The sequence below is a fragment of the Salvelinus sp. IW2-2015 genome, linkage group LG6.1, assembly GCF_002910315.2.
Source record: "Salvelinus sp. IW2-2015 linkage group LG6.1, ASM291031v2, whole genome shotgun sequence".
Lineage (NCBI taxonomy): Eukaryota > Metazoa > Chordata > Actinopteri > Salmoniformes > Salmonidae > Salvelinus > Salvelinus sp. IW2-2015.
The window spans coordinates 13,365,256-13,426,203 of record NC_036845.1 but is presented as its reverse complement, the minus strand read 5'-3'; the positions used below and the strand labels follow the sequence as shown (position 1 = coordinate 13,426,203).

Genomic DNA, 60,948 nt, shown 5'->3' with positions numbered 1-60,948 from the left:
ATATGTGTATCTGTGTATAGGCCTGCATTCAACAATTTATTAAATGGCCCATTTGAACCGTCTCCATTTCCATAAAACTAGGCCTACTTCAAAAGCTCTACATACTGTCTGTCTCACCTTTCCTAAATTCAAAATGTCATAGCACAGCGTTCTTCATAGTCCTGAAGAACTGAACTGCTTTAGTCCCGGTGCTGTGACACTTCATTCAACTAACCAAGACCTTGATTACCTGAATAAGGTGGCTTAATTTGCAGGATCATTATTGAAGTACAAACTACTGGTGAAAAATTGGGATCCTATTAGATGCTTTTTACACTGCTGGCCCTTTAAGAGGCTGTACTGCACTTGCTTTTTTCACTGGTGTGTCATTTTAACTATGGCGAGGGAATCAACAAATGGAAAGGAATCGATACAAGCAGCGGTAAACATTTCTTCCACATTCCAGTGACTAACAACTATAGGCAAATATTCCTGACAGGCTGATTTATGTGGGGCGTGCTCTACACAGTAGCCCACATGCATGGATTCTTTCGGCAATGATAACGGTGACAGAAACGAAATTAGTTTTCTAATTCACAGAGACCACCTCTGTTCTCGAAACCGGTGATGCAGGGTATCGCTGACATTCGAAGAAAGTGGACCGTTTCTTATGTTTTGCTGATACAGACATGGAGCGATTAAAGGCCCTTTTTCTTCTCGCTATCGAAAAACACGTAAATTAACTAAGGTCTACTTTCTATATTTCGCTCCGAGAGAGTTGAGTATTGGACGTCAAAATGTTAACGGGATCCAAAACCACGTTCAAAGTGAGACAGATGGTTCCAGATATAAAGGTAGGCTTTCGACTCAATGTTTTAATATTCTGTTTGATTTTTTTCGTGTTCTGGAAGGTAGCTTGCCGTGGGTCAACTTTAGCTACCAATGAGAATAATAAACAAATACTTTGTTCCATCGTTGGTGGACTATATAAACGGATGTAGATTCCACCTAGATATCTTGCTGTGTTCAGAATGGTTAGTTACAATGTGTCCAACTAATTTGACAACGTCTCGAATTCTATGAAACATTGTAAGACGTATGTATTACTTGTGGAAACAGTTTAATGGTTTGATAACCTACATTCCACAGACAGAAGACTGAAGGCATTTTATTCTTACTGTCTGGGACTAAGGGGGTTGATTTCCTTTTATACAGCATCCAAAAGAAGCTGTCCATCGTAGCATTCTTTGTTTTATGCACTAGGTTTCTGTATGGTAAAGAGACAGGCAGCACATGTGCACTGATTAATTTTGTCTGTTTGGATTCTATTTATTATTATCCATACCAAATGATGGCATGTGCTATGAATGCCCATATGGTTCATATGTATTTAGAGAAAAAAAATAACATTTTGGAGCTGATGGAGGACTAAACCAAAACTTAAACACTACAGGCACATAGTGTACAGTGTTGCATACTGTACAGTATTATAAGAGAAGAATGAAATGTGGGAATATGAATTGAATACGACAAGTGGGATTAGCCTACATATTCAAGACCTTGGATCATCATGCATAGAGAGATGCCAGTTTTTTTTTAAAACCACTCCAAACTACTCTTCAGCAGCACCTCATGTGATTCTGAGCTTGGGTGGCCAGGAAGCAATCATCCAGGAAGCTGCTACCATCACACAGTTTATCACTAAAGGCGCATATATATATATGAACCGCAGAGAGACCTGTGGTTTCTTAACATTCAGGTTTATTTCTGAGATCTTTCATCATGTGTTGTGGCCTTGAATGTTTTGTTGTTGCACAGAACAGTGGTGTAGCTCTGGATGGGTCTGTCTACACTGTTGATGCCTTCAACTCTGTTATACCACCACAAAGGGATCAACCTTTTACCTACAGTATGTCAGTCAACATGCTTTGTCATGCCCATCTTTGGAAAAGTCTTTGTAAATCTGCATTGCTGCCTCCTTTACAAGAGAGACAAGAGTTTTGGACATCATTACATGGAAGACTGTGTCTATGTGAGCACATTCGGGGCGAGGGACATGTCTATAAGCCCAATACAATTAAAACCAATCTAAATCRAAGAACCTTGGGGAAAATTGGTGGACTGCTTATTACATTGATGGTTTATGTCATAGCCTAGATATTTCTTTCGAATTTTCAATTTTATGCTCGTGCGCCCTGTGCTGCTTAGCTCTTCCTCCATGGTTATTTTGAGAAGCCGCAGGGGGAAACGATAACAGATGCCACAAGTCCACCCTCAGGCATTGCTGCTCACATGTGGAGTGGGGGTGGTTAGTGCAACATCTGACCGTTGCCATGGAAACGACAGCCTGAGGAGCAGGAGGTTTTGAATTTGATTATGAATATAAGTGCCTAACAGAGACGGCAGTTTATTTTAGCCATCTTAAATAAAAGTTTGCAATGTGGCTGTAGAGAAACATATGGTGATGTCCTGAATATTATACACCTACACACTCTGGTTTCACTTCCACTAACGTGTTGAGGTTTAGAAACGCACTGAATAGAAATTAGGAATGAGTTGTCTATGGATCTGAAACCTTTGTCGTGCACATTTTGTATTTAAGAAGTAGGCTACAGTTGGTCCCAGTACTGAACCAAATTCATTTGTGGAATAAGTGTTGTAACTCTTGTGTATGTAGGCTATGTACAGTAATACCAAATTAGTTACCATTGAGAAATKRCATAAGGTTAAGMAAAGTYCTGCCATCCATTTCACATCACATGCAGACTGGTTGGGTTATACGGAGGTTTGCATGTTTCTGTTCATAATTACAGTCCAGGCTTGTTGTTTTCTCTCACTGTCTATCCCCTCCCTTGAGTTGTTCAAATGCTGGCTCCTCAGCTAGCTAGAATCTGGAAGCAGTCAGTCAACCACACAACACAATGCAAGTGCCACGGTAGTGAAAATGTCAGAGGAGGGCTCAGCTCTATTCAGAGTGGCTGGAGATCCATGAGGGCTCATAAAAGAGAGCCAAAATGGTATTCACACACCTGGTCCCATAGGGCCAAGGCCTCCGATCCTGAAACAAGCTATGGAACTGGCGGTGCTTCCCATGCGGAAACTGAACAAAACGATGCCGTCTCTCATTAGTAAACAAGATGTATGCTTGTTTTCAAGGATTTATTGATCGTACATTGGGTGATTATTAACCAATACTGCTATCCCGAGGGAAGCGTGAAATAAGGATGGTAGCCTGTTCCTGTCCATTTCAAGTGTCTAGAATGTTTTGGACAACACCCAATGTGGGAGTTGAATGTTTATGAGTTGCTGGAGTCACAAATGTTTGTTAAACAAGAAGCACATTTAAAACACGAGTTATTGAAACCTGTCCTGTTATTACAGTCTACAAATAGACATACTTAAGCTATGAACTGACACATGCACAAACAGTGACAAATAGAAGCTTGAAATACATACCGCCACACACACCCTCTGACACACACGTGCCCCACACACACAGCCTCTGATTGAACTTTGAACCCTCCTTACACAGGGAGTGCATCATTGAGTATACAAACAGTTTCCTTCAGACTAGATACACAGTTTAATTTAGAGGGATATAGAAGAGGATTAGAATGCAAAATGTCTCACCATGAGCAGCAACTCATTTGGACTGTCATTAAGGGCAGTTAATGAGTGTTTGTTGCAGWCCACGTCTATACTGAGGTCGTTATAATGATATAAGGCCAAGACGCCATAGGCATTACTATAAATAGTCCCTCTACCTTCATTTATATGGAGAGTAGTGGGCACGTTAGAKTCCATAGGGAGAGTTMTAGTACTGCTTCTGCAGGCWGTRGAGTAAGCTAGTGGTTCAAAGCTGCATTTTAAGCAGGGCAAGTGGATAATGGCATATGAATTTACGATTCATCAAAACATTCATATTTTCTCCTATATGTTTAAATCACTTTCCTTGTCTTTTGTACATTCCGAGGTGGAATTCTCAGTAGTCTATTCCAGTGTGGGATCTCTTTCATTGTTTTGTCGTTGGGGTTTTGTTCTCTCGGTGTAATAAAGTGTGTGAGGTGACTATTTCTGTTGTAGGTAATGTATTACACTGTCGTAGACGCTCCTTGAAAGCAAAAGAAATGAGGCAGCATTAAAGCAAAGCCACGGCTCAYGGCTAGACAGAAACGGTTTTGGGTTTCAGGACGACTTTTGTCTGGTTATGTTTCAGGAGTTGCTCCAAATGGGGMAAGAGRTAAAACACTTTAAAGCGAGTCCATGTTTAGAGAAAAGACCCAACATCCTTGTTTACATTTTTAGAGSCCCTACGACAAAGCCACAAACCTGCTTATTGATGTGAGGAAATGGACAATACCACATACACCTACAGGCTAACCTCCCTCCACAGCAGCACCACATGTTAAAACAGTGTGTTTTAATGATCTAACTAGTAAAAATGTAACTACCTGAGCTACACACAGGCCCCTTGTTGGCGGGSGACGTTGTTCAACCCTACAGTGTGAGGTTTCTGTGGTGTTGGACTGCCACTTTCCTTCCACCAGTAAGTTYGGTCTAGTTCAGGGCAGAGGAGGTATGTTCTCCTCTGYAGAAGAAGTCTGGCCACAGTGGCAAGGGGAAGCCATGAGCAATGGAAACTGCAATGGKCCTTGGCTGCACTCCCTGAGGAGAAAGGGAAGGAGTGCAGGAGGGAGGGAATGAGTGATCGAGTAGTACACACACGCAGAAGCCAGATACTTAAGGGAGAGTCAAGGAGTGAAACATCAGCAGAAACAGAGCCTGGACATGTGGTTATTCATTTTGGGAGGTGAATTGGATTTAGGACTCTAATTTGKGATTTTTCCTCTCCCTCACCGATTTAGGGTTCCAGTCATTTTCGTCTAGACAGCTTCACCTCGCCCTTCTCTCCTATCTAATCTACCTGCTGACTTGTTCTACCTTTGTCTAGTGCAGTTACTCTTCATGTTATGACACATTTTGTTGTAGTTTATTTGATGGGTTTTCACTCTATTCTTCCTCAGCCTCCAATGTAGTTTTAGCTGGTGGAGCAGTTTGGAGAATTTCTGCTGTTGGAATCCAAATATGTTTACTGAACTACAGAATATAACACATTCCCAAGGCACAGAAACCGAGTTTGTTAATATTGGTAACTCCCAAAAGGGTTGATGATAGGAACTGAGTTTCAGATAATAAAACAAGATCTAAATATCAAAATAAGTTCAGAAAAAGAGCGAGGAATGCAGCTGTGGGTGAAAACCAGAATTTACAATGGTCTGCTGGCGAGCAGAAACCAAGAACGTTGTAAAGTTTTAGTGTTCTCCCTTGTAATTTAAAAACTGGCTTGTTTATCCACCATGCCCTTCTGCTAACTCAGGTCTTGGGTGGAGGATTGAGTCAATAAAATTGGTGGAACAATAACATTTACATTTTTACATTTAAKTCATTTAGCAGACGCTCTTATCCAGAGCGACTTACAAATTGGTGCATTCACCTTATGATATCCAGTGGAACAACCACTTTACAATAGTGCATCTAACTCTTTTAAGGGGGGGGGGGGGTTAGAAGGATTACTTTATCCTATCCTAGGTATTCCTTAAAGAGGTGGGGTTTCAGGTGTCTCCGGAAGGTGGTGATTGACTCCGCTGACCTGGCGTCGTGAGGGAGTTTGTTCCACCATTGGGGTGCCAGAGCAGCGAACAGTTTTGACTGGGCTGAGCGGGAACTGTACTTCCTCAGAGGTAGGGAGGCGAGCAGGCCAGAGGTGGATGAACGCAGTGCCCTTGTTTGGGTGTAGGGCCTGATCAGAGCCTGAAGGTACGGAGGTGCCGTTCCCCTCACAGCTCCGTAGGCAAGCACCATGGTCTTGTAGCGGACCCTGTCCAGGATGTCTTGATATGACCCAGGACTTCATCTTCCGTTTTGAGAAAGTCAGGACTGTTAGCCTATTTTTKAGATTTTTGTTAGAGCCCATTTCTGAGGTTTTTGTTAGGGGGGTTGGCAGTTTGGGGTTGGGGTTTCTCTCTAACTGCAGCCAATACATTTGGAAAATTGATTAACCACATGACTTCACTTGAGAATTGGCACTTGTTTTCTGAGGCAAGAATTTAAAAGCTGTGTGATTTGATGATGGGAAAGAAGCTGAAAACCAATACTACTATTACTCAGATGTGCAAGTTCTGTTATAGTTATTGTTGACAAGTTCCTCAAGCTCCATATTCTCTAGCATTTTCAGCCACTCAAGTATTCTGCTAACATTAGCATGATGCTAGCATCATGCAAATGTTAGCAGAGTGCTCTTGAGCTTAGGCCACTGTTGATATCGTCAGTTGGGCATATGCGTTTCACAGACAAGGCAAACAGCTATGCTATGAATGAGTGGAACTTACAACCTGTTTAAGGAGCAACGGTTATCTTTGTTTGACAGTGGCTAAAACCTCACGAGAACGTTAATCTAAAGGAAACCAGAAGAGTGTCATACGTTCTCATTAGCATGTTAGCACACAGTTCACTTCACCTCTACATTGTGTGTGTCACAAGAGTTATAGTAACCTAAGAGTATTTGTCACACATTATAGTAAGTTGTTTTTAGTTCGCAAGCCAAGAAATATGTGACTAAACTGGAGCAAAAATGTARCATGTTTGTGAATAGTGGCCTTGTAGGCAGTGAAGAATTGCTGAGTGAGTAGTCAGTACCATAAAGATTCATTGTATACTTTATAGCAATTTCCATGTCTCTATACTGGACCGCCAGAGTGGTCATTACCAGAACAAACAGTTCCTTTTTCAATGCCTAGGCCTATGTCTTGTGCATTGTGTGATTTCTCCACTATGTAAATGGTCTTCTGTGGTGGGTGGGAGCTCAGGCTAAATGGGCCCATATGTGCTAGCAGCTAGCCAGTAGTCCGGTAATAGCAACCTGTGGTTCTATGGGATTGGATTATGCCGCTAGCAGAACAGCCTGGAGTACTTTGAGACCGCGTCAAATCATACAGTACAGAGCAAAACAACTAATAAAACATGGAAACTGAGAGTCATCATGGAGCATTGTGGGATTGGCTATGGTTTTGGGGAATGTGGTCAATAAGAAAATCTTGAGTTGAAGCAAAATCACATTAGTGTTTGTTCTCTTATTATTTTTGATGGGATGCAGTAATAACACCAGGTCTGTTCTCTGTTCCCCCCGCAGGAGAGGATGCTGAGTCACAGTGGTGTCAACGCACGGGGGAGAGATATGTTTGGACTACGCTGCTTACCAGGTAAGACCCAGACTGAAGAGCAATGATGAATATGAGGCTAGTTCCATGTGACAAATACAGTAGCTATACGCGTATCATAACATGTGGGTCTGAAAACACAGCGTCAGCCACATCTCTTTAGGCAAGTCCATCTTTTGAAACTGCACCCATCTGTATCTCTGTTTTCTTACTAAATCCTAGTGCTAAGCTACTGTAATGTAGCYTCTGAGAATAGTGTGTCAGTGTACTGTGGAGAGAAGTGCTGCAGGCCCCTGCCCCTGGTCATAATCTCAGTTTCAGCAGCACACCGCAGCAGGAGCTTTCCAACTGGAATGTTGGCAGGCCAGGGCCCCTCCAGAGCCAAGCTAATCTCTAACGATTCATATCAGCAGTTATTCACAGCACCTCTGTGGGAGCAGTGTGTGTGTTTCCTTGTCCCTTTCACTTTCAGCTCTCACTTCCACCTTGTACCGCTGACCTAGACACACCCCTCCCCGTCCCTCCTCCCTCACTTCCCACTTCATTCAYTTTTTCTGTCTGATTCAGAAACAGTTTTTATCTCATTCTTTCCAGACTCTCCCAGTCTGTTTGAGGGTCACTGTGGACCCATTCTGAGTTGTTTTTGTTATCGCGTGACTGTGAAATTCTGTCCGTCTGTCTTTCTTTCTCTCCGGCTCTCACTTYCCTCTTCTTCCCTTTCTCTGACCAATTTTCTGTGTCCTGCCATGGCAGATTTGAAACACATCTGGTCATGGAAATCTGCCTCACGTTAAGGCAGAAAGGATTCATCCGAATTGGAAACACTGTCATAGTTTCTGCGAAGGAGTTCTCTCATGTTGGAAACTGACTTTCAGCTCTGAAAAATGTGCTACACACACTTTCACAGATGCACCACGCAAGGGAATGGGGAATCTGTGGCAGCAAACTGGGTGAAAGGGTTCACGTTGCAGCATCCCAAAGACACACAGACAGTCGGAACAGTCCCAGGCCTCAGTGTACTGTATACTATACAATCTTGCGTGCCATTCATCACATTCTCAGATAACATTCGTACACAGGACAGGGGAAACCAGAGCGGGCTCCAGGGGGTGAATGGGTCAGGGCAGCACAAACAGCTATGGGTGGATAGATAGATAGATTGTGTACCTTTTGAATGTGAGGGGCCTACTGTAGATCCACAGACAAAGCCAAGTGGACAGGACCCTCCTCAGAGCATGACCTCAATCCCCTGATCCATGYGCTTATGTTACACTGGATTTGGTTTGGTGTCAATCATTGGACTGTCACTGCTGGCCTTGCTGAGTGACAAGAGAAGAGCAGGTCAATATCTCTGAAGATTATACAATTGTATGCTTTATGAGCTCAATTTGGATAGCACACTAACTACCTAAAGAAGTAGCGAAGAGCTCTGTGCAGTCTGTGTGTGTGCATATGTATACATGTTTTCCTACATTATCAGGACCACAATGTCTTGACAGGTCACCAGAATGTCCTGACAAGGTAGGAAAACAAGAAACATTTTGAAAAGTCAGGACTTCATGTCCGGATTTTGTTAAAATGATATTTTAGGCTTAATTATTAGGTTTGGGGTTAAAGTTAGGGTTATATTTAGGTTTAGGAGTTAGGGAAAATAGGATTGTTGAATGGGAATACATTTCTATTCCCCAAAAAGTCCTGTAAATGTATGAAAACAAAGCTGTGTGTGTGCTGTTTCATCAGACATTTCATGACACCGCTCTGGTAAACCTTTTGTCTTATTCTCTCCCATTGGTTAGCAGAGGGCCAGAAACGTCTCCTCTGCACGCACATAGGAACAAAATGGAGAACAAATGTGGTTGGAAACAAATGAAATTGAAAATGGAGCATTTGGTTCATATCACATTCAGCTGTGCTCTCTCTGGCCCGATTTCTCAGGTTGTTCAATCCACTGGCAGAACACCAATGGACAAAGAGAAAGATAGCCACAGTGGGGATTTTCCAGTGTTTATGTGTGTTTGTTTGAAAGTGTCTGTGTATGTGTTTGTCTGAGTGCATATGTGAGTCTGTGTGTACATGCGTTTTTGTGTGCGAGAGAGGGTTAGAAAGAGAGAGAGAGACAAAGGCACTTGAGCTTTGTGTGTGTGTGGTGGGTGTGGGGCCTGCACTCTGTAGGACGAAAGTAAAACTGTTTAAACTGTTAAATTACCAGTGTCATCTTATAAACAGCCTCACTGTATACAGAGTATTGAGTGACTCAATCCTCAGCTTCCCATGTTGTAGGAATGTAAACCACCTGCAGACTCTCCAGTCCAGAACAGTCAAACCAGAAGCAGACACTTCCTGTCCCCTCTCTCATGTCTGTGAGCCACAATGCCTGAGAAATGTCTTCAGCACTGTTGCACCCGGGGAGCCATTAAAAGGAGCACGCAAATCCCACTGAGCCTGATTGGACACAGAGTAACAGGCAATCCTAGAAACAAGAGCTCATTTGTGTTTAAAACCTAAAGTGTCCGTAGGGCGCCTGGTTCAAGAGTTTAATTCGTAGCWATATGTCCGGGACTTTAGAAAGGGAATACTTGTGCTGAGGGTTTGTGACTTTGATCCGGCATCGTGAGACCGAAGTCGGCGTAAACATAGCCTAATCACAGTGCCTTGCTTGATTCCAGTCCTCAGCTCACACACCCCAAAGATCTTGTGGCTTTGCTGAGGGACCCTTTGAAGATTTCTTTGTAGTTTTTGCCAGGCTTTGGTGTTAATCTTGTGCAATGGGCAAAGTATTGGAGTGTTAGCTGTGAAGACCTTGATTACAACCCCACTTCCCTTTCTCATAGGATAAACAAGCATTTGATGTGTTAAATTACGATTTCCTGTTTTTATGTTTTTATGTAATTTGGTATCCCTGAAAATCTTCTCTCAACCGAGGTCTAATTGGCTGTCTGAGGTTGAGCACTACCAAAATGGCATGCTTTGTGCAGTTATGTTTTTGACTTATTCCCTTTTTGTTTTCCTTCAACGTTATTTTTGAAGGAATTCAGTTGTTCCTTAAAATTAGTTTTGAAGGAATTCAGCCCTTTYAACAACCCACCAAATCCTTTTTATTGTTCTAAAAAATGAAAATGAAAACATTCTCTCCACCATGATGGTGTCTGGCCAAACACTTCCATTGCAAGAGACAAAAAGGCTATTTTCCCCCTCTACTCTGTCCTGGACTTTGTTGCCATGGAAACCCAAGTCTAGCTGGCAAATGCTTTGTTTTGCTGGGAGAGAGCATTACAAATGTGCTGTCTCACTGCTGTGTGAAAGAGGGTGTATCTTTGTGCTCAGTGTGTTTAGATGTGAGAGAGCTGTATGGGTGAAAGTGCTTGTTTTTGGAAGCTTTGTTCTGGAGTTCTAGAGTTCTGGAATCTAGTTTTTATTTTCAAGCATCAACAAAATATTACAAACAGATTTCAAAATATGTTGCATAAATTCATCATTCCTAACAAAGCATTTAAACACATTTATGGCGTAATAACATGGTAATAGACTAATATTGATAGCTGTAGAGTCAAAGCTGTATCAGCCTGGAAAATATATTGGCCCTGTATCCCATGGGACTAGACCAGAGCAGGTTAAGTTGCAAGTTTTATTGACATAAAAAAAGGCTCTGTAAATATGCACCAATACATCCCTGCCCAGAAGGGAAGTCATGCATTTGGATTGGAAAATGCATCTGAAGTGTAATGAGGATACATACAGTTGAAGTCGGAAGTTTATATACACCTTAGCCAAATATTCTAAACTCAGTTTTTCACAATTCCTGACATTTAATCCTAGTAAAAATGCCCTGTTTTAGGTCAGTTAGGATCACCACTTTATTTTAAGAATGTGAAATGTCAGAATAATAGTAGAGAGAATTATTTATTTCAGCTTGTATTTATTTCATCACATTCCCAGTGGGTCAGAAGTTTACATACACTCAATTAGTATTTGGTAGCATTGCCTTTAAATTGTTTAACTTGGGTCGATGTTTTGGGTAGCCTTCCACAAGCTTCCCACAAAAAATTGGGTGAATTTTGGCCTATTCCTCCTGACAGAGCTGTCAGGTTTGTAGGCCTCCTTGCTCGCACACACTTTTTCAGTTCTGCCCACAAATGTTTTATAGTATTGAGGTGAGGGCTTTGTGATGGCCATTCCAATACCTTGACATTGTTGTCCTTAAGCCATTTTGCCACAACTTTGGAAGTATGCTTGGGGTCATTGTCCATTTGGAAGACCCATTTGCGACCAAGCTTTAACTTCCTGACTGATGTCTTGAGATGTTGCTTCAATATATCCACATAATTTTCCTCCCTCATGATGCCATCTATTTTGTGAAGTGCACCACTCTCTCCTGCAGCAAAGCACCCCCACAACATGATGCTGCCACCCCCGTGCTTCACGCTTTGGATGGTGTTCTTCGGCTTGCAAACCTCCCCCTTTTTCCTCCAAACATAATGATGGTCATTATGGCCAAACAGTTCTATTTTTGTTTCATCAGACCAGAGGACATTTCTCCAAAAAGTACAATCTTTGTCCCCATGTGCAGTTGCAAACCGTAGTCTGGCTTTTTTATTGCGGTTTTGGAGCAGTGACTTCTTCCTTGTTGAGCGGCCTTTCAGGTTATGTTTATATAGGACTCGTTTTACTTTTGTACCTGTTTCCTCCAGCATCTTCACAAGGTCCTTTGCTGTTGTTCTGAGATTGATTTGCACTTTTCGCACCAAAGTACATTCATCTCTAGGAGACAGAACGCGTCTCCTTCCTGAGCGGTATGACGGCTACGTGGTCACATGGTGTTTATACTTGCGTACTATTGTTTGTACAGATGAACGTGGTACCTTCATGTATTTGGAATTGCTCCCAAGGATGAACCAGACTTGTGGAGGTCTACAATTTTTTTTCTGAGGTCTTGGCTGATTTATTTAGATTTTCCCATGATGTCAATCAAAGAGACACTGAGTTTGAAGGTAGGCCTTGAAATACATCCACAGGTACACCTCCAATGGACTCAAATGATGTCAATTAGCCTGTCAGAAGCTTCTAAAGCCATGACATCATTTGGAATTTTCCAAGCCTTTTAAAGGCACAGTCAACTTAGTGTATGCAAACTTCTGACCCACTGGTGTTGGGATACAGTGAATTATAAGTGAAATAATCTGTCTGTAAACAATTGTTGGAAAAATTACTTGTTTCATGCACAAAGTAGTTGTCCTAACTGACTTGCCAAACCTAGTTTGTTAACAAGAAATTTATGGAGTGGTTGAAAAACAAGTTTTAATGACTCCAAGCTAAGTGTATGTAAACTTCTGACTTCAACTGTAAGTACAGTATATTGATGAGAAGAAGTTGGAGTGTGAGGTGGAATAGTATATGACTGGCGTTGATACAAGCAGCTTCGTTTAAGGCCAAAAAAACACAGTGAGAAAAGGCAGGGAACTGTTCATCAATCTAAATAGGAAAATACATTTATTGATACGCACATGCCTCTGGTATCATGCTGCCTTTTGTATTTGTGACAATGTTTGCATTGATATCAATAATTGCGATGACGGAATGATTCCTCACTTGCTTTAAATATATTCGTGTCGCACTAGTATTTGGACAGCTTTCACTGCCATGGTTATCTCCACCCCTTCCTTCTAGTAGCTCTTCAACTTTTTCTTGAGTTCAGTGACTGATTTCCTCACCGCCCCAAAATCCCAGCYTGGTTTAGTGGAAGTGGCAGGCAAATCTTCAGAGACAGGCTTACAATGTTCCTTGTACGTCTGAAGGAAATAGATGTGATATGTTGTGTGTGTGTGTGTGAGCTGTTCCAACTCATCTTCTCTCATCCACAGCTTACCCACCTCCTGCTCCGGTCGCTTCAGGAGCAGGTCAGCCCGACTCACTTCAGCCTTGTCCTGGGCTCTGATCGACTCCTTCACCTCATGGGCACCTTCTCTCAATGGAGTGGATCATCTCCAGCTAAACATCCTCTCACTGTCCTCCGCTGCTGCCTGTGCAGAGCTCTTGAGTGACGCCATAGCTTCTCTGAGCCGTTCTATCTCCCATGTCTTCGCTCTTCTCTTCAGTTGGAATGTTTCCCACCGTATTTTCACCCGAATCTCTTTCACACTCCTTTCTGCTGCAGCTGAGACTGTATCATGGCTTTTATGTTCATCTACGCAGATAACAGAAACACTGCTGTTCTTTGCAGTACTCGTCCAGCAGTTTGTTATGACGAGAGCAGACCTTCTCCTGCAGTTTTGGCAAGGCTTTGACTAGCGTGTACATCTTAGATGCAGAAGATTCATAGTGATGCTGGAGGGCAGTCCTACAGTAGACTGGCCATACACACCAGACAGGAAATATCCGCTTTTCCGTTTTCTCCCCGAGCAGAGCATATCTCCGGGTCTAGCATAAAAGAAAACACTTTGGAATTCTCCGTTCAGTTTCTCCACCATATCAGCCAGGATGGTATTTCTGTTTAGAAAAGTCCTTAGGGATAAAGGTCAGTCTGCACTGGGGGCTGCTGTAGACCACCTTCTCATCATCCTGATCCCAGTAGCGCTCAATACAGTCCTTACAGTAGCTTTGTCCCCAGGCAGTTGTCACTGGATCTTTCAGTAGATCCAGACCTGATCGGACAGGAGAATTGGACCTTCTCTACTGAAACATTAGCAGCTGCCGTTTTGATACAGACTGATAGCTAGGTAGACAGGCTGAGCTGAAATATTTGTATGAAGGTAAAGAAATAGATACCAATTCAGAGTGTGGAAGGACAAAAGAGAGTTGAATGTTGCGTGCCGTCTTAGAGAGAAAATGAATGTCTGAGTACCTTTTCTGAAACCCTCTTTCAGTGATTTTGAGTTTATGGAGCCCGATCACAAGCTGGTGAATTGTGATTGCGGATCAAAGTACATGAGAGAGGTCTTATATGTAAGGGCTGTTATGCTAACTGTTATGTACAGTAGAACTGTAATCACATTGGTTGCACACATCATATTTAATTATGTGTGTGAAATGTCAATGTGATCGGAAATATGAGGCAAATGCCAAGCTGGACCTGGATGCCTGACAACTACATCTGCTTGACTCAACCGTTCAGTGGCTGACATAGCTGAGAAAATAGCACCTCCCAGCCCCTTGATAAACTCCATGCTGAAGTTTACTTTCATTCACATTTGTTATACATAGCACTCAACGTTACCCTCTCCCTTCCCTCAAACACGCAATCATTCTGGTATTTTGCACAATTTATCACTTTACCTTGGAATGCTCAGTCTTGACGATGAAACTCTCATGATGTTCTAAAATTGGGTACTTTTTTATTGTTTTCAATATCAGGGACATTTGAAACACTCTGTGGACAATAAAGTTGTTGTATTATGTTCAGTAAGCTCCAGCCTAAACCCACTGTCTGTGTTCCCCAGGAGAGTGTGTGCTCCAGCCTAAACCCCCTGATTGTGTTCCCCAGGAGAGTGTGTGCTCCAGCCTAAACCCCCTGATGTGTGTTCCCCAGAGAGGTGTGTGCTCCAGCCTAAACCCCTGTCTGTGTTCCCAGGAGAGTGTGTGCTCCAGCCTAAACCCTGCTTGTGTTCCCCAGGAGAGTGTGTGCCCAGCCTAAACCCACTGTCTGTGTTCCCAGGAGAGTGTGTGCTCCAGCCTAAACCCACTGTCTGTGCTTTCCTCAGAGAGTGTGTGCTCCAGCCTAAACCCACTGTCTGTGTTCCCCAGGAGAGTGTGTGCTCCAGCCTAAACCCACTGTCTGTGTTCCACAGGAGAGTGTGTGCTCCAGCCTAAACCCACTGTCTGTATTCCCCAGGAGAGTGTGTGCTCCAGATGGCTGTGTTGGTGAGGAAGAAGCTAACTGCCAAGGAGGGGGGCGGATGGCTGTCTGGCACTCTCTTCTGTACCCACTTCAGAGTGGCCTTTGTGCCTCAGGACAGCCCCAAACCTGACGTGAGTACTGGACTAGCTCTGAGTATGGAYTGTTGAAGGACAGCTCACCTGSTATCRTAGTAGGAAAGTAGTAATGATGCCSTATTATTGCTAGAAGAAGGCTTGTGGGCGTAATCATCATCATCACAATCAACAACATCATATAGAACGTTTTCAGACCATCCATTCATTGGTGTAAAAAATCCTGATCAAACAAACGGACCTATATTTGTACCATCCCTCTAACCCTCCGTATGTAGGACAACGCAGACCCTGTTCTCCTGGGGGATCATGACGTGGCCCTGGCCTCCATTGAGAAGGTTGTAGCTGGTAAGGCTTCTACAACTACTAGGCTGTAGTGCTCCCAAAATCCTTTGTTCTATGAGAGGCACGAGATGTACTTGTAAAAAAAAATCTGATGAATGATATAAATAATAAACAGTGGTAATATCCTAAACCCAATTCAAGACTCGGCTTGACACAGGAAGCTGTAGCTATGAACCATCAGTGGTGTACTGTGTTCTGTGTACGTGGGTTTTGACTGTAAGATGGTTGTGTAACCTCTGTGCTGCAGTGGGCCCATCCCGGACCAAGCTGGTGACGGCTAGCTCCTCTCTGAAGTTCACTCCTGAGGAGCTGGTGTTGTACTGCCGGGACCTGCGTGTTCTCTGCTTCCTCTTCGACCGCCTCACCCCCGACACACAGGCTGTGGAGGTAGTGTGTGTGTGTGTCTGTGCGTGTGTATGTGTCTGCGTGTGTGTGTGTGTGTGTGTGTGTGCATGCGTGTGCATTCGGAAAGTATTCAGACCCCTTGACTTTTTCCACATTTTGTTACGTTACAGCCTTATTCTAAAATTKATTAAATTATTTTTTCCCTCATCAATCTACACACAATACCCCATAATGACAAAGCAAAAACAGGTTTTTAAAATGGAAATTTTACATTAACATTTACATAAGTATTCAGACCCTTTACTTTGTTGAAGCACCTTTGGCAGCGATTACAGCCTTGGGTCTTCTTGGGTATGATGCTACAAGCTTGGCACACCTGTATTTGGGGAGTTTCCACACATAGCCTGGCTTCCACACATAGCCTACAAGCCACTGATACAGACTGTTCGAACGTCTAGGTTTTATAAAGTCTAAAAAATCCATGTAATATAGCCTACACCTTCACAATAAATCCATGTATGTCCTTATGTTAAGTCCTGATCTGGCTCTGCCATATGGCTGTGGGCTACACTAGTTCGTTTAGCAGACAAGATTTGCTTAGAATTCCGTGCCATTATTTTATATTATTTTATAGAATAAAATTGAACAAAGCTGAGTAGAAAGGATATTTTTTCACATAACGATTTGAGGAACTGCGCACATGTGGCTATTCTGTGTTGAGCAGTTAACAAAGAAATAGGTACTCCTATATGCCTAATTTAGAGTTATTCATTTAACTTTAGTTTTTCTACAAATGTTGGGCTATATGTTTAGATTTTTTATTAATTGTAAGGCTGCATGACTCGACTCTAATGATGATTTGAAAAAAGTTGCTTGAAAGGCATGTTTAAAAAAAGTTTTTTACCACTTTTTCTCCCCAATTTCGTGGTATCCAATTGGTAGTTACAGTCTTGTCTCATCGCTGCAACTCCCGTACGGACTCGGAAGAGGCGAAGGTCGAGAGTTGTGCGTCCTCCGAAACACAACCCAACCAAGCCACACTGCTTCTTGACACAATGCCCACTTAACCCGGAAGCCAGTTGCACCAATGTGTCGGAGGAAACACCGTACACCTGGCGACCGTGTCAGCGTGCACTGCGCCCGGCCCGCCACAGGAGTTGCTAGTGTTCGATGGGACAAGGACATCCCTGCCGGCCAAACCCTCCCCTTACCCGGACGACGCTGGGCCAATTGTGCGCCGCCCCATGGGTCTCCCAGTCACGGCCGGCTGCGACAGAGCCTGGACTCGAACCCTCAATCTCTAGTGGCACAGCTAGCACTGCGATGCAGTGCCTTGAAACCATTGCACCATTCGGGAGGCCCCTTTGCTTTGTTTTATGAGCAGGTTGTACACACTCCATCAGTCTCTCATTCAATTTGACAAACACTTGATAATGCCTAGAATTTCCCGGCAGCATCCCCTTTGTGTGGCCTTAATGCCCCCTAACAAAATCCATGCCTTTTGCAGCCAGTGGCCGTTGTGCGCTTGGGCTAAATAAACTCAGCAAAAAAAGAAACATCCCTTTTTCAGGACCCTGCCCTTCAAAGATAATTTGTAAAAATCCAAATAACTTCTTAGATCTTCATTGTAAAGGGTTTAAACACTGTTTCACATGCCTGACTAACCGGTGTCTGTATGTAGCCTCGCAACTTTTATAGCCTCGCTACTGTATATAGCCTCGCTACTGTTTTTCACTGTCTTTTTACTGTTGCTTTTATTTCAATATTGGTTAGAGCCTGTAAGTAAGCATTTTACTATAAGGTTGTATTCGGAGCACGTGACAAATAAACTTTGATTTGATTTGTTCAATGAACCATAAACAATTAATGAACATGCACCTGTGGAACGGTCGTTAAGACACTAACAGCTTACAGACGGTAGGCAATTAAGGTCACAGTTATGAAAATGTAGGACACTAAAAAGGCCTTTCTACTGACTCTGAAAAACACCGAAAGAAAGATGCCAAGGGTCCCTGCTCATCTGCGTGAACGTGCCTTAGGCATACTGCAAGGATGCATAGATCCCAAATGAATACAACCAGTAGCATCAAAAATACGTTTTTACGCAATGAGGCTGATGCAACAGATCAGAACGTTTAGCTTAAAATGTTGATAAACTATTAGGATATTTATTCACATTATAAGTATGTAATGCTTTTATTATAAAGGTGCATTTTTATGGTGAAAATTATCTTCCCCAAACTTGAAACTCACGCACTGCTTATACCTGCCAGTTAGGCTCTATGCCCCTTGTAAAGCGGATTAATCTGCTTAATTTTAAGAAGTTATTTGGCACAAACCTTATCAAAACATATAGGCCTATGGGCTAGGTTACATGAGGTGTGTGACTATGATTTGAAAAAGTTGCAAAAAAAGGCTTTGTTTCTTGTCTTAAGCTGGGCATCATTCACAAGTGATAATATATAATTCACAAATGATAGGCTAATATTGTCACCCATCAGACTATTCTTGATTTTAGTCTTGTCTTTACATATATGTGGGACATTTGTTTTGATTTAGAATGGACCATTATCATGCACCTGTCTCGAAACAGTGGCAGGGGAAAAAATAAATGTAATCTATGCACTTAAATAGTGAAGGGAGCAGCTTTTTCTGTAGTTAATTTTCATGCCAGTTAGGTAGGCTATACTCCTGTTGTAAAGAGAAGCAATGTGCTTAATATTAGGAAAGTTGAGAAATAAATATAGTAGGCCTAGCCTATAAAAAGCTGATGGAATCCTCCTCTTTTTAATAGAGGTCATCAACCTGTTTTCTCACGCAATTGCATAAACATAAGCTCATAGGCTCTCATGAAGTGTTTGATTATATTTTCGATTACATTTGCATTGACGTCAGAGTGATTAGAGGGACAATAGAGTGCTGAGTAGCAGGCAGTTAGCAAGTTTGGGAKCATCAGAGGTTGGAGAAACCCATTTACCGTGACTAAAGGGTCACGTGGAATTTGACTGACTGCCTTCATGACYYGTGACAGCCGGTGTGGCAGTAATACGGTCACCRTAACAGCCCTACTCTGGAGAAGGTTTTCATCAAGGATCTCTCTATACTTTGCTCCGTTCACCTTTCCCTCGATCCTGACAAGTCTCCCAGTCCCTGCCGCTGAAAAACATCTCCACAGCATGATGCTGCCACCACCATGCTTCACCGTAGGGATGGTGCCAGGTTTCCTCCAGACGTGASGCTTGGCATTTAGACCAAAGAGTTAGTTTAATCAAAACARAGARTCTTCATTCTCATGGTCTGAGAGTCCTTTCGGTGACTTTTGGCCRACTCCAAGGGGCTGTCATGTGCTTTTTACTGAGAAGTGGCTTCCRTYTGGCCACTCTACCATAAAGGCCTGATTGGTTGAGTGCTGCAGAGATRGTTGTCCTTCTGGAMGGTTCTCCCATCTCCACAGAGGAACTCTGGAGCTCTGTCAGAGTGACCATCGGCTTCTTGGTCACCTCCCTGACCAAGGCCCTTCTCCCCCGATTGCTCAGTTTGGCTGGGCAGCCAGCTCTAGGAAGAGTCTTGGTGCTTCCAAACTTTTTCCATTTAAGAATGATGGAGYCCACTGTGTTCTTGGGGCCCTTCAATGCTGCAGAAATGTTTTGCTACTTTTCCCCAGATCTGTGCMTCGACACAATCCTGTCTCAGAGCTCTTCGAACAATTCCTTCGACCTCATGGCTTGGTTTTTGCTCTGACATGCACTGTAAACTGTTGGACCTTATATAGACAGGTGTGTGCCTTTCCAAATCATGTCCAATCAATAGAATTTACCACAGGTGGACTCCAATCAAGTTGTAGAAACATCTCAAGGATGATCAATAGAAACAGGATGCACCTAAGCTCAATTTCGAGTCTCATAGCAAAGGGTCTGAATACTTGTCTAAATAAGGTTTTTAAAACATTTTTTAAATATAAATTTGCCTTTGTCATTATGAAGTAGTCTGTGTGTACTGTAGATTGATGAGGAAAAACATTTTCATCCATTTTAGAATAAGGCTGTAACGTAACAAAATGTGTAAAAAGTCAAGGGGTCTGAATACTKTCCAAATGCACTGTACTCTATGTCAGCATGTGTGTGTGTATATTTTAGTATACGAGTCCTTGTGATTAAATACAAAATGACCTTTAAAGCACATTTATAATAATTACCATGTAGCATGCCCAGCGTCTCCTTATTTGAAGGTTGACTTCAGAGGGTTGTGATTTGAGTCAAATGGCTATTAGAGAAACTGATGTGTCTGCTAGGTCATTGTGATCATGCATACAGGGTCTCCCTCTATGTTGAAAGCTGATGCACTTTGTCATGCTGATCAGCAGAGTCTTGTTGTTCCTCCTCAGATAACGTACACCATTGCCAAGACCTACCAGCCTYTGAAGCCAGGGACTGTCCTCTCCTTCCAGAACGCAGCCCTGGGGAGTGTTGGTGAGTCACACACACGCTGGAATACTTTATTAAAAAAGTCACATTGAAGAGAGTACATTCTGAGTACAAATAACTGAAGTATTTTAAAGGTCATACAGATACTTGGAATAATTTCTTCATGAGTCATTCATACACCCGCACACAAACAAATACACACACACACACACACACATCTATTTTTGTCCGAAGGGTTATGGGGCTGAAAATAATTGCTATTGCAGGCAGGCCCTTGATAAGATCTCAAGCTTACAGGTATTCTCTCTGGCTCTCAAAGATCCCCCCCCAAAATAAAGAACATACAGTTTTTTATACAGTGCACTGAAGCTCTTCACATATTGAAAGCATTAGAGGGGTTTGTTAGACAGACAAGTTAGAAACTGTATTACTGTATTTCTTTTGTATTACATGGTAAAAAGGTTGGACCTTTTATGTCATCAAACATTAAAAAGAATATATGATATATATATATATCTCAACTGAAAGTTACAGGTGCAGACACAAAATATAAAACATGTAGCTGCCAACTAAGAAGTCACTTGGTTTTCACCATTACAGTGAATATCTGACTGGACAGAACATACTGTATACAGAAACATGAGCCACTACTATACACCATGCTAATATGTAATGCTATTCAATGCTACGGTACACTACACTGGCCAGGATACATCCAGCTAGCTCTCAGGCAGCTCTAATGTTAAGCTATCTGAAACATCACCCTGCTGAACCCTGTCAAAGGTTCAAGTGTGGTCAGGATGTGTTCAGTTCAGGTCTATACACCAAACAACTGCAAACWCCTGACCTACAACCATTCTATTCTAGCTGAATAGAATAGCATTAAAGATACACTATACAGAAATCGCTCAGCCCTTTCCTGGTTGCTAAAATTCTAATAGTTCCCCTAATTTCAATTAATGTGACAAAACAAGCAAGTATCGGGGCGAGAATAATGTACCATGTAAACCGCTGTGAAATATATTTTCCATAACCAAAAATATAGTTATTTCAGCTGTTTGAAGCTGGTGTACAAAACCGAAAGTAAAAGACGCAAAAACTAAACTTAAGAACGGGAACCATAGAAATCTACCGTTTCTTACACTTGCTTTTAATGAGAATGACAGATCTATAACACACATTTCTATGTGAATTTCATCGGGTTGCCCAAAAAGTTACATAATGCAGCTTTAAACGGGATATTAAATTGTATTAATAGTGATACACATCAAATCAGCATAACCAATGTTTCAGTGTGTCAAGGAAAGCTTCTCTCAAGGAAAGCTACATTTCTCCACCACCCCCTYTCTCTTCCCCCCCAGAGATGAAGCAGCTTCTAAGCAACCGTAGGCGTGACGCCCAGATGAACTGGTTTGATAGTTTGTCGGACTGGGAGCAGGAGCTAGAGAGGACCGGGGCTTGCAGCTGGAGGGTCAGCTCTGTCAATGACCGCTTTGAGATGTCCACCAGGTAGCCTATACACCCACCATCTGACGCTTCCTGGTGGTTAACCTGTTTGGAACTTTATTAGTGGAAAATATCAAATACATGATATAGTTGCCCACTCTGGTCCTGTTAGTGTTGGGTTGGAACAGAAGCCTGCGCACACTGTGYACCTGGTGTATAKTCRGTGTCCTAGCCCAAATGTCCATTAAACTTGCAATGGTTAATGTCATTTTTTCCTATTTCATGTCAGTCTGCCCAAGTTCAACGTGGTCCCTCAGAAAGTTCTGGACACTGAGCTGAAGAAGACCTTTGCCCACTTCAACGAGGGACGCATTCCTGTAAGTAGAACTCTACCACTCATCAATATCAGTCATTCCTGAAAGTAGAACTCCACCACTCATCATATGACCCCACAATATCAGTCATGTCAGAAAACGCAGTTAAAATCTCATGCCCTGGTCACTAAGAACTCATCCAGGGATTTCAGAACATATCCAAAAACCATTACTATTGTGACCACGTTGTGTCTAAATCTGTGTGACTGTTGTCGTCCAGCGCTGGTGTTGGCGACATCCTCGGGGCAGTGACCTGCTACGGATGGCCAGCTTCCAGAACAACATCTACCATGAGAAGGATGACATCAGGTGTGTGTGCATGTTTGTGTTTGTGTGTGTGTGTGTGTGAGAGAGAGAGAGAGACAGAGGAAGATAGAGAGAGATAAACATAGTAATACTGTTGTTGTTAATTTTTATGCCAAAGGCAATTGCTTCACATCAGAATTTGTACGTCAAAACTAACCTGTAATCATGTACATGTTACCCGGCCATTCCTGAGATGGGACAGGTTAGCAGGCTATCGTTGAATGCTATTCCTTGTGCATGTCTGAGACAGTGCTTAGACTGGGGGCAAAGACAGTTTACTAGCCCTGGGCTATGGTTACAAAGTAATGGAATGTGACATGTCTAATCACAGAGAATAATGCTAAGGGGTCCCTGTCTGTCTGTCCTATGGGGTGTTACTGTAGGAACCTGGAGTTGATCCTGTTTGGGGGCCAGTCTCTATGTGTGGTGGTGGAGCTGGGAGACGAGATGCCTTCACCTACAGACATACAGCTGGCACACACCCGCCTACGGGCTCTGTGTCTGGGAGGTCAGTACAAACCATCTGCACCTTTTGGAAGGACAAGTGTATTAGTCTGTGTTTTAATGTACCTGACAAAGACCCACACTGGATAAAATGTTGGTCAAAATGTTGCTACAGTGCATTTAAACATAGGAGTGTATTCTGTTTTCGTTTCACATGATAGCCTGATAGACATTTGATTGGGGTTGCCAGTTTCATTGACAAGCCCTCCCCTTGCCTCTCCCGTGCCATCTTTTTTATTTGTTGACAAATTCATTCGCTTTAGCACAGGTTTTACACCGCATCTATGGAGGGGCACTCTAGCCCTGAGGGACAGTGGGCATGCAGATTTTATAGAGGACATAAAGTGGTGTTAATCTATTTCCATGTGCTTCCCATTACAATGCTACTGAGACAGAGATGGTAGGTTAGTAGAGATCACATCCAGATGACAAGACCCYAGACACCAATTTACCTCCTGAAATTACGGATTTGGATTCAATTGGATCCTCAATAAATCAATGTATACCCCCTCATATAAGCGTACACCAGTGGTGTAAAAATACTTTAAAGTACTACTCTATCTGGCAGTCTCACTAAACACAAATGCTTAATTTGTAAATTATGTTTGAGTGTTGAACTGTGCCCCTGGCTATCCATAAATAAAAAAACAAGAAAATCGTGTTGTCTGGTTTGCTTAATATAAGAAATGTTTAATGATTTATACTTTTACTTTTGATACTTAAGTACATTTCAAACCAAATACTTTTAGACTTTTACTCAAGTAGTATTTTACTGGGGGATTTTCACTTTTACTTGAGTCATTTTCTTTCAAGGTATCTTTACTTTTACGCAAGTATGAAAATTGGGTACTTTTCCCACCACTGGCATACACTACTCATTTAAAAAATAAAATAAAATGTATTTTTATTTCACCTTTATTTAACCAGGAAGGCCAGTTGAGAACAAGTTCTCATTTACAACTGCGACCTGGTCAAGATAAAGCAAAGCAGTGCGACAAAAACAACAACACAGAGTTACACATAAACAAATGTACAGTCAATAACACAATAGAAAAATCTATGTACAGTGTGTGCAAATTTAGAATATTAGGGAGGTAAGGCAATAAATAGGCCACAGAGGTGAAATAATTACAATTTAGCATTAACTCTGGAGTGATAGATGATGATGTGCAAGTAGAGATACTGGGGTGCAAAAGAGCAAAAAGATAACAATATGGGGATGAAGTAGTTGGGTGTGCTATTTACAGATTGGCTGTGTACAGGTACAGTGATCGGTAAGCTGCTCTGACAGCTGATGCTTAAAGTTAGAGAGTCTCCAGCTTCAGTGCTTTTTGCAATTCGTTCCTGTCATTGGCAGCAGAGAACTGGAAGGAAAGGCGACCAAATGAGGTGTTGGCTTTGGGATGACCAGTGAAATATACCTGCTGGAGCGTGTGCTACGGGTGGGTGTTGCTATGGTGACCAGTGAGCTGAGATAAGGCGGGGCTTTACCTAGAAAAGACTTATAGATGACCTGGATCCAGTGGGTTTGGCGACGAATATGTAGCGATATGCGAATTTTACGATATGTGAGCACCATGTGATGGTGGCGTGTTTTTCCTGACGCTTCTTCCTGTAATGCTGTGAGAAGTCAAAAAAGCTATGAGAGACTGTTTATGTAGACTAAGAGACAACTAGTTTCCTAGACAACACCCTCTCTGTTGTGCTGATGTGGAGTTCACATTGTCAAGGCAGGGCACACCACAGGTCACTGACTCCCATGGCTCACACATTGCCAACACAATGCTCACATTGTTTGGTTTATTGTGTGATACCTCTACACAAGGCTGAGGGATTTGGATCGACAACAACCACACAAATCTATGGGCCTCACTCATCATGTTTGAACTACGTTAACCTTTAAGACTTAAACAATATGTTTTCAGAAGATATTTATTTACAACCAAACTCATTTGATATGTAGCGCTATGGATCTTATTTAAAATTTCAGGTGCAATAGTATATCCTAAAACTTGTCAAATCCCCACTGTAATTTATGTACAATAAGGCTCCTTCGACAAAAACACGAACAAGGTTGCTTTGTCTTCTGTGTTGGTCCACAGACATCTCCACATCTGTGTCTGTGCCAGATGACAAATGGCTGTCTACGCTGGAGAGCACTCATTGGCTGGACTACACCAGGTGAGAGGTCCTGATTGGCTTCTCATCAAAGCAATAAATCATCTGTAATAAATGTGCCGGGCCTACATTGATTTGGTCGATTTGTTTATGTCTACCTAGTAATGCTAGTGAATAGCCTGTAGTTCAATGTTGATGTAGTATGAATGTACCATTATAGCACATTAGCCTAGCCCTGGTTGAATATGTGGCTTTACTGTGTTACATTAGATGTAAGCAGATTTGGAATGCTCCAACATACTGTTACAGAACATACCTTTAGCATGAGGCTATAATAGTCCCACACACATGGATGTTGAATGTAGCTCTCATATATTCAATAAGTGTGGGAGCTTGTTATATCTACACAGTAGACCAAGACCTAGTGCATAGCTTTTTTACAGGCTTACACACGTGGATGTTGAAGCGTCTATGTGCTGAAACTAGCTAGAACTGATAGTAGCATAGCGTTAGCCTGATTCGCATGCTGCTCTGCTCCCACCCCAGGTGCTGTCTGAGGAAAGCTGCTGAGGTGGCCTGCCTGCTCCGTGGAGGTCACCTGACCGTGGTGCTTCAAGGTGAGTCCCGTGATGAGGGCTAAGCAGTACCGAATATTCAATCCGTTCATTTATTATTCACGCTGCGTCCCTCATTAAAGCGGCATTAGGGCTTACCCTGAAGGAGACTCGTACTTTAGAAGCACTACTCTACCAGGACACTAATACAGCAGGTGGTAAGTCTATTGTKCCTGGTGAGATTGTGTTATGATTGTGTGCCATATTGTCATGCTGACTGGCTCACTTAGTTGTGGAAGTTTACTGTAGTGTGTTGGAAGTTCAAGGTTGGTGCCAGTCTGACTGTTTCTGTTTTAGCCAGCTTGTGATTGTCTTGCCACACAAGGCAAGGACGTAACGAACTAGCGATGTTGAACATAAATAGTCTGGCACCCAGGCTGGAGCCCACAGCCTTGGAGAGATAAGTGAGTGTAATACAACAGTCTATAATGAGAGAGAACAGTATTATGGCAAAGCTGCAGACGTTCTTGACTAAGTACAACTATGTTCATACATTATTATTACATGACTCCATGTACTGACACATATAATTGGTCTGTGAGAGTCAGTCCTAGTCTGTTGATACCTAAGGTAGCTACCACAGACTGAAAAGTCAACAGAACTCTGTGTCACATGAATAATGGCTGCTACTGCTCTGTGATTTTCCCTTCCCCCATATGAGTTGTGTTGCCTGGCCAGCCTCAAGTGGGCTTTTTGGAGAAGAGGGTTGCATATCACCCCCCTAAAACCACAGAGCTGACAGTGTCCTGAACACAAGTAAATGACTGGAGAAATGACCCAATGGTATTTTCAGACAGGCCCAGCCAACACTCCCTCCTGCCTGTGGTTAGAAAAAACCTGCCAACCAGATGTGGGTATTTGGGAGAAGTTCTATTCTTGTCCACAGGGGGACACGTTTTGTGAGAATGAAAGGGCTGTTGTGAGACTGTGGCATTTGGATTGTCATGTTGTGTTGTTTTTTTATACACTTATCTTATCCTTTGATATCTGAGCCCTGAATATGTGTTCTGTTACTGTATTCAGTTACAAATGACTACTGATGGTCTATTTCCTCCTGTTGTGTGCAGAGGCGGAAGACCGGGACATGACCTGTGTGGTGTCCAGTCTGGTCCAGGTGATGTGTGACCCCCACTGCAGGACCAGGGTGGGCTTCCAGGGTCTGGTGCAGAAGGAGTGGGTGATGGCCGGACACCGCTTCCTCAGCCGCATCAACTACCACAGGGACAGCGACAAGGAAGAGGTGAGAGGATAAGCTGTCACCTATCAGTTAACTCACCTATCAGTGGTCATGGAGGAAAAAACTATTTGCATTAGGACACAGTGTTTAATGCCAGTCATTTGTCTGTGGTGATCTTTCTCCCATCTTTCTTAACCCTGTGTTTTGTCCCCACTAGGCACCAGTGTTCCTGCTCTTCCTGGACTGTGTGTGGCAGCTATGGGTCCAGTACCCGTCCCGCTTCCAGCTGACAGGGGACTTCCTGCTGGCCCTCCATGACAGCTTCCACCTGCCCCTCTTCAGCAGTTTTCTGGCCAACTGCCACAGGGAGAGGTGCAAACGCTCACAGGTAGGCCACTGTTCAGCAACACCACCGCTAATGCTGAAGCTGTAGTACTAGACAAGATACACTGTAGGTATGCTACCCTAGGCTAACATGGAAAAAGTTGGAAATACCTGTATCAAAGTTTGAAAGTCGTAAATTCTGTAAACCATCTTAGATTAAAGCGGTTGATTTGCGAGGCGAGTCCAYGTCATTTTCAATCCCACACATGCATCAGCTCAGATTGTCTTCAACGATAACTCTTGAATGAGCTCAGATTGAATCAGACGAATCACTGTTCTCTCACCTCTTCTTCCTCCATCCMTTCCTGTCTCTCCCAGAACCTATCCCAGAGTTACACTCCAGTGAACGGCTGGAGAGACGTGGTACCCAGGGGCTCCTTCCCGGACTCCTCAGACCCCCCTCTGCCCCCTGTGTGGGACTGGGCTCTGCAGTACAGCAGCCAGAGACGGGAACGTTTCACCCAGCCAGTGTCTATGCCCGCCCTGCCACAAGCCCTATTCAACGGCAACCTCAACACCAACCCTGAGGCACACAGGGTAGGAGAGAGAGGATGTTGTTATGGGGTATACAGCCAGGCGCTAGGAGTGTGAAAAGCACAATATAAATGCAAATCATGCATTTGATCATGCATGTTTGAGTGCTTGCTATTTTAATGAGCTCTTGTCTTACAAAAGCCACCCCGCTCTCACACACACACACACACACACACACACACACACACACACACACAACACACACACACACACACACACACAACACACACACACACACACACACACACACACACACACACACACACCAAATATTAATGGCCATGATGAGGAAGAGCACAAGCCCACTGCACCTCCGTGTGGTAGGTCTCAGTATTGCAACATGCTTAATTATATATTTCTTTTAACCTTTATTTAACTAGGCAAGTCAGTAAGAACAAATCTTATTTACAGTGACGGCCTAAGAACAGTGGGTTAACTCCCTGTTCAGGCAGTACGACAGATTTTTACCTTGTCAGCTCGGGGTTTGATCCAGCTAGCTTCGGTTACTGCCCAACGCTCTAACCATTTAGCTACCTGCCGCCCTTAAGGTACATAAGGGATATTTAACGTATTAATCTCCATCTATCTCTTCCTCCCTATTTCTCTCTTCTCTCCCTCCCCTCCTCAGCTGAGTGACAGTTGTCACCAGGCTCTGTGTTCCTGCTCTCCAGGGGCTCCTTCTCCTGCTCTGCTAACCTCCTGCCCTGGCGCAGCGGAGGGGGCTCAGGCGTCTACCGGAAGAGCCACCGGAGAGGGGGGTCCTCCTCAGAGAACCTGCCGGGCCTGGAGAGGCTTCTGAAGGCCTGGGCCCTCACAGAGCTCCCCCAGGGCCACACCACCACCATAGCCGGTCTCCAGGTGCCCCTGGACCCCTATGAGCCTCTGCTGCCCTTGCTCCTGGGGCCCTGCTTAGGTGTGTGGAGAGACTGCTACCTCCGTGGGGCTCTTCATGCTCAGGTACATAGGGAAGGAGGATCATTCTCACTATTATACAGAGCCTAAAACACTGTTGCCATGGGGATGTTTATAATAGCCTACTCTACTGGTATGTGGGTGGGAGATCAAAATGAACTTTGAACTCTGTATCTGAAAAAGGATTTCAACTAGAGGTATTGCATAAAAAATGTAGTAAGAAATTGAAATTAATATTTTTATTCAACTGAATAGTTGATGCAACGTTGTACTGGACAAGCTTCTAATTTTTGCTGGTCACATCAGAAACTACAATTAGTTCCTCATGGATGGCTGTAGTCATGATGGTGTTATAAACTAACAGAAAACCTGGCCATGTTGTGCCCTCAGGCTTTCTCCCACCCCATCTCCTCATCCACCCAGCACCCAGTGGAACAGCTAGCCTGGGAGGTCCAGCAGCTTAGAGACAAGCTGGCTTTGGCCTCCAGCCCCACTAACACAGTCCCAGCCAAGACACAGGAGCCCCGTCGGACAGACTCCAACCTCAACCAGAACACCAACAACAGCACCTTCCTCTTCCCAGCCTGCAGACCGCCTGGGCCGGTTGTCTCCAGAACCACGCCCCCTATCTTGAACCTCCAACCCAGGGTTCCTCCAGCTTCCCCTGCCCCTCTATCTAGACCTGGCCCCAGAGACAGCAGCAAGCACACATTCCTATTTGGCCACCCATCCTCTTCAGAGGCCCGTCCAGACCAGCGTTACTTCCCCGCGCCCAATAATAATGCCAAGCTGCCCAAGAGCAACGGTCCTTCACTGGGTTCCTGAGCTCTGGGTGTCCGCTGTAAGTTAGCACAAATGGTACAAACTGTTCCCCCTGGCTCAGAACTCTAGAACCTATACACACCCTCCAAGACTCGATTTCCTTCCCCGACACATGATGTCTGGGTGGAACCTGATGTGATTTTCCTGTCAAGGCCTGTTTGAGGGGCTTTGAGGCCATAACAAGACGAGGAGAGTCATGTACTGAGCAGGGAGGAGAGACTAAACTGCAGTAATAATGCATTGAGCAGTGCAAAGCACAAATAGTATTTGAAATGTTTCTGAAAGATTRTTTTACTTGTAACAAATTGTCTGTTTTACTGAATATGACACCCAAACTGATGGTCTGGTCAGCATTCCCTAAGAACGTATTGGTGTTTCTAAAAGCAGCAAGCTATTACCCAAAATGAATAAGGGCTGATGATGATTGATGAGCTAATGACATGAGAGCACAAATAATGAGCCGTTGGCTGAAATATGGAATCAAATACTTCTATTGATCAGACTTCAGCTGTTTTTAGAATCATGATTTCAACTGAGTGACAACCTTCATTCTTGACCAGACAGCTATAATAGGACTGTTGTCCTGACTCTTCGGCCCTTTTGAGTGACAATGACCCCCAATTCCAAAACCAACTCAGCCTTGAGAGGAAAAATACAGAGAGCTGTTCACCAAGTAAACACTAGGGACAGACATTGGCGTCACAAAAAAACATGCAGTTTTAACTCCAGGCATTTTGTCCAGTAAATTTGATCTGTAATTTAGGCCACTGGAGCTATTTTGATACTGTTCCCATATCTTTATACTTGCATGCATGCTAGTAGTGAACAATGAGAGGCATAAGCTGAGTTGTATGACTCTGTATCATAACCCTGTTATTCAGAATATGGCCATGGTCAGTTAATATTGCTGTAAGTGTGCATGATTGAGGTAAAAGTGCTATTATTCTTATGGTCTGTGCATCTCTATTGAGAGTTCTAAGTATTATTGACCAACTTTGGTTGCGTATGAATTTCAGAATATTTAACGATACATTTTTAAGTGGTCGTGACCAAGATGAGTATTACTCTTTTTTTTCCCCTTATGGTGTCATTGTGCAAACCATAAGTTCTGATGGTTCATATTTATAATTCACTTTTATTTGGTTCTTCTAGATGTAGCTTTTTTAAGGWAAGCTACTTTTTTTCCCCCAATAGTGTATTTTTTCATTACTTGTCCTGACTGCTAGTTTCGTATGCAGCTAGCATTCAGGTCAAGGACTTCTAAATGCGTCCTTTCATTCAAAGCCCAGTGAGCTATTGGGACTGGGCTACTCAGTCCAGACAGATTGTTGTTTGTATGATGTGGATATTAAGCAGCAAATACACTGGCATGATTTCCATATACTGTAACACTCTTCAGACTACAGGGATGTACTGTATGTTTATACWAAACTAGCATTTCCATACAGAGAAGTACTTGTATTGTGTGACATCGGATGAAAGRGTTTCTGGCTGGCATACAATGTATTTCTCACTGAAATGTCTCGTTATGTTTATTATGAAATATAAAGGCTGAAGGTGGTAATGTATATGACTTACATTGGTGTACATCACTCTTGTATTACCTACAGTCATTCCTATGCCTCAGTACGAGAGCATTTTGAATTATTCAATGGCTGTAAATATTCATTTTTGAATATCACAGCACACTGTTTGATATCAGTTACTGAATATCAGGTTGTTTGAGTTTTTGGATTTGATGCCAGTACTTTTGCGCTTGTCTTCCATGGAAAAAACACACGGTCATCACATTCCCTAATGGTATTGGCTATACAAAGAGAAAATGAAAGTCCTTTTCTGCATGCAAACCTACTTCCATACACTATTATATATTTAAATGTTTTGGTACGAATGACACAATGATTTGCCAGATGTACATATTTTTTGTATCAGCATGTTAGGATCCTGATTAATAAACTATTATAAGTTCATAAAATCTTTGCTTTCAAGTTTCAAAGTTTATACGCCACGTGCACATGATACAACAGGTGTAAAACAGTACAGTTAAATTCTTACCTTGAGAGCTCTTTCCAACAATGCAATGAAAGTAATATACAGTAGATCATGGAATAGAAAAATAAAAATAAGAATAAAAACCTCAAGAACTATGACGAGAGCTAAAGAACACGAGAATGCTAGTATTTACAGTATTTACCTTATTCAATGTGCAGGGGAACTGGAGTGGTTGAGGTGTGTTTACATGAAAAGTGACTGGTAGGATAGACATGTAAACAGGAGTAATAGTGACCAGTAAGGAGGTAAGGCAATAAATAGGCCAATAGTGGCGAAGTAATTACAATTTAGCAATTTACACTAGAGTGATATATGTGCAGATTAGGATGTGAAAGTAGAAATTCTGGTGTGCAAAAGAGCAGAAAAACAAAAACAAATATGGGGATGAGGTAGGTAGTTGGTTGGATGGGCTATTTACAGATGGGCTGTACAGCTGCAGCGATCGGTAAGCTGCTCTGACAGCTGATGCTTAAAGTTAGTGAGGGAGATATAGGTCTCCAACTTCAGTGATTTTTGCAATTCGTTTCAGTCATCAGTCATTTGAGAACTGGAAGGAAAGGCGGCCAAAGTAGGTGTTGGCTTTGGGGGATGACCAGTTAGCCATTAAGCCTTATGGCCAGGGGATAGAAGCTGTTTAGGACTCTCTTAGTCTGAGCCATGAAGCACCTGTACCGCCTGCCAGACGGAGCATGGAAAACAGTCCATGTCTCAGGTGGCTGTAGTCTTTGGCAATTATTCAGGCCGTTCTCAGATACCGCCTGGCATGTGCGTCTTGGATGGATGGGAGCTCGCCGCCAGTGATGCGCTGAGCTGGCCGCACCACTCTCTGTAGGGCCTTCCAGTTGCAGGCAGTGATACAGTCAGGATGCTCTCAATGGTGCAGCTGTAAAAGTTTGAGGGGCCATGTCAAATCGKTTAAGCCTTCTGAGGGAGAAGAGGTGTTGCTGACCATGTTATGTCCTTAGTGATGTGGACACAGAGGAAATTGAAGCTCTTGACCCTCTTCACTGCGGCCACGTCAATGTGGATGGGGGTGTGCACGATCAGCTCCTTGGTCTTGCTGACGTTGAGGGAGAGGTTGTTGTCCTGGCACCACCCTGCCAGTTCTCTGACGATCTCCCTGTAGGCTGTCTCATTGCTGTTGATGATCAGGCCTACCATCTTCATGTCGTCAGCAAACTTGATGATAGAGTTGGTTGTGTGTGGCCACACAGTCGTGGGTAAACAGGCAGTACAGGAAGGGGGCTAAGCACACACGTGGGGTCCCACATGTTGAGGGTCAGCGTGGCAGAGGTATTTTTGCCTACTCTCACCACCTGGGGTCAGCCCGTCAGGAAGTCCAGGATCCAGTTGAAGAGGGAGGTGTTCATTCCCAGGGTCCCGAGCTTGATAACGAGCTTGGAGGGCACTATGGTGTGAACGCTGAGCTGTAGTCGATGAACAGCATTCTCACAAGTATTCCTCTAGTCCAGGTGGGAGGGCTGTGTGGAGTGCAATTGAGATTGCCCTTGTCTGTAGATCTGTTTGGGCGGTATGCAAATTGGAGCGCGTCTGGGATGATGGAGGTGAGATGTGCCATGACCAGCCTTTCAAAACACWTCATGATTACAGATGTTAGTGCTACAGGGCAGTAGTCATTGTGGAAGTTAACCTCAGAGTTCTTGGGAACAGGAATGATGTTGTTCACCTTGAGACATGTAGGGATTACAGACTGGAGAGGTTGAACATGACCATGAAGATGCCTGCCAGCTGGTCTGCGCATGCTCTGAGAACGCGCCCTGGAATACCGTCTGGCCCTGTGGCCTTGCGAGTGTTGACCAGATTAAAAACCTTACATCAGCCCCGGAGAGCATGAGACCCCGCCATCCCAATCCTCTGGGCCCTGTGTTATTTTTGTCAAAGTGTGCATACAATGCATTGAGTTCGTCTGGTAGAGAGGCACCATTGGATAGATCACGGCTAGGTCTACCTTTGTAGTCTGTAATGGACTGTAKCCCCTGCCACATGCGTCAGAGCCGGTGCTATAGGATTCCACCTTGTTCCTATATTGTCCTTTTGCCTGTTTGATGACTCTGCAGAGGTCGTAGTGGGACTTCATGTACACATTTGTGTCCTTAGTCGTAGCCTCTGGGTTGGCTGCGATAGCCCTGTGTGCGGTAACTCTGTCCTTTAATTTAGCGCATACCTCTGTGTTAATCCAGGGCTTTTGATTGGGGAAGCAGCCTTGCTTTTGCTGTGTCTGTGTGTGTTTGTGTTTGTGTCGGCCATGTCTACAGGCAGAAGTACGCCCCTGCTAGTGAACTGATCCTCTGGCAACCAAATCATAAAATCTAATATTTGTCACATGCGCCGAATACTACAGGTGTAGAAGGTACCGTGAAATGATTACTTACGAACCCTTAACCAACGATGCAGATTTGAGCTAAATAAACGAAAGGAAAAATAGTAACACAAAATAACAATAACTAGGATATATACAAGATGTACTAGTACCAAGTCAATGTGCAAGGGTATGGGTTAGTCAAGGTAATTGAGGTAATATGTACATGCAGGTAGAATAATAAACAGAGTAACAGCAGCATGTGATGAGTGTGAATGTATGTGTGTGTGTGGTGTCAATATGCATGTGTAGTTACAGTCCAGTGAGTGTACAATGAGCCTGTGCAAGAGTGAGTGCAAAATAATTATAATAAATAATAAAACAAGGGGGTCAACGCAAATAATCTGCGTAGCCTTTTGATTAACTGTTCAGCAGCCATATGGCTTGGGGATAGAAGCTGTTAACAAGCTTTTTGGTCCAAGACTTGGCGCTCCGGTACCGGAAGCCGTGCGGTAGCAGAGAGAACAGTCTATGACTTGGGTGGTTGGAGTCTTTAAACATTTTTAGGGCCTTCGTCTGACACCGCCTGGTATAGAGGTTCTGGATGGCTGGAAGCTCGGCCCCAGTGATGTACTGGGCCATACGCACTACCCTCTGTAGCGCCTTGCGGTCGGATGCCAAGCATTGATGCAACCAGTCAGGATCCTCTTGATGGTGCAGCTGTAGAACATTTTGAGGATCTGAGGTCCCATGCCAAATCTTTTCAGTCTCCTGCGGGGGAATATGTGTTGGTGTGTTTGGACCATGATAGGTTCTTAGTGATGTAGACACCAAGGAACGTGAAGCCATCAACCCGCTCCACTACAGCCCAGTCGATGTGAATGGGGGCGTGCTCTGCCCTTCTTTTCCTGTAGTCTATGATCAGCTCCTTTGTCTTGTTGACATTGAGGGCGAGGTTGTTGTCGTGGCACCACACTGCCAAGTCTCTGACCTCCTCCCAGTTAGATGGTTGTCTTGAAACTCCAGGCTAATCGGCAGGGGATCTCAGAGCAGCAGTGGACCCCAGAGATGCATCTGTACAGGCCCACCTCTGTGTGGACACGTCCTGGCAGCCATCAACCACTGCTCTGCTGCCTTGTGGGTTAGTCTGGTACGACAAATGCTAGGGGAGCACACCCTGAGAGAAAAGTAGCGTGCTGGCGGTGAGCGGTAGGTGGACACCGACAGTCTGGGGATCCGGCAGCCTCCTGCAGCTGTGGAAGATGCCGGACATCCTGGGTTTTCCTCCTTGCCACTGGAATTCACCTATCTACAGTGAAGTAGTGCTGTTGGGGATTGCGCACCATCAGTGGCACTTTAAATAACTTCCTTTGCGCAGATATCCACTTCTGACCTCGGTGAAGTCATCAACCGGAAACCGGACTGAAGTCTGGTGGCATGGGGTGTCTGGTGACAGGGGCAGGAGTGAATGCACCGGGATCCCTTAATCAGACCTCTGTACGCCAGCGGCACAGGACTATTATGGTCGCCAACAGTTAGGACTTGAGTGGCAGCTGCTCTTGGCAGACCCCTGTGTGACTGAGCAGCCCTATTTAGGAGCCACACTGCTCACCCCAGCTGGGGAGAGGCCTAGAAATGCTGGTCTAAAAATTGCCCCCTCGCTCCATCCTGGATAGGCTACCGCACCTATCGGGAGTTCCACTCAGCAGTCAAAAAATGCTAATGAAAAAAATTCCCCTGAAACTGGCGACATGGAACATCAAAACTCTTTTGGACACTGATGATAATAGCGATAGACCCTATCGGAGAACAGCTTTGATTGGTGCAGAACTAAGGCGCTAGCATTTCGCTACACTCGCATTAACATCTGCTAACCATGTGTATGTGACAAATACAATTATTGATTTGATTTGACATCATTGACACCCGAGACCAGGTTCCTGGATGAAGGTTCCCTGAAAGAGGAGGGAGAAGGCTACACCTTCTTTTGGAAAGGTTACCCTCCGGGTGGACAACATCAGCATGGTGTGGGACTGGCAATTAAGAACAGCCTTTTACCCAGCCTCACCGAAACATATGTCTCTCCATATCCCCCCTAGCCAAGATGTGTTTTGCTACTCCTCTCAGTGCATAAGCACCAACGTTACCATCTTAAAATGAGTCAAAGGACTGCTTCTACCAGTCACTACTTGAGGCCATTCACCACATCCCCAGGAATGACAAAATCTTTCTGGTGGGTAACTTCAACGCTAGGGTGGGACAGAACAACAGGATATGGAGTGGAGTACTGGGTAGGCATGGTGTTGGCCAGGTCAATGAGAACGGCATGAGACTGCTAACTATGTGCAGAGCACGATCTCATTTTCACTAACACCTTGATCCAGCAGAAGAACAAATAAAACATCATGGATGCACGCACGCTCCAAACACTGGCACCTGATCGACTACGTCATAGTGAGACATTCTGACTCGAATGACGTCCTGCTGAGACATACTATGAGGGGTGTGTAACCGGTGTGAAATGGCTAGCTAGTTAGCGGGATGCGYGCTAATAGCGTTTCAATCGGTGACCTCCCTCGCTCTGAGACAAAGTAGTTGTTCCCCTTGCTCTGCAAGGGCTGTGGCTTTTGTGGAGCGATGGGTAACGATGCTTCGTGGGAGGCAGTTGTTGATGTGTGCAGAGGGTCCCTGGTTCGAGCCCAGGTAGGGGCGAGGAGAGGGACGGAAGCAAAACTGTTACAGGTGCTGAATGCTGGACAGATCACTGTATGATACTGGCTAAACTCCAGGTGAGAATACGTCCACCCAACGTCTGCAGAAGTCCAGTAAGAGGCCTCTRCACTGTACTCGGCTTGAGAAAGCTGCAGTAAGGGACGAGTTCCTTCGCCCTCTCGCTAAAAGGCTGAGGGAGACTTAGCCTCTTCTGATCGCAGAGGACCCCATGGACCAGAAGTGGGCATCTATTATCTCAGCGCTCTATCAGGCAGAGGCCCACTCCATTGGCTACAGAGGTAGGAAACATCAGGACTTGTTCGATGAGAACTGACACCATCACGACCCCACTGGACAATGTGCGCAAAGCGCACAGGGCTACTCTCAACAGCCACACATCTGCTACCCTCCACCATCAATGGCATGCTAGAGGTGTCACTACAGACCCTGGTTCGATCCCGGGCTGTATCACAACYCTATAGGGCGGTGCAAAATTGGCCCAGTGTGGCCCGGGTTAGGGGAGGGTTTGGCCGGGGTAGGCCGTCATTGTAAATAAGATTTTTTCTTAACTGAATTGCCTAGTTAAATAAAGGTTAAATTGTGTCGCGCAAGGAAGTGCAAACAACTTTGTGTGCTCTGCAGAACGAATGGTGGATGAATAAGGCACAGGAAATCCAAATTTATGCAGACAAAAACAACATGCACAATTTCTATCTTTGGCCCTAGATGTCGCTCCATCACCCCCCTGAAAACAGCTGATGGTCTGAATCTCTTGAAGGACCAAAACCATATCCTGATGGTGGGCTGACCACTTTTTAGCACTACTCAATCAACGCTCTCCTACTGACCACTCCATCCTGGAAGAACTCCCTGTCCGTCCACCCATTCAAGACCTCAACCATTCGCCAACCTTCCAAGAGGTGTTATCAGCTATCCGTTCCCTCGAGAACAACACGGCTCCTGGTGCTGACAGCATCCCGGCAGAGCTACTTAAGAAGGGAGGTTACTTCTGCACCAGAGGGCTCCACCAGTACATCACTGAGGTTTGGGACCGGGAGATCGTCCCCCAACAGTGGCGGGATGCCAACATTGCACCATCTATAAGAACAAGGGTGACAAATCCATCTGCGGCAACAGCTGGGGGATATCCCTTCTGGCTGTTGCCGGCAAGGTCCTGGCCAAGGTCATTTTACACAGGCTGGTAAACAACAGAGTCACAATGCAGCTTCAGAAAGAACAGGAGTACAGTCGGCATGATATTCACCGCAYGGCATCTCCAGGAGAAGTGCTGTGAACAACATCAGGACCTTTTCATTGCCTTTGTCAACCTCTCCAAGGCCTTCGACACTGAACAGGGAACTACTATGGGGCATTCTACTCAAATTTGGCTGTCCAGATAAATTTGTCAACATCCTTTGCCAGTTCCATGATGGGATGATGGCTCGGGTGGCCATAGGAGTGCCCTTTGGAGTAAGCATCGGTGGGAGGCATGGGTGTGTGCTGGCACATGTACTCTTTAACATCTTCCTCATATGTGTCACCCAGCTTCTCCATAAGGAGCTTGAGGACAGCAGCGGGTTTGCAGTGGACTTCGGGCTGGATGGAAACCTATTCAACGTCAGGAAGCTCCAAGCAACCACCAAGGTTTTGACGGCGTGGGTTCTTGAGCTGCAGTATGCTGATGACTGTGCTCGTGGCCACACTCTGGAAGACCTTCAGTCTGTCCTTGTAGTGGCTGTGAGGGTCTACAGCAGGATGAGACGGTATATCAACACCATCAAGACAGAGGTGGTCTATCAATGGAGATCTAGCCCTCCACCCACCATGCCTGTCTTCACCATTGAACAAAAATCACTGGCAATAGTCCCATCTTTCAAATACTTGGGCAGCATCCTCTCGGAGGACTGCAGCATCGACCTCAAAATTCAAAATAGGATAAAGCATCAACTGCCTTCAGGAAACTCAGACTCAGGGTCTTCCAAAATAGGGATCTCCACCTCCACACCAAAGTTGCTGTCTATCAAGCAGTCTGTATCACTACACTTCTTTACAGCTGTGAATCCTGGGTCACATAAGATGCCTGCAGCGCAGGTGTTTAACGCTGAGCTGTAGTCAATGAACAGCATTCTCACGTAGGTGATCCTTTTGTCAAGAGCATTGTGGAGTGCAATAGAGATTGCATCATCTGTGGATCTGTTGGGGCAGTATGCAAATTGGAGTCGGTCCAGGGTTTCCGGGATGATGATGTTGATGTGAGCCATGATCAGCCTTTCAAAACATTTCATGGCTACAGATGTGAGTGCTACGAGGCGGTAGTCATTTAGGCAGGTTACCTTTGCGTTCTTGGGCACAGGGACTATGGTGGTCTGCTTGAAACATGTATTACAGACTGAGTCAGGGAGAGATTGGAAATGTCAGTGAAGACACTTGCCAGCTGGTCAGCACATGTTCTGAGTATGTGTCCTGGTAATCTGTCAATTATAACCTGTTTAAAAAAGGTCTTACATCACCTATGGATCACACAGTCGTCTGGAACAGCTGGTGCTCTCATGCATGGTTCATTGTTGCTTGCCTCGAAGCGAGTATAGAAGGCATTTAGCTAATCTGGTATGCTCACGTCAGGTCACGGCTGGGGTTCCCTTCGTAATCCGTAATAGTTTGCAAGCCCTGCCACATCCAACGAGTGTCAAAGCCGGTGTAGTAGGATTCGATCTTAGTCCTGTATTAAAGCTTTCCCTGTTTGATAGTTCATTGGAGGGTGTAGCAGGATTTCTTATAAGCGCCTGGATTAGTCTCCCGCTCCTTGAAAGCGGCAGCTCTAGCCTTTAGCTCAGTGCGGATGTTGCCTGTAATCCATGGCTTCTGGTTGGGATATGTGCGTACAGTCACTGTGGGGAACAACGTCATTGATGCACTTATTAATGAAGGCCCGGTCACGGATGTGGTAGTATACTCCTCAATGCCATCGGATGAATCCCGGAACATATTCCGTTCTACAGAAGAGTCAGGCCAGAGATCACAATGGAGGACAGGAAGCTCTGGAAGACACATTTTTCATGCCGTGGACCCCAGATTATGATGTGCTGCAATCATTCAAGTCTTCAGACAGAGTAATACAATTCACAAACTTTATTTTTTAGCAAAATAAATATTTACAATATGATATTGAACACTTTAAAAGTAGCATGGCATAAGCTGTAAGTACACTCAAAATATAAAATAAGGTGCAAATGTCTAGTAATAATAATCAGTACACATAAATGTAAAGAACTGTCTGACACAAACATCTAATATTTATCTTAGCTCTGGCTTAATCACCCTGCAATATCCACTCATGTTATGGCACACCAATGGACATTATCTGTAATGTTATGCACTTCCATTAGTTTCACTTCCACCACCATATTACACAAAGAAGAAACACAGAGCCACTTCCCACCACGTTACCAGATCACAATCTCAGTGTAAGGCAGTGCATTCAAATATTCAAATCGAAACACTAAAGACATAACTGAAAAGACAAAATGGTTCCTACAGTATTTCATCTGGAGAGGGGACATGTTATTTTTTTACCCACACCCCTTGATGTACAGTATAAACTGCCTCAGTTTTACCCCCACCTGCTCCCATGCTCTTTAGCCACCTGTTGCTTCAGGTTCCCACATGGCCCAAAGGAGGGGGTCCCCAGGTACACATAAGAGGGGGGGCCCAGGTCCCCTAGCTTGCGGAGGGACTTGCACATGGGGCAGGGGTAATCAGAGAGGCCCTCGATGTCCTCGAAGGCCAGGTTGACGATCTGGTCTGTGCAGGGGTCACAGTAGAGATGGCCGCAGGACAGGCGTTTCAGGCGGGCTTCGTAGGAGATGCAGCACTGGCAGTGAGGCAGGTCTGGCCCCAGGGAGAGCGAGCCAGTTAGGGAGCTGCTTTCCAGACTACCTGCCTGACTGGAGCTCAGCTTGCCTGAAGACCTACAGAGGGGATGAGAAGTTAGGGGTTCGACTCTGGGTAAGAGGTGAGTAACGTATACGCAGGGAGTCAGGGAGCAGGTGCAGAAGGTGAGTTTAATAATAATAAACATGAAGAAAATACAAAACAGGATACGTGTACTGAACGTGACCAAAACCAATACTGCCAGATGACTGAGGCTTACTGAGGGCTATATGAAGGGACAGTAATCAGGGTGGTGATGAAGTCCAGGTGTGCTTAACGATGGGGAGCAGGTTTGCACAATGTGGATTGCTAGGACCGGTGGTTAGTAGACCGGTGATGTCGAGCGCCTGAGGGAGGGAGCAGGAATAGGCGTGACAAGGTGTTTGCTGAATTGCAATGGTAGGGGGGGGTGTATAGTACTCTTGAGAATCTTTAAAATGAATTTAGTCCAAACAAATGTGGTGGGGCAAAATGGTATGTAATAGAATCATATAAGTACAGAAACTATCATTCAGCAACCTTGAATAGAAAACATATCATACATGCAGATATCATTGCATTTTCAGTAAGATATATAGTGTATGATATGCTTTGGTTAAACAAAGGGTTTCCAACAAAGTCAGATGCATTTCTGGCTACATTTGTTGTCACGCCCTGACCATAGAGAGCCATTCGTTCTCTATGGTGAAGTGGGTTAGGGGGTGATCTAGTTGATTTATTTCTATGTGGTGTTCTAGTTTATTTTCTATGTTGGGGATTTGTATGATTCCCAATTAGAGGCAGCTGGTAATCGTTGTCTCTAATTGGGGATCATATTTAAGTAGCTGTTTTTCCACCTGTGTTTATGGGATATTGTTTTGAGTTAGTGCACGTAGCATCTCTGTAGTCACGGTTCGTTGTTAGTTTATTGTTTATTTGTTTTTGTCTTTGCTTAGTTTCACTTTCTAATAAATAATGTGGAACTCAACATCCGCTGCGCCTTGGTCCGACATTTATTCCAGCGAACGTGACATTTGTGGTCATGTAACACATTATTTCATCCCTCTCATAATTTGTCTCATGAAGACAATGCTGGAGAATGGAGGCAAACCTTTTTGCTTCACAAACCTTTTGTCATAACAATTAAAGGATGGATTATTTCTTCATAGCAAATATATTGTTACATTTTACAAACGCCTATAGAGGGGGGATCAAATAGATTATCCCATATGCTATTAATCTAGTCTTAAAACTGAAATGAAATATTATTTACTGTGATATTGACACTTCGGCTCTGACTCCATAATATACCAAACAAAATGTAAAACGCAACATGTAAAGTGTTGGTCCCATGTTTCATGAGCTGAAATAAAAGATCCCAGAAATATTCCATATGCACAAAAAGTTTATTTCTCTCCAATTTTGTGCACAACTTTGTTTAGATCCCTGTTAGTGAGCATTTATCCTTTGCCAAGATAATCCATCCACCTGACAGGTGTGGCATATCAAGGAGCCAATTAAACAGCATGATCATTACACAGATGCACCTTGTGCTGGGGACAAAAGGCCACTAAAATGTGCAGTTTTGTCACACAACTCAATGCCACAGATGTCTCAAGTTGAGGGAGCATGCAATTGGCATGCTGACTGCAGGAATGTCCACCAGAATGTTAATTTCTCTACCATAAGCCACATCCAACGTCGTTTTAGAATTTGGCCTTTGGCATTACGTCCAACCGGCCTCACAACCGCAGACCACTTGTAACCACGCCAGCCCAGGACCTCCACATCTGGCTTATTCACCTGCGGGATCATCTGAGACCAGCCAACCAGAAAGCTGATGAAACTGTGGGTTTGCACAACCGAAGAATTTATCCACAAACTGTCAGAAACTGTCTCAGGGAAGCTCATCTACATGCTCGTTGTCCTCACCAGGGTCTTGATCTGACTGCAGTTTGATATCGTAAGCGACTTTAGTGGGCAAATGCTCACCGTCGATGGCCACTGGCATGCTGGAGAAGTGTGTTCTTCACGGATTAATCCCGGTTTCAAGTGTACCGGGAAGATGGCAGACAGCGTGTATGGCATTGTGTGGGCAAGCGGTTTGCTGATATCAATGTTGGGAACAGAGTGCTCCATGGTGGCGGTAGGGTTATGGTATGGGCAGGCATAAGCTACGGACAACGAACGCAATTGAATTTGATAGATGGCAATTTGAATTATACAAATATACCTTGATTAGATCCTGAGGCCCATTGTCGTACCATTCATCCGCCACCATCACCTCATGTTTCACCATGATAATGTATGGCCCCATGTCGCAGGGATCTGTACACAATTCCTGGAAGCTGAAAATGTCCCAGTTTTTCCATGGCTCAGCATACTAACCAAACATGACACCCATTGAGCACGTTTGGGATGCTATGGATCGACGTATGACAGCGTGTTACAGTTCCGACCAATATCCAGCAACTTCGCACAGCCATTGAAGAGGAGTGGGTCAACATTTCACAATCAACAAACAGCCTGATCAACTTTATGCGACGGAGATGTGTGGATGGTCACACCAGATACTGACTGGTTCTGATCCACGCTCCTACCTTTTTTAAGGTATCTGTGCACAACAGATGCATATCTGTATTTCCAGTCGTGAAATCCATAGATTAGGACATAAATAATTTATTTCAATTGACTGATATCCTTATATGAATTGTAAAACAGTAAAATCTTTGAAATTGTTGCATGTTGCGTTCACATTTTTGTTCAGTGTAATATAGAATGGCATAAAAACTTTGGGATATCATACAATATTAAACAATTATGGTCATTGYGCGTGGGAAAAATTGATGGAATTTTCTCACACTCACCTCTGTGAAGACGCCGAATCCTTAAAACAATCGAAGCTCAGAGMCGCAAAGATTCTCCATAAAAGGTCCATACCGTTTCCTCTCATGGTAGTGCCAATATTTCATCGACCTGGTTTCTGGGGCACATCCTCTATGCGTCGGTCTTATTTCATATGTTGTCTTTAAAACCACCCTATCTAAATATGGAAATTAGGCAAATCCAAAATGCATAACAAAACAGTATCGTTGTACCAGTTCCAGTCGAGAGAAAATGAATAACGTTACAATGGCAATTGCTTTCGATTGTTCCTCTAACTACAGTAGGTTACATTGACACCAGGTATTCACGGCACGCGAACAGAACTGAATACGAAGTAGAGCAGCTGGAGTAATCAGGATAGATTAAAAGCGCACACGACGTAGACTGGATTTGACCAAAACRATTAAAACAGTTGATATTGACGTTTACGTTATTTATTATCATACATGGAAAGTCTATAGGTTACACTTAGCGTTTCGACATATAGCAATACGTTAATTTAATGCTCTGACTCCAAACGCGCATAGGGTTTTTCTCTTTATGGGCCATGTGCATGTGTTCATGTGGAATATCGGGTTATTAGGATGCGGCAATCGCTACGTGAAGGCATAACTTCACAAGGTAGCCACAGGGTGGCGATACATACCTGAGCATTCTTTGACTAGACTTACTGTCCCACTGAGTTTTAACGTCAGCTATGGGCTACAATCAATACGTTTTTAGTTATATAGTCAGTCAATGGTTTTAACTTTACGTTTGAAAAAAAGAGTGGTTCCAATGCAAGTATTCTATTATTTGTGTTATATTTTTATCATAAAGTATGAAATTATAAGGCAGGGAAGGAAATGCATCGTAATATTGGCCCATGATGCCACTATTGTGCTCAGGAAATTGGATCTCTTTGTAATTAAATTAGGTGTTCTTGGCAAACCAGCACTGGCTAGGCTCACTTTTGTTATTGTACAAAGACATAATGCAGTCCTATATTTTTCTAAATTAAATGTAATAACAGGCAAATAATAGTCAAATAGCTTCAAATAGCAATGAAGATCATTCTATTGTAGGCCACATGAAATGCTAGCTAGTCTGGGCAGTGTKTACTTTCAAGCACATTTGTTTGTTAAGATTGTAATCTTTTCTGTCAGTTATGTGGATCTCACACCAGCCATCTGCTGACTGGTTTAGGGGCAATTTGTGCAGCTGTTCCTCTGGTTCCTCTGAGGGTGATGCATGGATAGGTGTTGCTCCTCCTCCCTCCACTGGAGTCTGGACCATCTGTGGAAATGATGTCTAGGTGAGATACAGTATGGCATTATAAGCACCTACTGCAATATGGGATTATCATTTTACTCAGGGTTGTGTGTGGCTGCAGTGATACAGTGATTATAGTATTATATTAATATGAATTTAGTTAAAGTATTATAGATAATAAAGGAAATACGATTTTGGTCACTTTTCATTACAGTATTGTTAACATGCAATTTCACAACATGAAAATATAAAGTCCTTATAGAAACATGTTTTGTTTACTGTAGCAATAGGCACCACAACTTCCCCAAAAATCTTTTAATGTGTTTCCTTAAAACTAGCATGGCCTCCCTAATGAATTCTGGGATGGTATCACAGCACCCTGAGAGTTCCATTCCTGACTTCTGTTCTGACCTTAATTGTATGCTTTTCAAGTATGCTTTCCAAGTTGGATCGTGCTACGAGTGAGAAGTCACTTGGAACTCTAATGCAGACCTCTCACATCAATGCTGATTAAATAACAAGGCAGCTTTAATCTGTCGACTTTTGACCCCGACCAATCAGATCTCTCACCAACAAACCGTGCTGGAAATGATTGGAAGACAGTGATGCGTTCCACTGTACTCCTCACATATGTCAGCCAGGGTGGGGGGAAGAGTGTAAGAGAAGCCATATAGCTATTCTAACATAATGCCAGGCATGCACTGAGCATCCCACTGGGACTGAGTGCAGAGCATCAGAGGTTAGGAGTAGAGGTCGACCGATTAATTGGAATGGCCGATTAATTAGGGCCGATTTATATATATATTTTTACACCTTTTTTTAACTAGGCAAGTCAGATAAGAACACTTTCTTATTTTCAATGACAGCCTAGGAATGGTGGGTTAACTGCCTTGTTCAGGGGCAGAACGACAGATATTTACCTTGTCAGCTCAGGGATTCAATCTTGCAACCTTACGGTTAACTAGTCCAACGCTCTAACCACCTGCCTCACGAGGTGCTAGCTAGCATTAAACTTATCTTATAAAAAACAATCAATCAATCAATCATAATCACTAGTTATAACTACACATGGTTGCTGATATTACTAGTTTATCTAGCGTGTCCTGCGTTGCATATAATCGATGCAGTGCGCATTCGCGAAAAAGGACTGTCGTTGCTCCAACGTATACCTAACCATAAACATCAATGYCTTTCTTAAAATCAATACACAGAAGTATATATTTTTAAACCTGCATATTTAGCTAAAAGAAATCCAGGTTAGCAGGCAATATTAACCAGGTGAAATTGTGTCACTTCTCTTGCGTTCATTGCACGCAGTCAGGGTATATGCAACAGTTTGGGCCGCCTGGCTCATTGAGAACTAATTTGCCAGAATTCTACTTAAATTATGACATAACATTGAAGGTTGTCCTGATGTCCTGTTCCCATCCACATCATGGTCAAGTGACCTGACTATAGTAAGGCCTGAAGCTAATACGGAACGGTTGAAAAATCAAAATCGGTCGACCTCTAGTTAGGAGTACTATGGGATGTCCTGATGTCCTGTTCCCATCCACATCATGGTCATGTGACCTGTCATTTTGACAGCTTCAATCAATCACTCTTCTCACTTTTTGTGAATTAAAGGGTATAGGCTAATCTAATGTGTAATCAGGGCAGAGATTGGGGTAAAGATAGGAGTAGGACTGTTGTGGTCAATAAATACCAGCCTGTAGGACCTGTCCAAATGGCAGCTGGCCATCTCTGAAATAGACTGTGGCTGGCGACTATAGTAAGGCCTGAAGCTAAAGGCCAGGGACTCATCTGGTCTGATGAGATCATGATGGAGAGGGTTTGCAGTTGGCATGGCAATAGGTAGGCCTATCAGGGTTAGACGTATGGTGCAGTGTACAGTTTGGTAGTGTATGTTAGTCTATCTTGGTGTTACAATTTATGGTTTGCACAGACAGTGGTAAGGTTTCTCCATCTCAGTTTAACAGATTAATTTACAGCACTAACTTTCCTGAAAATATGTTACACCTTTTACTTCTCCCAAATGATTTATCAGTCTTTTATTGCACATGTATTAATTTAAAGTTGATACTGATAGCCTAATGGGTATTCAAGATGATACCCAAAATAAATACCTAAAAGTACAGTTCTACACAAGATTTACACATTTAAATTCAAGCCAGTGCTGCTTTAATTCAGAACAACACTTGAGTCATCCAAATGAATATCAAACAGTATCATTTTCATGGCCAATTATAGCCACGAGCTGCAGTACGTGTAGGCAGAGACATCTCGTGCACAGATCATTGCACCAACAATGTGGTGAGTATGGCGAAAATCTAAGTCGAATCCATATCAGTTTGGGAAGAAATCTATAGCGTCTATAAAAACGAAAAAACCCTTAAGATACCTTATATCATAATATGTCTTCAAATGCTTCCGTGGTTGGAAGAATTAATGAATGCCACGTCACAAACAGCATACGGCTCCATTGACATTCTAACGTCCACACTGAAGCAAAAGAGGAACCCCCTCTCTGAAGAGAATGGGGTACGCGAGAGGAGAGGGATGGATGCTCGAGAGGAGGGGGATGCTCGAGAGGAGGGGGATGCTCCAAGAAGGATGCTGTGTGGTAGGGTAGCGCTGTCGTACCACGTCAGCCTTGTGCACATAACAGGGTTAGGTTGTATTCTAAACTGGGTAGGTGACCACAGAACAATTTTCATAGACCGGATTTAACACCTTTATATTTTTTTGAACACGGTGACAACCTTAAGAGATAAATACAGTTAAGGTCAAGTGGAAAAACGCCAACCTTTTCTACCAAAGGTAAGGACGATTATAAGTCTTGGTTACATTTATTTCCCGCTTATTTCGTCATACTCGATGTTTATCAAGAGCATTTAGGGTAGTATTGCAATAATTGTGTTAAATAGCCTAGTCAATAGTTTCCCACGGCTGTCCACGGCGAGCTCCGGATGTTATTTTGAGCGATAGCAAGAACGCACAACCGATAGAAAATGACCCCCACCCCATCCCTTAATAGCCTGTTAGTGAAAGAGCCAGAGGAGAAGTCGACGTCTGTGAGTAAAATACAAGTGATATACATCTGTTTTTACAACAAAAACAACATATCTCCAAAGAACGAATAGCATTTCGAAAGCCACCAAATTTGTCCCGTGGTCTCGTGCGTAATAATGTAAACCTGCATCCCAGCTCCATCCCTGCGCTATCACATCTTAGCCATTATTACTATTGAAAACTGAGTTCTTCTCAAGCATGACATAACCTAGCTAAATATAGSCTGCAGTACGTGTACGTATAGTGGTGAAGACTCTTCCATAGTTTAGTTTATGGTTAAGTGGCGTTAATTTACATAATGACTCTCACCTTCGCCTCGCCCCTTCACCAGTCTGGACAGCTTGCATTTGATTTGATGGTTGGATATATTCACCCTGAACCATAAGGTATAGGCTACACACACTGTTGAGCATCAGTGAATGTGTTTAACATAGGCTATATGTAGACTGTTTATTTTGAGTTTTAAAAGAAGCGGCATAAACGGCTGCGACCTATTCATTACGCGTAGAACGCGATAAATGACCTTGCGCTCTGTGAACCTGAAGATGAACGAATCTTGCTTAGAACTAAACGAATTGACGAACTCTTATTTTCTTCCTTTCTATGTCATTGCAGTGTGGCGTTAGTTCTGCTACAATGACCTTGTCATTAAAAAACGTGACACATAACCCCATATGGTCGATTTTTGAAGGCAACGTCGGGTTGTCCCAGCGTCTATGAATGGATAGGTTACGGTTACTGATTGACACATTGGCCTGATAGAAAAGGCCTTCTGGGAAAAATATTTGATCTGATTGTAAAATTATTTTACAACAATTGACACCTATCTCTTTTACAATCCTTTATTCGCAATCACTGTTACATTTTGTTTACTAGGCTATAGCCATATAATGTTGTTACAATGTCCATGTGTTCTCACCTTGGATAGGATTAACTACAATATGGCCTTTACCAATAGAATGATAACATAATAAAATAAACATTTGTAGGCTAACACACTATTTATTAAGATCAATATGTGATTGGAAGATGCTTTGTGATTTACATCAGTTTATAATCTAATTGACTAGGCCTATGGATTGGATTACAGTGCTTGCCAAATAGTGACACCGTATTTACTACCCTCCCTTTCATTTGTTATGCTTGTTGTCAATCAAGTCCTGCTGTAGCTTGCAACGCCTGTTGGTGACTCAGATATAAACTCAGCAAATAAAGAAACGTCCTCTCACTGTCAACTGCGTTTATTTTCAGCAAACGTAACATGTGTAAATATTTGTATGAACATAACAAGATTCAACAACTGAGACATAAACTGAACAAGTTCCACAGACATGTGACTAACAGAAATAGAATAATGTGTCCCTGAACAAAGGGGGATCAAAATCAAAAATAACAGTCAGTATCTGGTGTGGCCCCCAGCTGCATTAAGTACTGCAGTGCATCTCCTCCTCATGGACTGCACCAGATTTGCCAGTTCTTGCTGTGAGATGTTACCCCACTCTTCCACCAAGGCACCTGCAAGTTCCTGAACATTTCTGGGGGGAATGGCCCTAGCCCTCATCCTCCGATCCAACAGGTCCCAGACGTGCTCAATGGGATTGAGATCCGGGCTCTTTGCTGGCCATGGTAGAATACTGACATTCCTGTCTTGCAGGAAATCGCGCACAGAACGAGCAGTATGGCTGGTTGCATTGTCATGCTGGAGGGTCATGTCAGGATGAGCCTGCAGGAAGGGTACCACATGAGGGAGGAGGATGTCTTCCCTGTAACACACAGCGTTGAGGTTGCCTGCAATGACAACAAGCTCAAACCGATGATGCTGTGACACACCACCCCAGACCATGACGGACCCTCCACCTCCAAATCGATCCCGCTCCAGAGTACAGGCCTCGGTGTAACGCTCATGCCTTCGACGATAATCTCGAATCCGACCATCRCCCAACCATCACCCCTGGTGTGACAAAACTGCGACTCGTCAGTGAAGAGTACTTTTTGCCAGTCTTGTCCAGCGACGGGTTTGTGCCCATAGGCGTTGTTGCCGGTGATGTCTGGTGAGGACCTACCTTACAACAGGCCTACAAGCCCTCAGTCCAGCCTCTCTCAGCCTATTACAGTCTGAGCACTGATGGAGGGATTGTGCTTTCCTGGTGGAACTCGGCAGCCATCCTGTACCTTTTCCGCAGGTGTGATGTTCGGATGTACCGATCCTGTGCAGGTGTTGTTACACGATCAGCTTTCCGTCCTGTCTCCCTGTAGCGCTGTCTTAGGCGTCTCACAGTACGGACATTGCAATTTTTTGCCCAGGCCACATGTGCAGTCCTCATGCCTCCTTTCAACATGCCTAACACGGAACCCAAACCGGCTGCGCAAGTGCGACATCGTGCGACATCRTGCGACATCGTGCATACATTTATTTTGTCCCCCTACACCAAACGCGATCACGACACACAGGTTAAAATATCAAAACAAACTCTGAACCAATTACATTAATTTGGGGACAGGTCGAAAAGCATTAAACTTTTATGGCAATTTAGCTAGTTAGCTTGCACTTGCTAGCTAATTTGTCCTATTTAGCTACCTTGCTGTTGCTAGCTAATTTGTCCTGGGATATAAACATTAGGTTGTTATTTTACCTGAAATGCACAAGGTCCTCTACTCCTGCACAAGGTCCTCTACTCCTCTACTCAGCATGGGAAACAGTGTTTAACCCTTTACAATGAAGATCTGTGAAATTATTTGGATTTTTTTACGAATTATCTTTGAAAGACAGGGTCCTGAAAAAAGGACGTTTCTTTTTTGGCTGAGTTTATAAATTTATGTTTTTCTCTAACCTTGCAGTAATTCCTCCGTCAGTCTCTTGGCTGATTCACTACTCTTCTGATGCTGCAATACTCATTGTAGTGTAACCTTGAGAGATTACTTCTGAAAGGTGTGTGTACTGTAGAGTACAGGGTAAAACAGAATACATTGAGAATGGCATGGCAGTTCAGGTTGGTGACAGTTACAGTCATGCCCATGATGATACATTCCTCTTCAATGCATAACCTTCATTGAAGTTTTGATATTACTCCCTCTGTTGTTCGTGCTTGTTCAACAACCCGTTGAGGCCAGATGAGCCATTTCTAAAGTGGCGTTAAAGGCAGTATTCATTAAATACAGTGGCTGTTTGGGCTCCTTGAGCAGTGATGTGGCACAGAAGTACAATCAAGTACATCAAGTACCAGCAAGCTTGACAAACTGGGGAAGTATTGAGACACAAGGGGCTCTGGATCCAGCTCTGGGTGGCTATACTAAAGGAGAGTTGGTCTAATCGTACAATAACAATATAATGGAGGTTATCCATTGAAGAGGGACGGTATCATGGATATGCGACAGCAGCTCCAGCCTCCACAGTTAGCCAGACGACAGGGAAGGGAGCTGGACAGTTTGGTGTTCTTATTTTCTGCCTGCTACCTCTGCTGATTAGGGTGTGCTCTGAGCTGTCCTCAAAGATGAGCCTTGTCACAAAGTTACAACTTGACTCCATGGTGGCTGTGAGCACTGTGAGCACTGTGGCTTACTGCATTACCATAACACATCCTGAAACAGACCAGCAACACAGACATTCAACTCATTCTCATCCACCAGTATCCAATATATATCGTTGAGATCACTTGATCAGTGCAGGTGTTGCTAAATTTAGACAGTCCACTTCCATCACCACCTAGCAACCCAGAAACACAGGCCATTTACATTTCCACTTTCTTATAGATTGACTGTACAACTGAGAGATAATCAATGCCTTTTTTCTGTGTCTCGACGGAGTTCTCAAAGCACATTACCATCAGTCTTCCACTGACAGCACATTTGCTTTTAATCTGCCATAAGGGGTATCTACCTCAGAGGAATGTAATGTTGTAAACCAAACTGTCAAGCGGTAGCAAAACAAATAGCCTCAGTGCACGCAGTAGGAAAAGAAGAGCAAACCTTGTAGCTGTATAGTAGMAATTTCAAACGCTTCACATTGGCTAAATTTGTAACAGCAACAAATGGTATTAAGCCAATGCATAACACTGAGAATGGAGAGCTTGCCATAGTTTCTACAGAATGCAGTGGTGAGGATATCTGCATAGAGAGTACCCCAGTCCCCAGCATCATAATCTTCTCCTCCCATAATCCCTGCAGTATATTCTTGGGTTCTGTTAGAGAAATCCCCTTCTCCTCTCTGGTATTTCACTGCAGTGTACAATTTCCTGTTTGTAAGATTCCCTTTCTCCATCAAGGACATTTTATACTTTCCTCTCCAACCTTTCACAATTGTCACATCCAGCACACATAGTCACGATTTTTTCATATTTCAGTTGAAAGCCGGGCATTATTGTGTTAGCATCTACACCTGCTGCTACATTTGAAACAGTAGATTGACTACAACATTGTTGTTATGAGTCAGGAAACGACCATGAAAATTGTAAAAACCCTCTACATATCTATTATTTCATACGTAGGCRTTACCACTCAGGCATTACAGTAGGTATAATCAAATGCCAATAGCTTCTATTAGAGAATCAGAGCCTCCGTTTAAAGGTGGACAGGAGTGGTACAAAGTAGTTCCCCTTGACATGGATACCACCATCATCAAATTCAAGTACTGTACTGTTAAAACCTATGGACTGTTACATCATTGAGGGGTATACAAGCTCATTGAGTTGTCTCCCTCTGCATATATCACCCATTTCATTCCCTTGTTGCCTCTCAAAACCGACATGAAGAAGCCCTCTCAAATTGTACAATATTGTGTATATTCAACTATTCTGTAGCAAGGGCAACTTCCACAGATGCTTATAATAACATTTTTCATTATCGGCACTGGGAATGCATCCACAGCTGTTTTTTCTTTGAATATCCATATAGCAGTGTAGGGAACTAAAATGGATGCTGGGATGACATGTTGTTTGACATGGTGTTGCTAACTGCTGTAGTGAGCCAAGGTTGACTACGCACACTGAGAGGTTCCACCCAGGGAATGATGACAGTGATGACATGACTCATGTTGGGCTTCGCCCTTTCCAGAGGGGACCTCTCTCTCTCTTTCTCTGCAGAACCATGCATACTGTCTGGGTGAGTGGAGCTACTGTATGAGCCATGAAAGGAGTGTGTTTACGCACATCCAAACATGGCATTGGAGCTGGACAGAAAGGAACAGCTAAATAAATAGATATTGTCTACTCTCTGTTTGCTKCTCCTGCTGAACAGCCTCTCATCATCCTCTCTCAGGTATACCTCCACCCTGCAATGCCCAACCCAGGAGTTTCTAGCCTGTGCAGTGTTCAGGCAGCAGTGACACAATGTAATCAAATAAAGAAATACATTTCCTTTGGGTCTCTTTCTAGGTACAGTACCCGTCAAAAGTTTGGACACACCTACTCATTCAATGGTTTTTCTTGATTTCACAATTTTGTACATTGTAGAATAATAGTGAAGACATCAAAACTATGAAAAAACACATATGGAATCATGTAGTAACCAAAAAAGTATTCACCCTTTGCCTTGATGACAGCTTTGCACACTCCTGGCATTCTCTCAACCAGCTTCACGAGGAATGCTTTCCCAACAGTCTTGAAGGAGTTCCCACATATGCTGAGCACTTGTTGGCTGCTTTTCCTTCACTGTGCGGTCCAACTCATCCCAAACCATCTCAATTGGGTTGAGGTCTGGTGATTGTGGAGGCCAGCTTATCTGATGCAGCACTCCATCACTCTCATTCTTGGTCAAATAGCCCTTACAGCCTGGAGGTCATTGTCCTGTTGAAAAAAAAAATGACAATCCCACTAAGTGCAAACCAGATGTGACGGTGTATCGCTGCAGAATGCTGTGGTAGCCATGCTGACTAAGTGTGCCTTTGAGTTCTAAATAAGCATCCCCACACCTCCTCCTCCATGCTTCACGGTGGGAACCACACATGCAGAGATCCTCCGTTCACCTACTCTCACAAAGACAAGGCGGTTGGAACCAAACATTTCAAATTTGGACTCCTCAGACCAGAGGACAGATTTCCACCGGTCTAATGTCCATTGCTCGTGTTTCTTGGCCAAAGCAAGTCTATTCTTCTCATTGGTGTCCTTTAGTAGTGGTTTCTTTGCACCAATTTGACCATGGTCTGATTCACACAGTCTCCTCTGAACAGTTGATGTTGAGATGTGTCTGTTACTTGAAATCTGTGAAGCATTTATTTGGGCTGCAATCTGAGGTGCAGTTAACTCTAATGAACTTATCCTCTGCAGCAGAGGTAACTCTGGGTCTTCCTTTCCTGTGGCGGTCCTCATGAGGGCCGGTATCATCATTGCGCTTGATGGTTTTTGCAACTACACTTGAGGAAACTTTCAAAGTTCTTGACATTTTCCGTATTGACTGATCATCATGTCTTTAAGGATCGGACCCTTTTTTCAATTTTCGCCTAAAATGACATACCCAAATCTAAAACTGCCTGTAGCTCAGGACCTGAAGCAAGGATATGCATAATCTTCATACAATTTGAAAGTAAGCACTTTAAAGTTTGTGGAAATGTAAAATGAATGTAGGAGAATATAACATATTAGATCTGGTAAAAGATAATACAAAGAAAAAAACATGCATATTTTTGTTTTTGTTTTGTTCCACCATCTTTGAAATGCAAGAGAAAGGCCAAAATGTAATATTCCAGGTTAGGCCCAATTTATAGATGGCAGAAGTGTATGTGAAAAGTGTTAGACTGATTCAATGAACCATTGCATTTCTGTTCAAAATGTTGTATATAGACTGCCAAAATGTGCCTAATTGGTTTATTAATACGTTTTCAAGTTCATAACTGTGTACWCTCCTCAAACAATAGCATGGTATTCTTTCACTGTAATAGCTACTGTAAATTGGACAGTGCAGTTAGATTAACTAGAATTTAAGCTTTCTGCCCATATCAGATATGTCTATGTCCTGGGAAATGTTCTTGTTACTTACAACCTCATGCTAATCACATTAGCCTACGTTAGCTCAACCATCAAACGGGGCGGACATCGATCCCATAGAGGTTAAGGTAATGATGAACTGTCGTTTCTATTTGCTTATTTGAGCTGTTCTTGCCATAATATGGACTTGGTCTTTTACCAAATAGGTCTATCTTCTGTATACCACCCCTACCTTGTCATAACACAACTGATTGGTTCAAACCCTTCAAGAAAGAAAGAAATTCCACAAATTCACTTTTAACAAGGCACACCTATTAATTGAAATGCATTCCAGGTGACTACCTCATAAAGCTGGTTGAGAGAATGCCAAGCGTGTGCAAAGCTGTCATCAAGGCAAATGGTGGCTACTTTGAAGAATCTCAAATATAAAATATATTTGGATTTGTTTAACACTTTTTTAGTTACTATATGATTCCATATGTGTTATGTCATAGTTTTGATGTCTTCGCTATTATTCTACAATGTAGAAAATAGTAAAAATAAAGAAAATCCTTGAATGAGTAGGTGTGTACAAACTTTTGCCGGGTACTGTATATCGCCCACATTGTTGTAGACTACTGTAAACTGAATACATTTGACCAATGTCCTGTTGGTGGGAGTTTATCACCTCACGCGCCCATACATCATCACTGAGGGATGACTTGGCCGCTGCACCCCTGTCCTTATGCCCAGAAAACCAGGCATGAATAATGGATGGGTGTTTCGATCGCTCCAGGCAACCCCTGGACGCTTAGACCAGAGCAGCCAATAACTGATGGATGTTTCGACTAGACCAGGCCACCCCTGGACTCTCAGACCAGAGCAGCAGATATCTGAATAATGGGATAGAAAAAAGGAACTGAGTCATAACTTAGCTGTCTAAGTAGATCATATTTTGAAAGTTACTGTAATAACCTCACCTCACCTCACCCTTCCCTATTTTCCACAACTTTCCTTTTTAATATGATACGCTTTTCTCTCCTTTCTTTGCAGTTTGTGGTAGATTGACATTAAATAAAAAGGTGTGTGAGTGCGTGCGTGCGTGCGTGCGTGCGTGCGTGCGTGCGTGCGTGCGTGCGTGCGTGCGAGCGAGCTTGTATGTATGTCCTCAAGGGATTTCCAAGGCTCTCTACCTGTCTGCCTTACCTCAACAGAGCACTCTATTGTCTACCTAGACTTATTCCTTGAGGGCAATTCAATGACTTTATTTCCTAGACAGACTCTGTCTAGTCTATCATGTTGTAGAGTATTCTCAAAACTGCAACTCATGCAACTTCCGCTTGGAATTAGAATAAGTGAAATGGTATTGGTTTAACCTCTGGTCTTTYAGAGCGGCACCTCAAGGGGAACCAATTTAAACACATTTACTTAATTTCACACATTCAGGAGCATTCTACAGTATATTCATAGGATCTTTAGTTTTGGACCATTGGTTCCTCATTTAGTTCAATATTTAGTCTCTAGAAGGACATATATTTCCATTGCAGTTAGTCTGTTACAAACAGATGTTGAGATATTTGTATTCCATGTTGTTTGCTACCCCCTCACTAACAAGCTTTCTGGTATTGAGGAAATTATAGAAAGCAAAAAAGATACTCACAAGATTGTGAATTTGGTCTGGACTTGACTAGATACACATGCTCCTCAGTGTGTATGTGTTTCACCATGGTGGACAGAATGGTACCAGCGTAGGGGTTTGTTGACTGGACCCTGTGGGGATCACTTCAAACAGACCAGACGTGTGCCAGGAGTGAGTGGGCCGTACTGACACGGCCCAGCATGCAGTGCTCTGCACACATGACACTGAGGCAAGCCAAGGTTTTGCTGGGAGTATGGTGTGAAAATATGGCTCAACCAGAAACTTGATACATTGGATACTGTTTGAGGTATATTTAAGCAATAAGGCACAAGGGGGTGTGGTATATGGCCAATATACCACGGTTAAAGGCTGTTATGTGCGACGCAGCGCAGAGTGCCTGGATACAACCCTTAGCCGTGGTGAATTGGCCATATACCACAAACCCCCGAGGTGCCTTATTGCTATTATAAACTGGTTACCAACGTAATTAGAGCAGTAAAAATACATGTTTTGTCATACCCGTGGTATACGGTCTGATATACCACGGCTGTCAGCCAATCAGCATTCAAGGCTCGAACCACCCAGCTTATAATTACATATACTGTCGGCCTACCCAGGTAGTGAAGAAACAGGGATGAAGATTACTGCAGTTACCTATAAAGGATATTGATGGTTTTCCCCATAACTAATCATGGCCATGCGTCTTCTCTCCTCACCATGTACAGTAAATCTGAAGCCAATTGCTATTAATTTGGACCATAACACTTCAAATCATTTACACAGAAATTCCCAGAAATGTAATTCACATTTGACTGTGTGTTTATTAATGGTAAGAAAACTCTTCTGGACATCAGCAGGCAATTACTGGCATGTTCCACTGTATTTCAGTTGGGTTTATCAGGCATGAGTCATAATGCACTGGAGCTGCAGTTTAGCTGAGCTGCTATAGCTACACTTCTGATGATTATAGCAAGGCTGCTGGTGACTCCAAGCCACTCTTTCTCTGCAGTATTGTACTATAACTTGGTGTTGATGAGCTTTTCCATTAAATGTTCTATTATGTTACCTCTTAGTCAGCCTCAATGTCCGCGTTTACACAAACAGGTCAATTCTGATTAAAAAAAAKATTATGTTCTGCTAATTTCATTCATACCTTTCAGAAGTTCTAGTTAATATGCTGTAACATTTAGCATGTCTTCTCACCAGAATAGCATAGCTCAATGGAGGATATGTGATCATACCAACCGACAACTGTCCTTCTTAATCCACAGCTGGAAAGGACACTTCCTTTTGCCTTGTTGAAGGTGGTATTTTGAACCGATGTAAGAATAAGTTGCTTTTCAATTGCACATTATTGTTATATTTGGCTCTGAAAAAGATCTGATGTGAATAGATCAGGTGATTGGTCAAAAGACCAAATATTAGAAAAATATATATCAGAATTGGGCTGCTTGTGTAAACACAGCCAATGAGAGTTGATAGTTGCTTTGTCATCGGTGGTGACCTGATCTGTTTTGGGTTGTAACTAAGGACACTTCTTATCTTATTAATAAAAGGCATCTATCATCTGAAGTGTCATCATCGGAAAAGGCCTGTTCTATAATGTGCAGGTGGTACTGTTTGCACAGTATTCTCACTGAGGATTTATGCCTGGGAATTAACAACCTATAGGTCTAGTCTATAATCATTGAGACAAACATGTCCTTTTATGAAGGCGGTCTGCTTCCAAATGGGATTTAGAGTGATGACAGTGGAGCACACACCTACACGGGGGGAGTTATTATAGACATCTGCAGTTGGATGAGGTGGCAGAGCGCCAACATGGAGGTGTTGGGGGGGAGAGGGAGAGAGAGAGAGAGAGAGAAACAGAGAGAGAGAGAGAGCGAGAGCAACACAGAGAGAGAGAAACAGAGAGAAACAGAGAGAGAGAGATAGAGACAAGAGAGAAGAGAGAGAGAGAGAGAGCGAGAGCAACACAGAGAGAGAGAAACAGAGAGAGAAACAGAGAGAGAGAGATAGAGACAACAGAGAGGGAGAGAGAGAGATAGTGTGTGTGTGATTAGAAGTGAAGGTACAGTTGAAGTTGGAAGTTTACATACACCATAGCCAAATACATTTAAACGCAGTTTTTCACAATTCCTGACATTTAATTAGTAAAAATTCCCTGTCTTAGGTCAGTTAGGATCACCACTTTATTTTGAGAATGTGAAATGTACATAATATGTAGAGAGAATGATTTATTTAAGCTTTTATTCTTTCATCACCAGTGGGTCAGAAGTTTACTAACTCAATTAGTATTTGGCAGCATTGCCTTTAAAATTGTTTATATGGTCAAATGTTTCGGGTAGTCTTCCACAAGCTTCCCACAATAAGTTGGGTGCATTCTCCTGACAGAGCTGTGTAACTGAATCAGGTTTGTAGGCCTTCTTGCTCACACACGCTTTTCAGATCTGCACACACATTTTCTATAGGATTGAGGTCAGGGCTTTGTGATGGCCAGTCCAATACCTTGACTTTGTTGTCCTTAGGCCATTTTGCCACAACTTTGGAAGTATGCTTGGGGTCATTGTCCATTTGGAAGACCCATTTGCGACCAAGCTTTAACTTCCTGACAGATGTCTTGAGATGTTGCTTCAATATATCCACACATTTTCCTCCCTCATGATGCCATCTATTTTGTGAAGTGCACCAGTCCCTCTTGCAGCGAAATTACCCCCACAACATGATGCTGCCACCCCCGTGCTTCACGGTTGGAATGGTGTTCTTCGGCTTGCAAACATCCCCCTTTTTCCTCCAAATCTAATGATGGTCATTATGGCCAAACAGTTCTGTTTTGTTTCATCAGACCAGAGGACATTTCTCCAAAAAGTACGATCTTTGTCCCCATGTGCAGTTGCAAACCGTAGTCTGGCTTTTTCATGGAGGTTTTGGAGTAGTGGCTTCTTCCTTGTTGAGCAGCCTTTCAGGTTATGTCGATATAGGACTCGTCTTACTGTGGATATAGATACTTTTGTACCTGTTTCCTCCAGCATCTTCACATGGTCCTTTGCTGTTGTTCTGGGATTGATTTGTACTTTTCGCACCAAAGTATGTTCTTCTCGGGTCCCATGGTGTTTATACTTGCGTACTATTGTTTGTACAGATGCATGTGGTACCTTCAGGAGTTTGGAAATTGCTGCCAAGGATGAACCAGACTTGTGGAGGTCTACAATTTATTTTCTGAGGTCTTGGCTGGTTTCTTTTGATTTTCCCATGATGTCAGGCAAAGAGGCACTGAGTTTGAAGGTAGGCCTTGAAATACGTCCACAGGTACACCTCCAATTGACTCAAATGATGTCAATTAGCCTATCAGAAGCTTCTAAAGTCATGACATAATTTTCTTGAATTTTCCAAGCTGTTTAAAGACACAGTCAATATAGTGCATGTAAACCTCTGATACAGTGAATTATAAGTGAAATAATCTGTCTGTAAACAATTTTTGGGAAAAATGACTTGTGCAATGTAGATGTCCTAACAGACTTGTCAAAACTATAGTTTGTTAACAAGAAATTTATGGAGTGGTTGAAAAACGAGTTTTAATGACTCCAAGTGTATGTAAACTTCYGACTTCAACTGTATATGCATCCCTAGAGAGATTTAACCTTGACACAATGCTAAAGCCCTACTGTTTGTACCCTGTCACAAAAACTCTGTAGATCAAAACATCCATTAAGAGCCAATCTCATTCACTCTTCTGTCCTAAAATAATACTTCACTGTAAACTCCATCCAGAGCATTATGGATAATCTTCCTGATTAGCTAGTTCATGTAAGCACTCGCCAGACTACTGTATTGGACAGCCAAACAATACTATATTGTTGAGGCAAACTATGCTCTCGTGGAAGTAAATTGAGTTGTCCAACCACATACAGAATCTGTGGGATTTCGTCAAACCACATTTTAGTCAGGAGGTTATGATTTGAGTGGGAGAGTCTACACAGTGCACTATTGATCTGTTTGGTGTTTTTAGTCMTACTGTCATCCATCTTCTTACTCCATTACTGGCTGACTTCCCCGGCAACCCTGTCTCCTGCTAAACGTTTATAAAGCCTCCGCTGAATAAAACGTCACTCCTTTATCACGTGCATTACTCTCTTTGGTGGATATATACCCCACATTGTCAAATGGAGATCTGTTTGAAGTGGATCTAAATGACCGATTTATATGCACATTCACCTAGCCTATCCAAGTGTAGCCAAAGGCTAAATTGAAGTGTCCCTATTCAGCACAKTTGTGGGTTTTCTGTGGAAGGGTTTTCTTGCTAGTAGGATATATGACAACAGTTAGCTTTTACTGACAGACTCCCCAAGCCACTCATGCCATTTTGTAATGGGATCTTGACTCTTGTCCTTGGCAGAGTGACTGACAATCTGTGCTCTAGTGAACTGTAAACAGAGGAGTCAGAGAGAGTCGACTGAAACGGAAACATCATATTCCCTCCTTACTCCATTGTTTGAACAGAGGGAGACACTGTGCACAAAGATCGATACAGCTTACTGTATGAATTTATACACCAAAAGGTATGTAGGGTCTCATGTGCTGTGATTAAACAAACAAGGCTTTTGGACAGCCAGCCAGACAACTGTACTGTGTAAACAAGCCTTATATTGAGTAGGGCCTACTCCATTGTATCTGTTTTCATTGACTTGTGACTTTTATTGATTGTCTCACACCTTATACCGCATGACATAAAGTTGGGCCTATACCGCATGACATAAAGTTGGGCCTATACTGCATTACATAAAGTT

At 43.3% G+C, this 60,948-nt stretch overlaps 2 protein-coding genes across 2 annotated transcripts in view; both read left to right on the top strand.

Annotated features, from left to right (window-relative positions):
• Positions 1–361: 361 nt before the first annotated feature.
• Positions 362–31,393, top strand: LOC111965128 (myotubularin-related protein 11-like). Its single transcript, XM_070444008.1, has 17 exons — positions 362–833; positions 7,169–7,238; positions 15,022–15,158; positions 15,398–15,467; positions 15,712–15,851; positions 20,194–20,278; positions 21,595–21,742; positions 21,969–22,056; positions 22,274–22,362; positions 22,743–22,867; positions 24,966–25,044; positions 25,528–25,598; positions 26,663–26,835; positions 26,990–27,160; positions 27,475–27,712; positions 28,340–28,647; positions 28,993–31,393. The coding sequence occupies exons 1-17, from the start codon at positions 777–779 to the stop codon at positions 29,425–29,427; spliced, it is 2,484 nt and encodes an 827-aa protein (XP_070300109.1). The 5' UTR covers positions 362–776; the 3' UTR covers positions 29,428–31,393.
• Positions 31,394–47,114: 15,721 nt separating this feature from the next.
• LOC111964727 (synaptic vesicle glycoprotein 2A) overlaps positions 47,115–60,948 on the top strand; it is a 47,881-nt gene continuing 34,047 nt past the window's right edge. The window contains exon 1 of the mRNA XM_023988556.2: positions 47,115–47,374. The gene's annotated coding sequence lies outside the window, so the exon portion shown is untranslated. The remainder of the gene's footprint in view (positions 47,375–60,948) is intronic.